Source organism: Gossypium raimondii, chromosome 13 (genome assembly GCF_025698545.1).
Source record: "Gossypium raimondii isolate GPD5lz chromosome 13, ASM2569854v1, whole genome shotgun sequence".
NCBI classification, from domain to species: domain Eukaryota; kingdom Viridiplantae; phylum Streptophyta; class Magnoliopsida; order Malvales; family Malvaceae; genus Gossypium; species Gossypium raimondii.
In genome coordinates, this window is record NC_068577.1 from 53,447,116 (window position 1) to 53,519,204 (window position 72,089).

A 72,089-nucleotide genomic window follows, 5' to 3' on the forward strand; every position below is an offset into this window, starting at 1 on the left:
ATACCAAGGAGATCCCGCTTGATACATTACATGGACTTGGGGGGTCCAGAATATAGGTATTTGACCAATTAGGGTACTTCATGTTTCTTGGATACTTTTTACAATACTTTTGAGGATCCAAGGGTCATAGCTATATGAATTTTAAGTGCCAAGGTAATGTCAGACACAGGTATGATAGGTTAAAGTGAAGATTCTGATGGCTAAACTCATCCTTTAAGTATTATTAACATTGAAGTGATACAAAGAGGGTATTTCAAATTTAAAAATGACAAGGTAGTGAAAAAGAAAAGCACCAATGATGTACTAACAAAATATTCAAATTAAAATGAAAGAAAAATACTGTTTTGTCATATTCCCAACAGAATAAAAACCAGTTTTCTCTATCTTAAGTCAAAGACTCCCTCTTTCAACAGCCTAAAGGTTAATTAGGACATTAATCAGCAAAAAGGCGCTTATTCTGCCAGTAGCATATAGTCTGGAAATGAATGTTTAGTAAAGACTGATCTAAGCGAGTATGTTGACCAGCAAAGTAAAAGGTATACTCCTTGTCTTGGTGCCTTAACTCACCACCACTACATAAAAGGTTTTCCAGAAAATAAAAAAGAAAAGCACTTACCTCACCATACTACCCAACGCGTACCAGCACACTTAGAACAGCATAACCAACAAGCCTAGCTAAGGTTAAGTCTCAAGAATCAATATCGATGACATAGACACATAACCTAGGTGAACTTAAAACAAAAAAATCATATGGTTCCATAACATGAAAACATAGACATCCTTTGGCGTGAACATTTCTCCTCAACTTCAAGAAGCCTGAAGCTGGTACTCTCAATGTTTAACCAGCCAAAAACATGTGCATAATTTCTTGACTAAGCTAATATGTTAGCATTCGGCCTAAATCAGACATGATGACCTCTGTTTTGCTCGTTAATTCAGTTGTTAATAAGCTAAACAGAAGTCATAACTTAAAGCAACATTTGAAAATTACACATCAATGAACCAGAACTTAATGTTAAGGATCAGTTGTAATATGGTTATAGGCAGTTAGTCAGCTGATTAGTTACTGGGTTGGCTAGGAAGCAGTTAGTCAGTTTAGCTTCTATTAGCTGCAGATTGCTTGTTGTATAAAGTCATAACCTGTACTCATCAAATGCAAGTTAATCAATTCTGAGTTTCAGCCATATACATCTTCTTCTTCTTGGTAGTTTATCTCGTTTCTCATCACTTAAGATGGTTTCATCTTTATAGCATCTCTTATATATGTGGTAGAAAAGCAAATGCATTCCTAAAGAGGAACGACGTCTGGCTAACCAAACTTTTAGCGAAGCAAATAGCTCATCGACTAGACATTTATTTACTTATTGAGTGCTTAAACAATAAGGCCACCTCAAAGTAACAACAATCATTACTGTATGCAACTAACTGTGTGATTTAGAAGGCAATGATGCTTTCACTCAAGTTTAGTCACTGAACTTAGGGGCAACTGAAAGCATGTAGAACATATAACTTATGCCTTTGATAAATGTTATCAGCAAAATCTAGGTTCAGCATTAACTTAACAAAAAATGAAAAGTAGATAAATAAATATGGGAATTAAACCAGCGCCTAACAACTGCAAGACTTGGCAAAGCATTAACAGTTTTAACAATATATGCATATAAAATATAACTTGACCGAAAATGAAAGAAAGAGCATACCTCGGAAGATCGCAGCCGTCAGGCTTCCAACGCCATCTCAAGTAATCAGAATCTGGCCTCCCGTTGCTTTGGCAATCAAAAGCCTCATCAACATAAGGGCAAGAACCCGGTTTGTAAATTGGGTAGTCATCGTCTTTCACCCAAGTTCCAGTGTAAAGATCACACATTTCCCTATTCTCGTGAGCAGTGTCAAGAGTTTGGTTACCATCAATGAATGCGGCATTTGAAGAGTGGATATGGAAGGATGGTTGATAGAAGGAGAGGTAGGGTTCGAGCGTACGTTTGGTGAAGAGGAAAAGGGTAAAGAGGACGAGAAGTACGAAGCAGAGGAAGGTCAATTCGTAACGGGTTTTGTGAGAGATGGAATTTCCCATTTGGATTTGGTTGGCGGAGCACGAGATTGCAATTGCATCTTCTCTTTTCTTTTACTCCTCTGTTGAGTGTATGGACATACACTATATTTATTATTTACATTACAGCAGCTCCAAGAAACCCATTGTTGCTCGCTTGATGGAAATCAATGCAAAACCTGAAATTTCTTTTTCGGGATTGATATATACGTTCGTTCTATTTCGAACACATTTATTTGGGTTTTCTACTTTAATATAGTGAATTTTTTTAGAACAAGTTTTCTTTGGAACGAATATCTCAATATTTGAGTGTAGTTTTGCTTATCTAAGATATATAAAATTATTGATTACTATATGCTCAATATATAAAAAAAGAATGAATTGTATTATACTATTTAAGTTGGTCCAGCTTAAAAACTCTAAAAACTTTTTTTTTAACTAGTTTGTTTTTTTTTCTCTTTTGTTTTAATATTTAGGGTGGGTTTGGATGGGCGATTGAGTGCGGTGCGGTGCGTTTAGTTTACTTTTTGTCTCACGCTACAGTATCACTACAGTATCTAATCTCACCGACATCGCTGTTTTTACACTAACCGCAGTTAAACACACCGCTCATCCAAACTCACCCTTAGTATATGTTTCTTTCCTTTCAATTTATAGATTTATTTTGTGGATATTTTTAATACCTCTACAAATTATGATGAACAAATGATAATACCTGTTGTCGTTGAAACTCCACCACTAATAGCTTCTCTTCAAAAGTGGGTGGCTCATCGTCAGCTTCTTAATTTATTTCTATTTTGAGAACATTTCAGAATGATAAATTATTTCACGAGATGGTTTGGGCTCATGTTATCTTAAGTTCTATATGGTTTTTTTGTTTGTTTGTTTTCCATTGTTTAATAAGTCTTCATCTTGGAAGTTTTTTGTTTATTCTTGTTGCATATTTTTTAGTCTTGCTTATGTATGAAGTCTTCTTTTGCAAGTGATTTTAGAGATGATTTTGTTGTCGTCCTCTCCAATTTGGTAAATGATCGATTCTTTTGTTAATTTTTATTTGTCGCTTTGGACCATATAGGGCTTATTTCCTTATTATATTAAGTGCTTAAAATCATTCTAGATATGTCGTGCTTTAAAATCATTCTAGATATGTCGTGCTTTAAAATCATTCTAGATATGTCGTGCTTGAGTTGTGATAGAGTCAATTGTCAATGTGTCATAATGTTCTATTGAGACTGAGACTAAAGCCTTTAGCCTTTGTTGTGTTAATGAAACTTGTCTTTCAACGCCTACGACGGATTTACCCCCCCTAAATTATATGGTCCCATTCATGAAATAAATTTATAATTTTCTTTTTAAAAAATATATAAAATTATTTTTTACTATTGATGGTGGAATTCTAATAAATGTAGTCGATTGAGTTTTAGCTCAATTGGTATCAACATTATTGTCAATGTAAGAAGATATGGATGTGAGTGTGTTGAATTGTATCTATCATACTATTTAAGGGTTAAGGAAAATGTTATAGATAGACTTGTCTAAGGGGAGTGGCATAAATACCTCATACTTGATATTGTAGATGTAATACCCCTACCCCGTATCCCTTGTCGGAACCGGGTTATGAAGTATTACCAGAGTTTATAGATTAAATAGACCGAAATTTCAAACATTTCATATCATTAAAACAAATCATCAAAGCATCATTTTAATTCAAATTATAAACATACCAAATCCAAATTAATTTGCCTAGTTCATGAGCACTTAAACATAGAATTAAATTCACATGCACCTATCTAGATTTAGTTCAATTTGTCATGCCATAAACTTCAAAAACAAACACATATTTATACGTATAAAACCAACCAAAATTAAACTTATAACCTCATTTACAATCAAACCACAAAATAACTATTATTTAGACACCTTAGGTACATGCAGACACAAATGATAAACATCACCACATTTGAGTTCAGGATCGTTGTTGGATGCTGAATCGGCGATCAAAAGCTAAGTACCTAACCCGCGCACGGGAAACAAAACCGTACGCTGAGTAAAACTCAGTGGTATTTCTATAATCCGAATAATTAAAGATAAGAAATTACAAATATACAATTGAAATATAAACACATATTAATATTTAAATATTACAACAACCATATCATTTTTCATTTGTTTCACAAATATCTCAATTCTCATACGTGCTATATAAATAGCTTTTCACAATTTAACTCACATTTCATTTATACAATTGTTTTATTCATTCCATACTCAATTCACTATTTCATTTCCTTTTCTTATACCATATCATTTCAATATCAATTATAGAACTTATTTATTCATTTACCCCTATTAACACGACTCAGACTCGGACGGATACACGGATCCAACCAACACACCAGTTTGGCACCCAGTGCCTCATCGGATAATTGGAAGTAATAATTTGACACTCAGTGTCTCATCGGCTAAACCGAAGTAAATTGGCACCCAGTGCCTTATCGAATTAATCTGAAGTAGTAAATTGACACTCAGTGTCTCATCGACTCGAAGTTAAAGAAATCCCTGAACTCTTCCAATCCTATGGCATTCTATCTATATCCGACTCAGCTCGATATAGTTAATAGGGTTTAATTTCACTTTCTAAATACAACCAATATTCAATTATCATATTTTCACATATATATTTATTTCAATTCAAATAATCAGTTCAATCCATTCAATCAACTTTTAATTCAATTCAATGTCAAAGTGCCAAATACTTCTCAACCACTTACCATAAGTATTAAATCAAAATACAACAATTAATAACTAGATTCGGATTATAGAAATACAAACCAATAACTCTGAGCTATTCGACGTCGACTTTATCTTTCCCCTTTTTAGTTGAGAATTTCGGTATGATGTTAGCTACGGAATTAAAACAATTAAAATTCATCAATACAATACTATTCAATCTCATATTTAATATTTCAATTTTTACTCAATATTTGTCTAAATTTCAATTTAGTCCCTAAACCGAAACTATCTTTTTTTCTTTACATTTAATTCTTTATTTTCATACAAATTCCACTTTAGACTAAATTTAACTCCCTATTTTTACTTAAATCCCTAAATTTTGAATTTTCACAATTTAGTCTCTATTACTCAAAATTTACAATTTATTCTACAATTCAATCTTTTTCATTTCCAACTTAAAATTTATCAATTTAATCCTTAATACTAAAATTATTCAACATTAACAATATCTAAAAATTCAATAATTTTTAAAATTTTGGCATGGATCGAGTAGTATTTAATACCGAATTCCAAAAACATAAAATTTATAAGAAAAATAAACTAAATTAACTAATCAATTGAACTTTGAACCCAAACAAACCCTTGCGTCTTTCTTTCTCTTTTTCTTTTTCTTTCTTTCATTTCTGTTTTCGTTTGGCTTTCTTTTCTTTCTTTCTTTCTTTTTATTTGTTTTATTATTATAATAATACATATATACTTATTAATTAAGTAAACATATTACCTTATGCTGCCTCAGAACAATAACATAATTGCTTCTTTAGTCCCTTTAATTTTTTAATTTATAATTCAACTTTCACCCTATATGCAATTTAGTCTTTATATCTAATTACTTTTAATTCAAATAAATTCACTTAACCGAAACCTAATTAATTACACAACTAGCTTCAGAATATTTTTAATGGGAACGGAGTCCGAGAATGCATTTTTAATTTGGTCCTTTTAATTAATTAACTATCGAAATGTTAAAATTTCTTAATGAAACTTTAATACCACCTTAATAACACTCCGTAAATATTTATAAAAATATTTACGGCTCAATTTATAAAAATAAGGTCCCAATACCTCAGCTTCCAAAACCACTTGAACTTAATAAATCACTTATATAACATAAACTATCAAATCAAAAACTTTTTTTAAAAATCACATTTGACTCGTAAATATTAAATAATAATATTTACGAACTTACTCGTCGGATTTGGTGGCCCCGAAACCACTGTTTTTTCGACATCACTGAAAAACGGACTGTTACAGTAGACTAGCCATCTTTCCAATTGAAATTGTAGACGGCATAATAGTCCTTCAAGTATTTGAATCAAACGCTCATTTTGGTTATTTTACGGGATCACAAACTCGTTTAGATTATCTACTAAAGTAAGTTATCTTAATCTCAATATAAATGTTCTTACAGTGCCACTTTTCATCAATTTGAACTTAGACAATGAATGAACTAATATTTGTTTGTTACAATTTCGCTATGTATGTAAAACATGAAAGATAGAAACACAAAAGACATAATAGTAAAATGTGAAATTAAATTTATTTATTTATTCATCGTTCAAATATATAAAAAAATATTTATATATTTACTACAATATGGACACATTTCCCAACACTTGTAGCCTTTTACTTCTATTTTATATATGGATAAAACTCTTTAAATTTAGCTCAAATGAGGCTAAATTGACATATTTCTATAAAAAGATTAATGTTATCAAAATTTGTTTTTATACCTACATTGTGATTTCACTTTAACGCTATGAAACAATTATATGGTTATTAAATCATTTTCCATATGTTGATGGTTGAAATCTCAAAGGGTGGATCGTTCGGACTATTTAATTAGGTGCTACAGGAGTTATTTCAAATTGTTTTCGTTATTGAATTTTTAATAATTTTAATCGAATTGATTGGATTGATCAAATTAATTGAATTAGTGGATTAATTGATTTAACCACCGATACAGTATAAAATAATTGATTTTTATATAATAAAATTACTATTTTCATTTATAAGGTATTTGATTTTTATTTTATTTTTAGGGTGTTTTAATACTTTATTTTATAATAAAAATACAAAATAGAAATATTGCGTCAATTTTTAATATAAAATAATAACTATTTGAATAATAATTATATTATTATGTCAATTAATTTTTTAAATCATAATGTTTCATGTGAATAAAATTATATAAGAAAATGGTTTTGTTTTCAAATTTCCTTCGAAATTTTAATTCCCTACCCACACTCAAATTCTCTTCCTGAGATACCCGCCGCCAAACAAGCCTCGTCTTTCTCCCTGACCCAAGCCCTCTCTTGCCTTCGAGTTTCCGACAGACAGGAAATTAATTAAGGTAATTTGAAACCCTAAACTTAACTTGAACATTATTTTATACATTTAGCCGCGAAATAGCGGCCACCACACCGCTACGCCACCGCTATTTGAGTCCCTGGTTCAGCAAACCCTTAGAATGGAAGAAGAACCAGCTGCACCAGGGAAGCGAAAGTCACCTGAAAAGTCAGATGTCACTGAGACCCCTAAGCAAGAATCTGCCCCCAAACGGAGAACACTAGCACGGACATGTGTGCATGAGGTCGCAGTTCCAAGCGGGTACGTTTCAACTAAAGACGAATCCATTCATGGCACACTCTCGAATCCTGCCTACAATGGGGAAATGGCTAAAACTTATCAGTTTGAGCTTGATCCTTTTCAGCAAGTTTCTGTAGCGTGCCTAGAAAGGAACGAGTCAGTTTTGGTTTCAGCACATACTTCTGCAGGTAAAACTGCGGTTGCTGAGTATGCCATTGCTATGGCCTTTAGAGATAAGCAAAGGGTCATATATACTTCACCGTTGAAAGCTTTGAGTAACCAGAAGTACAGGGAGCTGCATCAAGAGTTCAACGATGTGGGGCTGATGACTGGTGATGTTACCTTGTCTCCTAATGCCAGTTGTCTCGTCATGACAACAGAAATTCTTAGAGGGATGCTTTACAGGGGCTCAGAGGTTTTGAAGGAGGTTGCATGGGTTATTTTTGATGAAATTCATTATATGAAAGATAGGGAAAGAGGAGTTGTTTGGGAAGAGAGTATAATATTTTTGCCACCAGCAATAAAAATGGTTTTCCTTTCAGCAACCATGTCCAATGCCACTGAATTTGCAGAGTGGATTTGTCATTTACACAAACAGCCTTGCCATGTGGTGTACACGGATTTCCGGCCAACTCCTTTGCAGCATTATGTTTTCCCCATGGGTGGGAGTGGATTGTACCTTGTGGTTGATGAGAATGAGCAATTTAGGGAGGACAATTTTATGAAGCTCCAGGACTCATTTGTAAAGCAGAGACCCGGTGATTGGAGCAAGAATAAAGAAGGGAAGAGTGGTGGGAGAGCTACCAAAGGTGGGGGTGGTTCAGGGGGTTCTGACATATACAAAATCGTGAAGGTGTTGCTTCTACTTCATAATGCTGCTCTTGATTGCTTTATTAAGATGCTTATTATTATTGTTCAAAATATGCTTTCTTTGTTTCCTCTTCTTTATCATGCATCGCTAGATGTCTAATCCTTTGAGTCACTTTTTCTAGTAGGGAGGAATATCTGAAAACTTTTATCTCTAAGTAGTTTATATTAATAACACAATCAGTTCAAGAATTGTATGTAGTTCAAATGGAGGAGGAATTTTTGTTATGAGCAGAACCTGCATGGTTAGAATCTTCTGAATTGGCATGCAACTTTTTCTTTTCTCGAGTATTTAAAGTTGACATAGTCAACTATTTCTCTTCCTTCTGAAGCATAACTTCCAATTACGAAGGGCTTCTTTCTTTTGTTAAAATGTTATATGATGTTCCCATTTGAATGCCCAAAATGTTTTAGTGGGAAGGCTTCTTGTGTTGATGTAATTTTATCTTAGCAGGTGGTAATGCACTATAGGGAGCTGGTCTTGTTGTCTTCATGTATTTTCTTACAAAACATAGCATTTTGAATGGGATTAGTTTCAGGGTAGAGCATTCGTTTATTTGTGGTGTTCATTAGTTTCTCATTAATTTGCTTATGGATGTTGACCTTGTCTTTCTTGGTGTATGCTCCATTTATTTGGTGCAAAGATGTAACCTGTCAGATGATTTCAATAACTAATTTATGATAAGAAGGAAAAAAAACGATGATTGCATCAGTTTTAGCTAAGGAAAAAATGGTTTCCGTAGTCTCCAATTTGTATCCTGCAAGTATTAGTGGATAGAGAATGGGAGGATAACGGAAATAGTAAAGAGAATGTTTGGTTTTCAAGAACTGCTTATAGGTTGAACATTTTGAATTAAATATATCACCTTTTTTTTTATCTATGTTACTAATCATTGAGGATCTTTATGGTGGAAGTTGTGGGCCATTTTTCAAATAGAAGAATGCCTTGCCATATTCTGAACCGTAGGGAAGACCATGTTATGGGGGTAATAATGTGCTGAGAAATGTCAAAAAAAAAAAAAAACTCAGCAGTGCAAATCTCTTGATGGCATTCTTAAATCTTTGATTTTGATGATCCTGCTGCTAATATGCAATTAATTTTATTTGTGGCAAAGTCTGATATTTCAATATTTACCTTGCATGCTTTGGATTGTAGTCTTTCCTATTCATTCTTTCATTTGATCATGGTAAAAAGGAAATAGAGTTGGTAACAGGAGTGGTAGACAGTTTATCTAGTGTGTCTGAGCAGAGATAATGTTAAATGATTAGACCTGGTTAATAAACTTTTGGTCATCTATGCCAGCTACTGCTGTTATAATATTTTGTACATTATTACTTAATAGTTGCTTGTACTGTTTTGGAATTTCAGATGATTATGGAACGGAAATTTCACCCAGTCATTGTTTTTAGCTTCAGTAGAAGAGAGTGCGAATATCATGCAATGTCTATGTCTAAGCTTGACTTTAATACGAAAGAGGAGAAGGATGATGTAGAACAAGTTTTTCGCAATGCAGTACTGTGCTTGAATGAAGAAGATAGATGTTTGCCTGCCATTGAGTTAATGTTACCACTGCTTATGAGAGGCATTGCTGTACACCATTCTGGTCTTCTTCCTGTTATCAAAGAATTGGTGGAGCTTCTTTTCCAGGAAGGCCTTATAAAGGCACTTTTTGCCACAGAAACTGTAAGATCATCACAAGGAACCCAACCAACCTTCTTTCATGACATGCGCTTTATTTTACTGTTCATGTTTATTTATAGCTCTAATATTAATTTTGAGTATCTTCCATGATAAATTTTGTTTATTACAGTTTGCAATGGGTTTAAATATGCCAGCAAAAACTGTTGTATTCACTTCCGTTAAGAAGTGGGATGGTGATAGCCATCGGTATATAGGATCTGGTGAGTATATCCAGGTGAGTGAATATTCTGTTACCTTACTTTTAATCAATTGAGACAATTTCCAAAACATTGATGGTCATCTGCTTTGTTCTAAACTCTGTAGATGAGTGGAAGGGCAGGGCGCCGTGGCAAAGATGAACGTGGTATTTGTATTATTATGGTTGATGAGCAGGTAATTTTATCAATTGTCTTTATGTGCATTTGAAGTCCGCAACTATTCATCATTGTTTCACCAATTTTAGCAAGCCTTCCAATAAATTACTATTTAGTTTTGGTCTTCCAGGGTTTCATGTTGTATATAGCCTTTTTCACTGTAAATTCATATTTGTTGAAGTACTTTAATTTTAGATTAGAATCTTGGCTGGCTGAACAGTGGATACCCTTGTAGAGTGTTTTTAAAGAAGCCAACAAGTTTATGTACTGCCTTTTTCACTGTAAATTTATATTTATTGAGGTGCCATCTTTTTGAGTAGAACCTTCCAGGATTTCATGTTTTGTACTGCCTTTTTCATTGTACATTTATAATTAGAGTACTTCCTTTCTGGAGTAGAACCTTGGCTAGCATATATTGGATATTCTTGATGTATGTTTTTAAAGAAGCATACAAATTTACATTGCCTCTTCTTACAGATGGAGATGAATACACTCAAGGACATGGTTTTGGGTAAACCGGCTCCTTTAGTCAGTACTTTCAGACTCAGCTACTATTCAATTTTGAATTTAATGAGCCGTGCGGAAGGGCAGATGACTGCTGAGCACGTGATAAGGAACTCATTCCACCAGTTTCAGTATGAGAAGGTCTCTGCTGAGTTTTTGTCCTCTTTTGCACAAGCATAGGGTGCACGGAATAACTTGTGGACATTTGTCTGTTTCAGGCCTTACCTGATATAGGGAAGAAAGTTTCAAAGCTGGAGCAGGAAGCTGACTTGCTAGATGCTTCTGGAGAGGTAATCACCTTCCTTCTGTAATGTGTTTTGACAATTTTTTGAGTCAGTATAAAGATTTATGTATATCTGCAGGCTGAGGTAGCTGAATATCATAAACTAAAACTTGAATTAGCCCAGTTAGAGAAGAAGTTGATGTCAGAAATCACTAGGCCTGAAAGAGTACTTTATTATCTCGATCCTGGACGGCTGGTATGTGCTCATTGTACTTGGTGTTGATTATTATCACTGTTTGCTCATTAGTTTTTGAATATGTTGTACAACAGATAAGTTTATGTGTTATTTATCATTTGTAAGTTCCTTAAAGTATACTTTTCTGCTATAAGTATCCATATGAAAACTCTCCATTTAGCAAACATTTCAGTCAAACTTTTTATTTTTCATTTGAAATGGATTCCTATGTATTTAAGGTCATCATGCAACTCCTGTTAGAGATGGGTTAAGTTGAAAACTTGTACCATTTGTTTGTCCGTCCCATTTAGGTATGGCTGCAAAGCAAAAGCAGCTTGTCCTTATTATTTCCATTGGTCCATGCACATATTCATTTCTGATCTTTTGTCTGATTTCTTATACAGCAAATATACCAAGTTGTTGTCACATAAAAAAGTCAAAATGAATTTTATTTAAATGCCATCCATGAATTAGGTTGCTTATGTTAAAGATGAATTTGAGACACTGGATTTGGAGTTAATTTGCTATATAAAATGCGAGAATGAATTTCCTACAGTATGCACAATTTAGTGAAGATTAAAGTCCTATATATTTTAAAGTTATAAAAAGATGCATTGTAAATTCGCAAATACCTATAGGCATTTCAAATTCTTCTATAAATGGGGGTCAACAAATCCTTGAATTGGAAATAATCATGAAGGTTATATTTGCACATGCTTTAGCACACAATTTATTCTAATTTCAAAATCTACATCCCTTCATTTAAATCTTATTTACCACACACAAATAGGTTTTTTACATGTTGCAGAGTTCTTTGGATAGAAAATTGTATTTCAGTAACTAGATAAATAGCTGTGTGCTTTCTGGATGATTGTTTTATTCCAAATAGTGTGTGCATATATACACACATATACGTCTTGCTTGCCACTTGAGTTTTTCCTGTCTCAGTGTTGTCTAGGTTGTTTAAATACTAGAATTCATGCTTAAATATCATAACTTGAATAATTTGTCCTACTATTAAGTGTTGGATACATGTTGCACATAACTTGGAGATATACTGTTGGGTTTGTACTTATTAGTAGATTTTGACACTTGGATTCAAACATTGCTTATTGCAGATCAAAGTAAGAGAAGGCAGTACAGACTGGGGCTGGGGAGTGGTAGTTAATGTTGTTAAAAGGACCCCTGCAGGATTAGGTGCATTGCCTGCACGTGGTGGTGGTTATATTGTGGATACATTACTTCATTGTTCGCCCGGTTCTAGTGAGAATGGTGTACGACCAAAACCATGCCCTCCCTGTCTGGGGGAGAAGGGTGAAATGCATGTGGTAAGTTGACACTGCAAAGTTTCAAAAATTAAACTTCAGCATGGTCCTTTGAAGTATCTAATCTTCAATTTTCACATGCTTTAGGTTCCTGTCCAGTTGCCTCTTATTTCTGCTCTGAGTAAAATTAAAGTGTCCATACCAGCTGATCTTCGGCCACCTGAAGCCAGGCAGAGTTTATTACTTGCAGTGCAGGAGCTAGGGACTCGATTTCCACAAGGCCTTCCAAAACTTAATCCTGTTACGGTAACTATTCATAATATCCAGATATAGTTAGATATTTTTCCTAGTGAAACCAGGAGAGAATGCTGAAAACTTTTTCCTTTTGGTTCATTTGTTAATTGGTATTGATAGCTGGACATTGGAACTCGTGCTCTTTTTCTGTTTCATGGTCTCATCTTCCACTCAGTCAATCAGAAATTATCCAAGAACTCTAGATAATTAAAATCTTAATTAAAGATCAACTCTACGAAGTCTAGCAATAGGAAGAGATTAAATAAGTATTAACCTACCTTTGGAGGATCATGTTTGCACTTAAGATTCAGGAATAAGACAACTAGCTAAGAACACAGTGAAACTGAAGCCCTAATAATTTATTTAAACTCAAAATAAGATCTTTGGCATTGTGATTGAAAGCAATCGCAGCTGCAGGCTCTTTGCTGCTTTTTTGATTTAGATCAAATTTACCTCAATTGTGATTTTTATGGAAATATTGTTTCTAGTTTTGTGTTATGTTAGCAGATTTGGTAATTAAGAGAAATGCAATTCGTTCGGAACGCCAGGTGAGCCCTAAGACTGATTCCATCTAAAAAGGAAAATTTCCAAAATTCCCCTAGGGGTACACGGATCAGGGAAAGCTACAACACCACTTGTACATGACAAATAGGCTTAGCCCATATTCATGAAATAGAGTACGAAATATCTAGTTCAAATTATTACAAATATGAAAATAACAAAGCATCTCCTTCCATGGTTGCATTATCTGTGGTAGCTGTCCCTTAACAAGAATTTCTACTGGGTTCTGTATCCACTTCACATTTTCACTCTTTGTTGTACTTTTATTGCTTAAAATTATGCTCTTTATTCTGTTTTCCTATGAACATATTGAGGAGTAGTAGAAGCACATATCAACAACATGCTTTAAATTCTAAATTAAGTTGTGGTGAGAGAACCTTGGGTACGAATAAGAAGTTATTGTTGATTTATATTGATTTGCAGGACATGAAAATTGAAGATCAAGAAATTGTTGAGTTAGTGAAACAAATTGAGGAACATGAAAAGAAGTTGTTTGCTCATCCACTCCACAAGGTTTTCCATATTACTTCAAGTTTGGCTTTCCATTCTATTGTTTTTGTTAGAGAATGCACTAGCATTATAATTACACTACTTTGTGTGTTGTAATCTCAAGATACTAACGTGTAGTTGTTGGAAGCAATCTATTAAGCATTATACTTACACTACTTTGTGCGTTGTAGTCTCAAGATGAGCATCAAATTAGATCTTTTCAGAGGAAGGCAGAGGTGAATCATGAGATTCAACAGCTCAAGTCAAAAATGCGTGATTCCCAGGTACTGCATTTCACTTATGTATGTGGATGTGACATGACCTTGAAAATTGGATGATGCTTGTATTAGATTTGGCTTCAAGCAGAAATGTCAAAACCTAAACTCCTTCCTACTTATCTAACTTTTTTCAATTTGTTTCAATGCTTTGCTAAATTGATAAATCTTAGTAGACATAAGATTTAACCAAAATGATCTTTTCACATGAAAGAATCAATAATAAGTAAATGGTTAATTGATAAACTTGAAAACTTTAATTGCAAATAAGAAGAAATGAAAAGTATTAGTTAATTAATGGAAGTATAATAATTAAATCAAGAAATAATCTGTTAGCAAATATTAATTAATGAAAGTATAATAATTAAAGTTTCCTTTTCCTCTTGCAGCTTCAAAAATTCCGTGATGAACTTAAGAACCGTTCAAGGGTCCTGAAGAAGTTAGGCCATATTGATGCTGATGGTGTTGTTCAGTTGAAGGGACGGGCAGCCTGCTTGATAGACACTGGAGATGAACTGCTTGTGACAGAACTGATGTTTAATGGTGAGTTTGAACTGCTGTTGTCTTATCCAATTTGTTGTACATATGACCTTGTCCTATCAATAGGTATTTAATATTTTCCTTTCCAGGCTGGATTGGTTGATCTAGTGATGCTAGAATTTTATACATGTTAGTATTAAAAGGATTCTTATAATGGCTTAGTATCATCATATTCTTTTTACAAACAGAATACAAGTTAAATTATTATAATTCTGTTAGTAATACAAAAAAAAAGGTCTAGATTAGATTTTTTTTAGAAACAAAAGTTAATGAAATCCATTCATTTATCTTATCTATGTTAACTCCAGCAGTTAATGTTGTTTATCTTTCCCTTTCGGATTGTGCCTAGTTTTTTTTGCCTATTATTTAAACAGATAAAAGCAGGATCTTTGCTTACTACTAGAATTTATGAGCAATTGATTGCTGATTTACAACATGATGATTCTTGGACAGTTGGACGTTGTGTATATTTCAAATCAGTTAAAAGAATAGGATGGGGGGAATATTTTTCTTTGCGGAAATATCTATGGATATTCACCTTAGCTAATTAAAATGTAAGAAAGAACCTCACTCAAAAGAGTGAATAAAAAATCTACACTACTGAGGAAATTACTTAAATATGACAAAATTTGATATTAAGCATATTGAGTGCTGTTTTCTAGTATGTACTGGTAAGCCCAAATAACTGTAACCCATATAAATTTATGATCTTTTTCATGTTGTAGGAGGTTAAATAACACTTGCACTACACCCGTTTCTTTGTTGAATCATCAATTATTCAAATTAACTTACAGATCAGTAAGGGGAGTTTGAAGTTTAAAAACAGTATGATTTCATGGCTTGTCATTTTGCTGCGTGCAAAAGTTCAACCTTAGAGCTGATTTGGTGAATCATTGCGCTTGGTATTTTGAGTTTTCTATTGTGTTCATGGTTCTAACAATTTTTTTGTCAGGTACATTCAGTGATCTTGATCATCACCAAGTAGCAGCCCTTGCAAGTTGTTTCATTCCAGTAGATAAATCAAGTGAACAAATACAGTTGAGGACAGAGATTGCCAAACCATTACAGCAACTCCAAGAAAGTGCAAGAAAAATAGCAGAGGTTCTTCATCTGTCAATTTCTCTTGTTCATATAGTTATTCTCTTACCACAAATAAAATAATTAGAAGCATCTCTTACTGGTTGCAGATACAACATGAATGCAAATTGGATGTAAACATCGACGAGTATGTAGAATCAACTGTAAGACCATTTTTGATGGATGTGATTTATTGTTGGTCGAAGGTTAGTGCCTCTGCTTGGAAAAGGTCGCTGTCCGTTCAATATTTGCATCTGGTTCCAGTTTAAATTTATAGTATTTGGAAATCAATTTCCACTATTATTTATCTGATTGCATATGAACTCTTTCTCTAAAGTATTTTTAACAGATTTTTTGTTCCGTCATTAGTAAGTTTTATTCAGATGTCTAGGTGCCTGCTCTGGTTGGGCATGTTGTTTCCTTTTTCAATTTCTTTATTAATTGATTGTTAGTTTTACTCATGTTTTGATTGTTTTCCTCAGGGTGCAACTTTTGCAGAGGTAATACAGATGACTGATATATTTGAGGGTAGCATTATTAGGAGTGCTAGAAGGCTTGATGAGTTTCTGAACCAGGTAAGTTGATCACAGAAATCCTACTATTTTGCTCCTTCTCCTTCCCATATTTTTGTGATACGGATGCTTTTCTGCTTTAATTTTCCATTTTTGGCTATTAGGACTGTTTCCCAACATTCAGCTGATATGGCTATAAGTCTAGCAATTTTGTCATGATTGGTAGGAGAGGGTTTGTATAATTGTGTTAATACTATAATCTTGTCGGCCCATTTTGACTCAAAATTGTCTTAGAGAAGTCAACCTGTGCGGCCCGTTTATGACCTGCTTAACCTTTTCTACCAGTTATGCTATAATAGTGTCAACCAATATAAATTGGAAATGTAGGTAATATAATGGTAATCAAAAGAAGAAAACCCTGAAATTGATACTTAGCCGTTCTCGTATTTGAAAACTCATCAACTAAGCTTCCAAGTTGCTGTTTCTTCCAATCTTCCCTCACCTCACCTGCAACCCATCTTATCTCCACCTCCTTTCTCTCCATCCACCAATCTTTCCACCTTGATTTACTTGTCCCTTGCTGCACATTCCACCAAACATTTCCTTGTCTTCAATAATTATTTTGTTGCCATTCATTTTTATTTGCATGAATTTTAACTTTGAATTATCTGGAGTCAAGATTGCAAGTTTAAAAGGGAGGGGTTATAACTTACAAGTCCCTCATTGTTTAAGCATTTTCTATCGAGCCATGTCTTCTAACTTTGAATAAATTTATTAATTGTATGGTGGAACCTGCTTTGAAAAACATGTTTCATGCCCAGGGCTCGTGTTGTGTTTGTGTCAAACCATATGTCGGATTGTTATGTCACTGTCTCTAGGATACAATTATAACTTACAATGAGAATGTTTCTCTCTTGCTTGAATGTTAATATAGGAATGTCTCTGGTGGATGGTCATGTCAATATGGCTTTCCTCTGCTTTGATTTATTCTAATTAGAAAGGAATTGTGTTAAAAGTTGTATTTATTGCACCCAGCTCTGCGCTGCCGCTCAAGCTGTTGGAGAAGTCAATTTGGAGAGTAAGTTCGCCGCAGCAAGTGAAAGCCTACGTCGAGGCATCATGTTCGCCAACTCCCTTTATCTGTAAGATTGTGTTTTTGCCATGGAAATAGACGTAAAAGCTTTGTGCGGTCTAATGATACATTGACACCCATAGATTTCTCCTCTTCGTCTTCTAAAATGTAATCCTGCCTTCCTAATTCTATCCCTTTTTTTAGTTTATTATGCTCAGGAAGTGCAGCTCTAAATTTTGTTTATTATCATCAGCTTTGTAATAACTCCATGCTGTACGTATTATGTTTTTGAAAACATAACTGAAACTGAATGGAAAAGATAATCGAACCAAACCGAATGACTGGTTTAGATTGGTTTGGTTCTTTAATTTCTTTTTAAAAAAATATTTTTTATCTAGTATTTTAAGATTATTTTTACTAGCACTAACCGAATTATGGGCTGCAAAAGAAAAGTGAGTGGAGGGATGGGAGGGAGGAGTAGAAAATGAGGAGAAAAAATGGAACCAATTATTTCTCATTCTAATCTATAAAAATTAATTTTTTTCAAATTGGAAAAATGAGAAAAATGTATAAGTTAGTTCAAAATTATAAATTTTTCTTTTTTTTTTCTTAATTTTCAAGATGAAAATAAAGAGCAATATTTTCTCATTTTTTCTACTTGCATCATTTTTAGCATTCTTTTTTTTAGAAAAAAAAAAGGACCTCTAGCACCAACCGAAATATGCGATGCAAAAGAAAACTATTGGTTGGCATGGTTCTATTTTCATGGATTAGTGGAGAATCATCTATTTTATTAAGATCTAATTTATATTTGGCAATTTCATCATTTAATATTTGATCTAATACCTTATCATACATATTTAATAATCATAAAGTTAAGGTATAATATACATAATTTGGGTTTGAGTTTTTACTGATTTAATTTCTGGGCTAGTGTTTTTCAAATTTAAAATTTTAATTTAATTTATTCAATCTCAAATTATTTCAAGTTTGGATTTTGGCCGTTTTAAATTCAATTTCTTTTTTATCTTCAAATCAGATTGACTTTAAAAAAATTCGAATTTAGTGTTTTTCTGTACTCAAGTTTATCTTGTTAGGGTGGTGGGAGGAGGGAGCAGAAAAGTAAAAAAATTGAAGCAGAGAAAAAATGAGAGGTAATCATAATGTATAAAAATAATTATTTTAAATTGAAAAAACAAAAAGAGAAAATGAGAAAAATGAATAGCTTAGTTCAAAATTATGAAATTTATAAATGTTTTATTTTTAAAATTTTTTACTCTACTAAACAATAGATGAAAATAAAAAGTAATTTTTTTTCATTTCTTAATTTTTTCTACTTCCATCATTTTAGTTTTTTGCCTTTCAATTTTTTTTTTTTTTTGTTTTTTTCAAAACTAAACACACACCCCTACTAAATACTAGGAGTAAGTGTGCATTTTGGGTTTTGGTGACAAGGGATTACAGAAGTTCAGTGAGACTTGTTGGAGATCTTCATTAGGCTTTTTATGTAAGGCCCATTATTACACAGAACCTAATTATTCACACATCATAATTACATACAAAGGTAGTAGAAAAACTAGGAAACCCTACGAAAACTCTCCGCCTTCTGCCTTTTTCTCCTTCACCGACCCGTTTTATATATGGAAGCAGAAAGAAACAAGAGCTCAGGGAGAAAGAGGTGGTAGGACAAAAATGAGTCCAGGTTTCTGTTATTTTGGTGATTACCTTTCAAATCACCCTCAAGTTCAACCAAGTAGACATTGCTTCTGTTATTTCTTATTCCTGGTGGCTAGTTAGCCATTCACATCCAAAAGCTATATCTTATGTGTGAATGGTAGTAGGCTCACCTAAATCAGGTCTTGGCGGCCTTCTTGGGGAACTGGATTCTCTTCCAGAGTTTCACTTACAGGCTGTCAACAACATTCCTCCTTATTCTCATTTTGTCTTATTATCAATGCTATAAATTTTAGTAATAGTACTGATGAATAAAATTTTGATTTTTTGTTCCTGGATTTCTGGATTTGAGGTTGTATTTTCAATTTATAAACAAGGGAAAGAAACAGAATGGTCGGCATCTAGGGGTTTTTAAAAACCGTTCTTATCGGTCCTACTTGCAGGCCAAGCTTGATGGAAGAAGATAATAATAATTTTATGCTCATTCATTTGTTGGGTCGGACTTGGTTTTTAGTCCTTTAAAGCAAGAGTGGTCATTGGTGTAGGTATGTACTTTTACTAGCAACCATTAATATTTTCTATTATGGGACTCTGAACATTCTAATGGCTTGAAGAACAATTTCAATTAAGCTGAAACTTTGATGGTTATTATCTGTTCTCTGATACTTTTTTTGTTGTTCTTCTTCTTCTTGTAAATTGAATAATGGAACTCTAAGTGACATTTTGTTCTTCCAAGGATTTTAGATTCATTATTTGATCTCCTAAAGGTGTGCATATTTCTAATAAGCATTGAAGTGTTGCAAGGTTTTGCTTCCTTTGCTTTTGAGGTTCAATAATTGAATAGTGATTTGATGTTTTTATTGTGTAACCGGACTCCACAATGTGATGAAATTTGTGGATTGGCCTTATTTCTCAAGAAGACACCATCCAGTACTAGCATTCAATTTTAAACCATGGTTTTGCAGTATTGGAAGCGACTTTCGCTTCTTTGATTTACTACTTTAGTCCTTTGAAATCAACTTTTTGCTGCTTTGATTAACAGTTGATGATCTGTTGGTAGGCATGCCTTGTTCCCTCGCCTATCGGATCTTGATGCGTCACAAGATGCAATCGATCATGCAAGTTATGAATTCAAGGTAGAGGGGTTGCCTGATTCACCAGTCTTTCCTTCATTCCAATCTTGGGGCGGACTCCCATGATTCCTTTCCCAGTGTCTATATTCCCCCCTCATCCGAGGCTCAGACTTAACCTCCATAATTAATCTCAATATGGGGCTCCTACATCCTTCCTGTCAGAAGTAGATGATCTCTTAGCTCAGAAGACATTTATACAAGGCGACTGCGACTCCCTATAGCAGATAGCTTTCAAGACCTACAGAAGATAGTGTTCATAAGGATTAGACAAATTAAAGCAAATGAGCCGATGCCTAGGACTACTATGGTGTACTTATCTTCATTCTACATCCAAATTGCTTAACATATATGTACATAGTTGAAGTTACTTCCTTGCAACAAGTCTTCATTATGATTCTGGTTCATCTGTTATATTTTTTATGTTTCTCCAAAAAGGAAATGAAGTAAATTGCTGCTACACTTTTAATTTCACTCTTACGTTTGAACAAACAATAAATTTCACTTTCAATTTGCTGCTACACTTCTTAACTACATATATCTTCTTCACTCTAGTAACACACCATAAATATAGACAATCATTCCTCTTAATCTATAATCATAAACTTCAACTAAATAATTTGTCCATAATTCTTTTTCAGTCATCTAAGGGTAATAAAAACGTAATACCAAAATTGACTTTGAACAAATTAAATCAAAAACTAGTACAAACGGTAAAATTGAGTTTTATTTTTTTTCAACTTTCTACTCGGACCAATTGAATCAACAAACCAATGATATGATCAAATTGATCATCGATCTGGTTTAAAAAACATTGAGAAAACAGAAACAAGCTGATGTAATGGCAGGATAAAATTTCCTTCGAAGTATTTACCAAATACCAGTACCATAGAATAGGCATCCATCCATCACACTGATTTACTAATAAGCAATTAGCATCCATCCATCATATGAATGTCGATACCTTCAATTCATAGCATATTACAGTGAACTCATATTTGTACAAGCAAAATAAGTCTTACCACCATCACCACTTAAAACCATCCATAACCTTACATCTCACTCCAGCCCAATCCAGTTCACGCAAAGGAAATATTGCTCCAATCAAACTCACAATTCATATATATCCATCTCTACTTAGTTTATATAATAATAAAAGTTCCAACTTTCTTGCTTTCTTCTATCACTGTTTCCGCGGTCACCACACTGCCATGGTTGTCTAGGTCCTAAGGTTTTCTGGATTACAAGGCACAAAACTGGGCTGGGGATGAGACATCACATCACGTAATATAATTCCTCCGAGCAGCAACATTTCCTACTATCTGCTAGCACAAATACAACGTTTTTACCAATCATTGATTTCTTGCACCAATGACCAAACCAGGGACAGACAAGTTACAAAGTTAAACCAAAATTAGAATCCCCAAATGACAATGCTACTAGGATAAAACAGCCAAACAAACGCAGACACCAAATGAATGGTATTCTTGGATATACAAAAGACTAATTACTGCTGATGTCATCATGCATGTTCAAACGTATATATTCATGTCTGTATAAGCAATCATAGAAGCTTCATCCTGCACATACCATGGGATTGCACTAGAGCTTTTTGATAAGCTTAAGTATTGCATCAAAATGATGAGGAGGCTAGAAGAGATGCATATAAAAAATATAAATATAGAGAGCAACTTACCTACTAACATGCAAATCAAAACATTCCACGATTCCTTCTTCCACCATCAATATCTACAAAAATTTAGATCTTGTAGGCAAAAAACATAAAGCACACTTCATCTAAACAACTTGAGATGAAATATTTGCCGTCAATAATGTTCCCCGAAATCCTTCTTCAATATTTTCAACATTCATTTTCTGGTCAGAAAGCTCATCTGTGCACCACAAAGGGATCAGCAAACAATGGCAATTTCATTATTGAAATACTTGGGTGATAAAGCTTAGAATGAAAGTACCCATATAGCTTTTTGAGCAAAATGTATATATAAAAGAAAGTGAACTCTTAGAAAGGAGAAAAACGCAGTAGAAATAACTGAAATAATTTCACATATAGTTATTTAGAAAAGGTAAAAAAGAAGTGGGTTAATAGATAATAATTAAAGCTCATTTTAAAAATTAAATACTAATATAACCTTATGAAAATATGTTACTTGTTTAATGGATTTGTTTTATGTATTTTTCCATTCATAAGTTGGTCTCATTTGACTCATGACAACAAACTCATTCAGGGAAATTATCAATGAGTATATATAATAACAATACTTCTTTATTCAAAAGGCATGTGAAGTTAAAATTACTAATATATCCACAACCAATGAAATACTGTAATTATATTAAGTGGATTAGTTAGAAAAGGAAAAAGAAAAAAGAAATGTTACCAGCGATATCTCTATCTTCATGGATTTCAGAATCTTTCACCCAAAGCCTATCTCCAGGAAATATATTCATGTCAGCAAGAGTAGCAGTTTCCTGATCAATTACTCGCGATCCTTTGTGCAGTATTTGGTTTTCCTTAACAACCTACATATAGTGATTGTCAATGAGGCTGCTACTGAAAGAAAACATATTTCCTGTAGTAACAACAAATGCTAATTACAAATGCATCTAAAGGCAATAAATTGAAGATAGCAATATCTCAATTTCAAGTAGACAATCAAGCAAACCTTCTAAAATTAAATAATATCAAGAAATTGTCTACTGCCACACTTTCAATCAAAGGTTGACATTAACCCCAAATTAGCGGGCAATGTCCAGCCAAATCATATATAACCAACTCCAGCAGAAACTTTATTTTCACATGTTTGATCAAAATTGGTCCACATAAGTGATTTTAAATTCCATGAAGCTATTCTCCAAAAATAATTCCACGAAGCTAAAACGGAACGATTGAGCAATTTCAGGAAAGTAATGGTGCTTTGCAATTTAACCTACTAATATCATATAAGTAAATAAAATATTGTAATGAAAGTGACAAGACTGTTAAAACCAGTGCAACAATATAAATGGTTCATATAATATTAATAAGTAAGATTTCATTAAACTCAACAACAATACGTCACCAAAAGGTTAAGGTCCACAAAATGGTAATGCATTAAACAAGGAATTTGTAGGGAAAAAAAATGGCATGTAGGCAGAGACAAGATTGCCAGTGCAGTTAAAGTAGTCTGAAACATGAGAACACATGTTCTAGACAGAGAAAGGGGTTTATATGTTCATAGTTCTGCAATGTAAAGATACCTACTTAGTTAAGAAAAAGCACATAAAACAAGCACAAAATTTCTAAGGAAACAAATATATTGTTAAATTCCACAAAATTCAACAATGCGTACCCCAAGTGATTCCCATATCATCATTTTCAACTGATATATTGAGGTAGTTGCAGAAACTCTTAAATTTACTAAATTTCCATTGTTTGTCCTCCGAGAACGCTTGGAGGTTCGTCGATCAGGCTCAGAGGACTCAGATGCTTGTAAGATTGACTTTGGAGCTTCTTTTCCACGTACAAGATAAACATAAATATCTTCATCAGCATAGTTAAGCTTTTGCATCAACTCGCAGCTTTCTCTTTCTCCAATGCACTCCTCACATACCTGGAAAATATCAACATAAGTAGACCAAACTTTCAAATACAAGAGTACTGCTGGAAAAAAATCCAACCATGTTTTGGGCAAAAATTTTGACATAAATCATTTCCCAGATTCGATGCAAGTAAAAATTATTTAAAAAAAAAAAAAAACACTTTAAGCACTATGTACCACATTCCTTTCTATGAAATTCCCTGGCCAACCAGGACCAGCATGTCATACTTGCCTTCTTCACATGTGCGTCTAACATATGCAACAATTTTCTATGAACAAGTGAGGCAATCCTACAAAGTAAATTCTGAAAGCATTACTTACATTCATTTAAATGAGGTTGGCAAGCCCTCAGAACTCCTAACAACCACAGCAGAATGTTACAATCCCACTCTAGCCAGTATTACATTGTTCAAGTTTCATAACTTCTTAGATATCTCAGAATGTTTGAAAACCTATGAACAATAAAGCATTCTTGCCCTTAAAATTATGAGGAACCTTTTAGAATTGGATAAATCAAATAGCATATATTTCCTTCTTCCACTAATCATATTTCCAATTACCTCTGCTTGAATTGAATGCATAAAACACACCTGTTTATTTGAAGAAAAATAAAAATTAAAAAATATATAGCATTCTCTATCTTCTTCCAATTGTTTTTCTAGTTCTTCAAATTCTCATCTTATTTCCATGCAAAAAAAGTCCTGCATACCTCAGGATGTGCACATCACATTTCATTATGGAAAGTTAACAACACGAACAACCAACACTTATAACCACCTAGATAAGAGCACAGAAGTTTCTTTTTCTTTTGTAACAACTATAATATTAGCTAAATTATCACCAAGTTTTAACTCACAAAAAAGAAGCCAACGTTCATAAATCCTAAATCAAAATAAGCTCCGTTACATAGATCACATAACCAGAAGAAATTTTCAAAACACGTAACAGGAATAAAATTACAATATTACCTCTGGGCAGGTCCTAATCACTGGTTGCCTTGACTCATTCTCATTATTTACTTCATTTTGAAGATCAAGCGGCTGCTCACACATTGGCATGCCCCCACAGCATTCAGCCAAATCATTAGAGCTACAAAGCTCAATTATAGCAGATATGCCATTCTCCTCAGTACCACCCCATTCTTCACAAAAGCATTTCCAATCGTTCTCAGTGATAATGGTCAACCTATCTGTCTAAAATCCAAAGATGAGACTTTAAATTTTGAACTAATATTCTAGATGAAGAAACAATTTGGATATTGCCAAAAAGTTCAAAAATAAAAAACAGCACTAGTAGGTATCACCATCTGCATATTCAACAAAATGAATATGTATAAACACTCATATACTTACAGTAGAACCCTTCTGGAAAAAGGATCCACGTTTGTAGGCCACTTTAGGTGGCCTCTCCAGAAGGCGTGAATGCTGGAGAAAAGAAAGGTGGAAGGCTGTTAGAACCAATATCCTCGTGAATAATAATAATTGGAAAAGAAACGAAAAAGATCACAAACTGAAAGCAAAATAGGCCCCGATAATCTACAGATAAAATTTTACTTCCAACAGCATATTCCTCATTGTAAGTATGAAAGTCAATTTCAACCATAAGGTGGTTGTTGGCCCATTCATAAGTTCATTATTTCTAAATTCTTTAACTGCTGCCGAAAAACATCATTACCAAATGACAGAAAGCACCAAAATGCACATAGAAAAAGGCTGGTCACTTCCCCACCAAACCAAACCAACAAGCATCAATCATAGGTAGGGAATAATCCTAATATATTCAGGGTTGTATAAAAATTAATGGGGTGTGAAGAACCTCAAACTGCAATGGTAAACAAGCACCAATCCTAGGTAGGGAAAATAATCGTCCGCAATGGCACTAGACTATTAAAAAGAACTATTAGAAAAGTTGCAAGTGACCTTTTCGCATTTAAGCAAATTAATGACGCCATCAAGAATTTCAGGTTCCATGAATGACGTATGTTTGCTGCTTGCAGTGACATAGCTCCTCCATTTTGAAAGCCAAGAAGAAGGCAGCAAGTAGTACTTGCAATTTGAAGACAGCGGGATACTCTTGCCCGTGGCTAACTTTTCATGGTTTTGACGCTGTTTAAGCTTCATTTCTCTGTAGCATGAACAATCAAATTCAATCAACCATGAAAGCATATTGACAGATAGCAACAAACTACGAATGAGAACTTAGTTCAGATTACCTTCTAGAATCCTCCAAGCATGCAACTTCTGAAAGTGTATTGCTGCACTCAGGACACTCTTCAGAGTCGGAAGGAAAAGTTGAACAACCTGAAGAATCATCAGGTTTTACTGTAATTGCATCCTCATAAAAGAAGAGCCATAGCTTCTCAGGAACCAGCAATCGCTTAGCACCAGCAGCTTGCTCTGGCATCAGGTGCCCATGAGGGCACCTAATTGACATTGTTGGTCCAGCATCAGCTTCACAAGGTGCATCAAGGTTTTTTCTTTTCACCCACTGCTGTAACCTACAAGTAGAAAATGTTCAGTGTCACTATAAACTCAGAACATAGCAACACAGGGCAGTGAAACCAAAAGGCTAGAAGGTATGCGTTTCCTACAACAGTTATTAGAAGAAGAAAAGGACCCTTACCTATAATAATCTACCGCAGCCAGGAAAGGTAATCAAATTAGTGAGACTATTTAAAGCAGAAATAAAATAGAAACAGCTGTAGTCATACCATGCCTTTGATACATAGTAGGCTCCATCTTCGCACTTGGCTAAAAGTACATCTTCTGCAATCTCTTTCATCAATTTTCTTCGATCCCTATAGCTGTCTGCACATACAACTGTATGTGCCACATCGATAAGGCAGTCCAGGCAGTGATCACCTTTGGCAAATGTTGAGCCCCCATTGTACTGCTTTGCACAAGCACCATCAAAATGAACCCAGAGGTATTTGACATCACACAATAGGGGAAAACAAGATATCAAAATGGAAAAGCAAAATATTACATATGTACAAAAACATTAACATAACAATAATCATTTTTACATTTTGACAAAAAAGCAAATATGCAAAACAGAATTCAAACCTAGAAAAGCAAGTACACTCATGCAGCAATAAAAGTCATCCATTTCATTAAAATTTAACCAAGCGCTAAAGATTAAAAAAAGACAGACAAGAAAGGTATCTAAGTGTAATTAAACGTGAAAAGCAAATAACAGTGGACAGAGTTCATGCAATAAAAGTCATATGATTAAAATGAAGCTACCTTAGAGAACTTCGTCCAGGCTCCAGCTGACAATCGCTTCACAGAGCCAGCTTTGGAAAGTGGTATTTTTCCATGGGAACATTGGATAGATGTATTATCTAAAACACTGCAGGACATCAAACCATCAGCTCTAAGAGTAAACCTCGCAACAGTTGCCATGGAAAATTTTAAAAATCCATAAAGGGAACTAAATTTGGAAAAAAAAATACAAGCTTAAGCAAGATTACTAACAAGCAGAAGTCCACACCTTAGAGGACAACTATTTAACATCCATAAATGCATGAGCAAATAAAAAAGGAAGGATTCAAATAAAATGTAGCACTATACTTACGGTGGAGAAATATTATCAGCCCATTGGCGAAGCCAGTCTGTGGAAATCCAATAGAACGGTTCTTCAACTGAATGAACAGGAGCTTCAGATAGCACTGATCTCACTTCCTGTCTCCTTTCTGTTATGTGATCTAGTTCTCTTTTCTTCTTCAATTTGTATTGTTCACAAGCATCAACATATGATGAATTCAAGTTTGTTATCTCCTCACAAAGATGAGATGGAAGTGAAATTCCATCATGTAAGAAAACTGCATCCCCTTCTATTTCCATGGTGCTGGCACCATTCTTCTTAGAACTAAGATTGTACATTAGCATGTAGGCATCAGTAGATGAAAACATCTCTATATGACTCCCAACACTAGATTCTTCATGTTGCAGCTGAATGGGATCCAAATGATTTCCGTTGGCAGTGCCATCCCCTCCTGTGCAAGACGAATGAACAACTGCATCTGATCGATTAGATTTAGAATTGGAAGTTGAAGAGCCTTCTCCAAATGGATGATGACCCAAGTTTGAGACATGCTCGTCATCAAACTCCCACCACTGCCCTGTATTCTCATCCTTAATATGAGCTATATAGTGGCCACTGTTTGCAGCAGTTCCTTTGTGTATAAGAACTGCCGACAAGTCATATATTAATTCCACTTGAGAAGGCTTTGACAACCTCCCCCGCATATCTAGCTTTCCAGGAAAAGAGAACACAGAAGTAATCTTCTTCTTTGAAGTAGTCTACTGACACATTGAAGCACAGAAAATATTAAAAGTGTTATGACTGTTTGATGAAGCATGCTTTTGACAAGAGCTTCTACCACAAACAACACAAATGAATTACTTATGCATCACATCAAAGGTCATAATAGAGAGGAAAAAGGATCTGCTAATCATTTAATTGTAAGATATTAAAGCAAAAAGCAAAATGATACCCAATACACCATCAATTACCTTTTGAAGGAAATCATAGCGCTTCAGCTGAAAATTAAGCACATCAGGGAGTGTCCGCAACTTGATACTGCGAGAGGCATCAACTCTTATGTTACATGACTCACAAAAATATTGGTTATCGCCATGCAACTCTTCCACACTCAGGTAATCAGTTAAACTCTCCTCAAGAGTTTTGAGGCCCTTGACATTTAACTCAAGCTCATAAAAATCTTCCATCTTTGAAGAAGCTTCAGAATCTTTGCCACATCTTGAGCACCTATACATGAAGGATAATACATAAATCTAAAATAAAATACATTCTTCTAACTTGAACTTGTTGCATCCATAAGATCAGTCACAAGCTTGCGGTATCAAATTCCATAGGCAGGAAGACCCTTTATATATATTCAAAGGTGTGAGAAAATAAGTGGTTGAATAGGGTAAAATGCAAACCTCAATACAAATTGCTACAGCAAAACTACCAAGACACTAACAAATAACCTCACAACGAAAAGTGGTTGCAACTAGTAGATGATTGAAAAGTTTACAAGAGGCAGCTGCTATAATACTGGAGGTTTGTACTAGTAGATGATTGACAAAGGCTGTTGATTCATACACCTCTCATTTAAACTAATGCTAGCTCAAGCATGACAGAAACCTAGACTAAAAGCAAGCTGACATTGAAGGAATTATTTGAAATAAGGCAACAAAAAAGAGCATTCGTGGAGAAATAATCCACTAATGAACAAATGTAAGCAAGTGGTAGTATTAAATGGCATAATGATATCTCTTGAAAGCTTCCAGAGTGCACTAAAATTTTTCCCTTGATATTGAAGAGTGGGTTTTCTTTATCTCTCAGTTTTCTTCCCTTTTAAGTTAATTAGTTCTTTTTCTCTCGCTCATTTCCTAAAAGTCAATCACCATTCGTTATTTAGTTATACTAGAGGCAGGCATCAAGGATTGAATCATATATGAGCATCTTATAAGTCTCCAAAACATATCAAACCAAGTAAAAGAAGAAATATAGCAATAATGCCAGATAGAAAATAGAAAATCATAATTTGAAAACTAGCATTGATGAAATTGATCTTACGTTGTAACATGAGATACACTTCCTCGAAAGAGATCTTGAACAATTGTCCTTGCTTTGGAAACTTGAGAATCACTTAGACAACGCTCAAGCAAAGAAAAAAGTAAGGTCAGGAATTCATGGCTATCCTGTTGAACTCCATTATCTAACTCGAGTGTTTTTATAAACGGGGCAGAGTCAATGAAAGCCATTTTACTAGCATGCAACTGCGCAAAAAGTCGTGCAAGTTGATCTAAGACAGGGTGTCGGTTCAAAACATCAGGTTCAACAGAGAAAACACCTTGTCGAAATGATTTGTTCATGTACAAGCACTGTAAAATGCTGTTAGCATAGCATGTTGCACCCAGATTCGTAAGACCTGCAGGTGAGTAAGCAGAAGCACGGAGATCTTTACATGGATCTGGACCAAGAGCTTGAATAATATCCGACATTTTCTGCCATAAGCCAGCTTTCCGACTGCCATTAGGAGGTGGAATCAACCCACAAAAACAATTCGGGTTGTCCTTAGTATTCACACGACAGCCTTGACAAACCGGTTTTGTGATCATGTACAGCTGATTTACATCATCATCAGTTATTTCACCTGTCAGGTGAATTTTCCTGCACAAGGGGAAGAAAGATTCAAAAAGAACACCAATATAAAGCTTAGTGGCTTCCCCAGCACCCCCCGTGAGGAAAAAGAACAAGTAAAATATTACTGAGTCTTAAATAAAAAATAGCTTAGTACCTTAATATTTCAGTAGTTGTATCATCATTCTCCACCTGTCTGTGTCTTTTATTTTTACTACGGGTTGTTGGTCGGCTCATTTTATCATTGACCGACCCTGCTGTGGGCACAAAAATGAGATTAGGTCATATAATGTTGTTTAAGGAATAAAAGGCAAAATTGCAAGTTTAATTGAGAGTTTCAGGCTCTGAGCATGAGCATTAAATTCATCCTCATAAGGGACCAAATAGAATCAATTATCTTCGGAAAGAGCCAATCTTAGGACAGCACCCAGCATACATTTGTTAGCAAACGGTTCCCGGCCGCTATTTCGCCGTCCCACACAGCTAAAGACCTCAATACCGGTGTGAACAAATTTCACGTCAATAGCGGCGGATCACGGCCACCAATAGCAGAGTAACGGGAAATAGCGGCGTCGCAAAATCGATACCTTTAAAAAAAAGTTCTTCTCACCAAAGTAAACAGGGAGAGAATATGATGAGACAGAGTAACGAGGAGTAGGATTGAAAACAAAAAAAAAAAACAAAAACAAAAAAATCAAATATAGCAGAGTGATGCAGATGCAGAGGCAGAGACCAGAGAACACAAACCGAGCCATACCTCAAAATCGAATGACTCGGAGTTGAAATCAATCTTCAAATTAAGTTTAGGGTTTCGATAATTACCTTGTTTAATTTTCTGGTCTTTGGCTAGGTTGCCGGAAACTTGAAGGTAAGAGAAGGGTTGGGTCAGGGACTGGAGGCGGCGGAGGAGGCGGAGGGACTGGGGCAAAATGGGAGGGAGAGAAGACGAGGCTGGGACAGAGTGGTGGTGAGAGGCTTGTTTGGCGGGGGATGTGAAGAGAGTGGGTCGGGAATTTTTCAAGGAAATTTTGGGGAAAAAAATCTTTTTTGATTTGTAATTTTATTTGAAGAAAATATTAACAACCTAATAGAAGTTAAATTTATATAATTTTGATGTAATTGCAACAGTCACTTGTGCTGTTTTAAATATGGTTAATTTAAGTTGGGTTAATTCGAGTTTTGATATTCAAGTTATTTTTTAATTATTTAGGTAAATTTTAAATTTGAATTATTTTAAATTCTAGCCAATTTTGTTTTAATTATTTCGGCTTTTCTATTTTTTTTAAAATGATTATTTCATATTTAATAATTTAAGTTTAATTTAATACACATCATATTGAATGAGATGATTTTATATTTAAGTTATTTATATGTTTTAGGTTTGAGAAATGATACTTACCAAGATTGCTTTGCCGAGAGTCATAGAGAAGGCAGTAACTGCTGCGACTTGGGATGGGGGAAAGTGGTAGTGACGGTAGAGAGAAGAGGGATGAGATTTCCCTCATAACAGAAGAACTTATTCAACTATCTGTCAAAGGGTCGATAGTGGTTCCGAGTGTGAAACCAACTCTGATTTGTACAATTTGGACAGAGAAGCTTTACAACCCAGAGAGTTTTAGGGCACAGATGAAAAGCATATGGAAAACAAAAAAGAAGTTTGAGATTCAGACGGCGGGGCAGAATTTAATTTTGATCGTGTTTGAGTTAGAATAATATTTGGAGCTAATTATGGAGGGAAGACTATGGCTATTCCGAAAAAGTCTAATTTTATTTGATAGGTTAATTCAATCGGTGGAAAGATCCCAGATTCGGCTTAACTTTCACCGTTTTGGTTAAAGATAGGTCCATGTTTACCAGAATTTGATAAAAAAAGATCTATTACACGTCATAGGTGTCACTTTTGGAAGGGTGCTCAGATATGAAATTAGTGGAGAATGGTGTCGCCTTAAAATAAACCTCAATGTACAGAAACCCCTTCGACGAGGTATTTTTGTCTCAATGGATAATAGGAATAAATGGTGGATTTCTTTTAAGTATGAGAAATTACCAATGTTTTGCTTTGGATGTGGAAGGGTGGGGTATGGCCTTTTAGATTGTAGTGAGTTGAATCCTGCAGAAAAAATTAAAATCAGAGAGGATCCACCATACACGCTGGCACTAAAAGCAAAATCAAACTTAATCGGGAAGGAAAGTATTAAATTTAATGATTTTTCAAAAAAGGTTAGGGCTCAATGCTCTTATACAGGTGGTTCTGAGATGGAGGCGATCAAAGATAAAATAACTGGAAAAGTGAATAGTTTGAAGGGGATGATGCACGAGAGACTACAATCGAGTGGTGAAGAGAAGATGATGAAGAAACAGGAGGAAGTATCTACAGTCGCGAAAGATGAACAGATGGTTGAAACCAAGAGCAGATAGGTTAATAATTTAAATTTAGCTAAGAAGGCAAGTTGGAAAAGAATTGCTCCAGTACAAATGATGACTCAGCGAAAGGATAAAAGCTGTACTAGGAAGAGGAAAGCTTCTGAAGACGAATTTGAGATTTGTAGTGTAGAAGCTACATATGAAGACGAAACTAAAAGGCTGAAAAAGATGGAGAAAAGGTATGTAGAGAAATGTTATCAGAAGCGATGATTAATGCTATGTAGCAGAGTGATGTTCAACTACTTATGGGATCGGCGGCTGCCAAGAGGCAAGCCTACCAAACGCAATGAAAAGCATTAGTTGGAATGTTCGTGAATTGGGGAGTTCACGAACCGTTAGAAGGTTGCGGTACTTTTTAAAGTAGCATAATCCCCAAATGGTCTTCTTAATGGAGACAAAAATAAATAAGCAATGTATGGAAAAGGTCAGAAGAAGTTGTGGTTTTCAGAATGGGATTGATGTTGACGCAGAAGGTTCCCGAGGTGGTTTATGTTTAGCATAGAAAGGAGAGATCATAGTTACTTTAAGAAGTTTCTCCAAGAATCACATTGATGCAATGGTTATGGAGGAGAATGGTAATGAAGAGTAGAGATTTACAGGATTTTATGGCTCCCATTATGTCAATAATAAGAATGCTTCTTGGAAACTGCTACGAAAATTAGGACAAGATGAGAGGCACCCATGGTTTGTAAGCGGGGATTTTAATGAAATTATGTATTCTTTTGAGAAAAGTGAAGGGTTACCAAGAGATGAAAGAAGGATGGAGGCATTTCGAGAGACCCTAGAAGAATGTCAATTAGAAGATTTAGGATATACAGGGGTTTGGTTTACATGGGAAAAAGGAAATTTGCCAGAAACAAATATCAAAGAAAGATTGGATAGGGGAGTTGCTAATGATAAATTGAGGAATCTTTTTTCCAACGGGCAACATTCACCACTTAACTCATTCGATGTCTGATCATTGTCCACTTCTTCTTAATACAAAAAGTGGAAACACTTATGTGGGGAGTCTATGGTTTAAATTTGAGGCGTGGTGGACCATGGAAGAGTTTCTTGAGGGAGAAATTAAAGCATATTGGGAATCATCTACAGGTACTATATTGGAGAAACTAGAAAAGCTACAATCAAATCTAAAGAAATGGGCAAGATCAATTAAAAAATGGCGACAATGGCTAAAGAAAAGGCTTACTAAGGAACTTGAGATGTTGCTGGAGGAAGAAAGAAATGATGATACAATGGCAAAGATTATTCATACTAAGGTTCACCTGAATATGGAAATTGATAGAGATGAAATTTACTGGGAACAAAGGGCAAGGGAGAATTGGCTTAAAGTAGGGGACAAAAATTCAGCTTTTTTCCATAAGTATGCCTCATTTCGTAGGAAAAAAAAATACTCAGGCTGGAGTTAGACGGAGGAGGAGAGGCTACTGAAGTAAGTAAGATCAATTAAGCTGCTACTTTGTTCTTTTAGGAGTTATTTACGTCAAAAGGAGTAAGAGAGCTATCTCATCTCTTAACGGGCATTGAGGAAAAATTTTCGCCAGATATGAATGACGTTTTAGTGTCAAATTTTACGAAAGAAGAAGTGTATTCAGCTTTGAAAGGAATGGGGCCAACTAAAGCACCGGGACCTGATGGATTTCCAGCACTATTCTTTCAACGATATTGGCATATAGTAGGTAAAAAGTCATTACTTTCTGTTTGGGAATTTTAAATAACGGTAAAAATTTTGGCCCTCTCAATTCAATTGATATTGTACTGATTCCAAAAACCCAGAACCCTACGAACTTAGCAAAATTTAGACCTATAAGTTTGTGTACAGTTCTCTACAAAATTGTGGCTAAGACAATTGCCAATAGACGTCAAGGGGTTATGAGGAGATGTATTGATGTGGCGCAAAGTGCTTTTATCCCAGGAAGGCTAATTTCTGATAACATTTTACTAGCTTACAAGATCCTACACACGTTTCAATGAAAACGCATAAGAAAGAAATGATATATGGTAGTTAAACTTGACATGAGCAAAGCCTATGATAGGGTCAAGTGGGGTTTTCTTAAGGAAGTTATGTTGCGAATGGGTTTTGCAAAAGAATGGGTTGATTTAATTATGAAATGCATTACTACAGTAACTTACACAGTTAATACTAATAGAAGAAGGGGACGAATTTTTCAATCTTCTAGAGGGTTGTGTCAAGGTGACCCCCTTAGTCCATTTCTATTTCTATTATGTAGTGAGGGACATTCGGTATTAATGAGATTAGAAATTAAAGAGGGTCTGATAAAATGAGCAAAGGCAAGCAGGAAAGGACCAGGGATTTCACATTTACTTTTTACAGATGATTGCATATTGTTTGGTGAAGTAACAAATAATGGAGCGAGGTTGCTAAAAGGATTTCTAATGGAACATGAAGTATGTTCTGGCTAGTGTGTTAATTTTGATAAATCTTTGGTTTTTTTCAGTTTGAATACATCAGTAGAAAAAAGAGGTGAAGTAGTAGCAAGCTTAAGGGTAAGAGGGTCAACAGATATGAAAAAGTATTTAAGTCTTCCTAATGTGGCTGGTAGACGTAAAAAGGAGTCGTTTCAAAATCTAAAAGATAAGGTCAATTCCATAATTAAAGGTTAGAGTACCAGATTATTATCACAATGAGGCAAGGAAGTATTCATTAAATCAATACTTCAGGCTATTCCAACCTACGCTATGTCATGTTTCCTTCTTCCTAATTCCCTATGTGGAAAACTGGAAAGGATCTTTGCTAATTTTTGGTGGCAAAAGGCGCAAGGGAAAAGAGGAATTCACTGGTGTAAATGGCAGTATATGTGTCTATCCAAATAAGATGGAGGAATGGGCTTTAGGAATATGGCTAGTTTTAACGTCTCCTTATTAGCTAAACAAGGTTGGAGAATCCTAAGTAATCCTAATTCGTTAGTTGCACAAGTATTAAAAGCTAAATATTTTCCAAAAAAGAATTTTTTAAATTCGCGCCTAGGGAATAATAGTTCTTTCACATGGAAGAGTATATGGGCAACTAAAGGCATTCTAGCAGATGGACTATGCTGGAAAGTGGGGAAGGGTACTGAAATCTCAGTTATTAACGATGGTTGGATACCAAATTTGAATTATTCTAGATTATCGTCTCATATTAATAATTTGCGTGACTTTAAAGTTGTTGAACTAATTGATGATAGCAACAAAAAATAAAAAAAAATAGTTGGTAGATTCTACTTTTCCAGTAGAGGTAGCTGAGAAGATTCTCCACATTCCGTTAGCAAAAGAGCCTAATGATGATTTTCTGGCCTGGAGGGGGAGTCTTCGGGAGAATTAACGGTGCGGACTGCCTATAAACTAATACAGGGCATTGAAATTGATCCTAAAGCTTATGCTTTACAAAACGGGTATAGGAAATTTTACAGAAATCTTTGGCTCTTAATCTACCTTTTAAGTTAAAAATTACAGTTTGGAGAATATCATGGAATTATCTACCAACACGGGTTAACTTGCAGCACAAAAGGCTATTAAACAACATAATTTGTTCTGGGTGTGGAAGAGCAACAGAAACCACGAATCATCTATTTCGCGAGTGTTCTGTTGTAATATCAGTATGGAAGAGTTATCATTTTCGGAGTTATTACAAGTATCTCATATGGAATTTATACAGTGGCTCACCTGGGTTTTTGAATAGAATACCCTCTCTCAGTGCAGGATCTTTTACTGCGCTCTTTGGGCAATTCGGGGAGAGAGGAACAAGAGAGTTCATGATAAGGCCAACAGATCTGGGAAAGAGATTGCAAGTTTTATCAAGAGATACATTTATGAACTTATTGGGATTGAAGAAAAAGTACCAAAGATTTTAACAGGAGTCAGAAAGTGGAAACACCCACCTGGTAAGTTTGTGAAGATTAACTTTGAAGCAGCATATGATGGGAATCTGTGTCAATCGACTGTGGGGATTGTGGCTAGGGATAGTGAAGGAAACGTCCTCTTATCATTCACAGAGATCCATCACCAAGTCGTATCAGCTTTTGCTGCCAAAGCAATTGCTTGCCGAACAACAACTCAAATTGGTATAGACATGCAATGGTCAAATATCATCATTGAAGGGGATACATTATCAATTATAAAGAAGTGCAAGATAAAAAAGTTATGATAAATCAATGGTCGGAGCATATATCCAAGATATTTATCAACTACTGGCTAAATCTAAAAAATATTTTTTGAGTACATTCCAAGAGCAGCGAACAGCCTGGCACATACATTAGCAACAGAGACATTAATGAAGAAAAACGAGATTTACCTAATAGGAAGAGTCCCTAAGTATGCTGAGAATTTGAAGGAAAAAGAAAAGGCGAGTGAACTAGATTGAAGATGAATTGGATGAGAAAGAATAGAAAGGCTAAAATGTGGAAATCAAAAGATTCGGTGAAAATGCCTCCATTGGAATCCAAAAATGTCTTACAGAAGAAATGGCAGGACGGGAACAGATCGTTTTTCTGATTGGGCAAAATCCCGGTGTCATTAATTAGGATCTAGAGTCTTCTGATTATTATTACTCTGTTTTTGAAATTTTAGGGTCGGTACTTCAGTTTTGGGCCTCTTTTAATTGCTTGCTATAAAGTTTGGACTCTAGCATTTGTTTTATTTTGTTTTTCCATGTCAAAGTTTTACTTCTGGGCCTTTTGCATTTGTTTTTCCTATTAGTCTGGGTCATGTTATGTATTCTTAAATTTTAGTTTAATAAAGCTCAATCTGAATTTAGTTTCAAAAAAAAAGGTTTGAGGGAATGATGTATAAAGTTTTTTTAATTTTAAAATAAAATTACATTAAAGTTAAATAACTTATATAATTGACTTAAATTTATTCTAAAATTTATAATTATTAGAACTTTTAAGAAATTATTATAAATTATTATAAATTTAAATTGATCCACTTATAATATATAAAACCATAAAAATAAAATTATTTTCAATTGTTATTTTATTTAGTTTCTTTTAAATTCTCGATATAAATATTTTATTGTTAATGACCTTTTAATTTTTATTTCTATTTTTATAATTATTAACATTATTTAATTCAAAATTTGTGGGACAACCATAAATTAATTAACTTTTAGGATTTAAATCACCTATAAAATTAAAGATCTATTTGTTTAACTGAAAATGTCTTTCAAAAATAATTTACTTTTCTAGAAAAAGCTAATATTTTCTAGTATTTGGATGAATTTGTGTAAACTATTTTTCATTATTTGTCGATTTCTTGAAAATATTTCATAAAAGCATTTTCAATGAAACAAACATACATATGAGATTTTCTTATCTTTTATTGTTTAATTGAGTTTATTTTATATCTATAAATTTATATTTTACATTTTTATTGCATATATTAACAAAAATAATATAATATATAAATACATCAAATTAAATATATAATATTACTCAATTAGTAAGCTAGAATATTAACAGCATAAATTGAAAACAATCAAAGCGAATAGATAACTCTTGATTGTATTATAAAAACACAAAAAAACAAAGATTGAATAATAATAAATTAGCTTCCAAACCATAATTAGCACTATATAAAATTATATTAATAATTTTATCCAAGTGCATAATTAGTAGTACACCGCATGATGGCTACAATATTAGTTTGAATAATAATAAATTAGCTTCAAAAAAACAGTAGAACAAAAATTAAATAAAAGCTAATTTATTATTCAATTAGTAGAGTAAAGGGGCTCAAATCTCTTGTAAAATCGTAAAACATGAAGACAATTAAGGAGACGCCATTCCTAGGGCTCCAAGCTTTTAACTTCGAAATTCAAGTAGCATTGGTTGTTTTCTTGAATTTTTATAGATTTGAGGTAATGGGAACTTGAGTTAGCTAGCCCATGTATCAATTTGTAAAACTGTTAATGTTTTAGAAAGTTTTCATTGTTGAATTCTTGAAGCTTTAGGTGTTAAATTGATAGATTTTAAGCTTAGATGTGAGAAGGGGTAAATTGTAAAGCTTAATTGATAATTTAGTACATTAAGGAATAAACTAAATAAAATGTAAAATTTGCTATAAAAATAAGAAATGGGAGGTCCCTAATGTATAATAGTGAAATCGTAATTCAATTTGAAGCTTTAAATTGAAAGTTATGTTAGTCTCAATTTTAGGGACTAAATTGAATAGATTATAAATTTTGTATAAATTGATAATTGAATGTGAATTGGTTGATTATTGATAGTGCTATATGTTTTATGTTAATCCGTAGCTAACATTGATTGGAAAATGTCCAAAGACATTTTGGTAAACAAAGCCTTATCAGATTGAAAAACATCTTACCAAAAAAATTTTGATAAGACATTTTATGAGAATAATGAGTTAATTTTACGTTGACCATACTATTTTACATGAAACAAACATCGGAAAATGCTAAAAATATTTTTCGTAAAAGTTTTTTACGTAAAACAAACGGAGCCTAAAAGAAAAATTAGTTAAAAGTAAAAAAGAACAAGCAGGGTAGCTTGGGAATACATGATTTGAGTCTTCAAAACAAAGTTTTCCTTTTGAAATTGGATATAATTTTTTTCAGATCAACATGCCATACCGGTGCAAGTAATGAGAACTAAATATTGAATGGGGGAGGGGAAGCCTACGTTCATTGAGAGATCGAGTAGCTCATTTGTTTAGAAATCCATTGCTAAAGTTTGACGGCATTTACTAGATTAAATTTGTTGGTCGATCGATAACGGGAGGAGGGTCTGATTTTGGTTCGATACTTGGGGCCGGGGCTGGAATCGCTAAATAATTATTATTTGGAGCATGTATCTTGAAATCTGACAGTCTTGGTTTCTAACATGGCTGATGGCAAGGGACGTTGGCAGTGGGGAGAGTTTACGTCGTCACTTAGTAATGATATTCTACTTTTTATTGCGGCGGTACAACCACTTTCGAGAAATGTGAAGGAAGATGTCCATGTATAAAAGCATACTAAGTAGGGCTAGTTTTCCATGCCTTCTACATATGCTTTTTTTGGCTCATATTTGAACTATAATTTGGAAATTTCCGGGTCCACAACATGTTAGGAATTTCCTTTGGTTGGTGGGACGTAAACGTCTCCTAACTAGGAATGGGTAGAGAAGGGTTTGATGGAGTATGCAGGTTGTGCCTTGCACCCCTTGTAGTGCTTGCAACGAGAGCCTGATCCATCTCCTTTGTGACTGGCCAAATGTAGCATTGATTTGAAAGTTTCGAACGATTTCTTACCTCTCAACAAACGACGTTTATTTTTTCCCAATCATTGCAAGATTGGTTGCATGCAAATTTATCTAATGTTTTTAATTTTCAAATTATTAATTTGAATTGGGTTACTTTGTATGAGATCATGTGTTGGAGTATATGGAAACACTAGAACTTATTGGTGTTCAGAACACAGAGTTTTAGTAGTAAGGATGTGGCTACACAGGCCATTTTGTAGGCAAGACATGTGCTTACAACTGAATCTATGAATGCAGTACGGAGGTCACAGTCCATGGCTAATCAGTTATGGACACCACCAAATAAAGGTTAGGTGAAACTAAATTACGATGGGTTCATGATATGCGAGGTGAACTGTAACAGCTCATTTTCTAGTGGTGTCGAAAACAATGGTTTCGGGGCCACAATTCTAACATGTGAATTCATAAATATTAAATAATTAATATTGGTTACGTCACTATTAATTTTTAAGTGCTAAATTATATGAAAGTATAACTGGATGGATTTTGGTGGCAGTAAAGCCATTTTTAAGCTTAGTGGTCGGTCATGTGCTTGTTAATTGTGTTTTTATAATTAAAAAGTTTAATTAAAATAAGGTTGAAGTATTATAATAATGAAACAAAAAAGGAATCCTATGTCATCTTCTTAAATTTCTTTTTATTTTCAACCGAAACTCCATGGTTGAAACCTTAGAACAATCGACCAAGCTTCATTTCTTATGCATGGTATGTTTTTCAAGCTCATTTCTCGTAAATTTTATGTTTTTAAAATCGTTACAGCTTAATCTATCTAGGCTATGGACTATTTTGAAATACTATCAAAGATTTGAAAACTTGCCATTGATATTCTTGAAGCTTTTTAGTTGTTAATGGTTTAGTTTGAAGCTTGATGATGAATTTGGATTAATTTGTAAAGTGGTTTTAATATTTTTGAGTTTAAGGACTAAAATGATTAAATATTGAAATTTGTTTAGTTTTCTTGTAAAATTTTAGAATTTGAGAGGTGTATAGGGATGTTTAAGAATTCAATACTATGGGTTAGGGAGTAATTATGAAAATAAACTTGTTTCGATTTTAGGGACTAAATTGAATAAAATGAAAATGTTTAGGTCAATTGTGAAAATATCAATAAGAAGTCATATGCATCAAATGGATTGTTATAAAATATTTTGGGCTGACAATTGAAATAAAATTACTGCATAGATCAAGAACCGATAGATAATTATAGAAAGAGAAAATTATTGATTAGTTCGTGATATTGTCATCTTTACTATTTAGCCCTGGTAAGTTTATGCGGTATTATTTTGTGTATTTTTGTAATGTTATTGTTAAAATTCTATAATTTGATGACATTGGTTATAAATTGAAATTCTACAATTGAACTGGTGAGAAAATGGATTGAAATGTAAATTGTTATACGGTTACGTGAATTAAGCCTGGATGAACATAAGATAGGATATAGTTTGCATGCCAATTGATTATTTTGTGCGCTGTATCGGATTTGACTTGTGACGAGATGATGATTCATGACTTGTTATTGTACACTGAATATACTAGAGTCCAACATTTGTTGCGGATTACCGAGTTATATTTACAGTGGTTCTAGTGTGTTTCTGGGGGCAAATGTAAATTCTACATGCTTGAAACTTGGTGCCCAAACGTGTTTATGGAGGGATGTTAGCCTACGGGCTAGGCACTTGGTGCCTTAGCGTGTTCTCAGTTGGATCGGATCAGTTGAGTATCCAGGCATGTTTTGGGTGGATAACCGCGTACCCATATATGTTCATGTAGTTCATTAGGCTAAATTTCAATGGTTAAATGACATGACTTTGATATGTACTTGATATTTGGTTATAATGCATTGTTGATCACTTGTATATGTTTTCATGATTTCCAGTATTATATCATGACTTGATATTGAATGATATTGTACAAATGAGATGATTAAATGACTCGTATATATGAAACTCACCTATTAAATGGTTGTGGTTAACAGGGTGAATGTTAGTTAATGATTTTGTTAATTATTAAACTATGTTTACACGGTAAGTTATATTGTTTCAACCTATGAACTTACTAAGCTCCTTCAAGCTTACTCGTGTCATTTTTTTTCTTATTTTCTTGTAGATATTATTTTGTGGAATCAAACAATCGGATCAAGTTGAAGATCACACTATCTAGCTATCTTTTGATAAACTTTCAAAATGTTTATTTTGAAGCATGTAATAAGAGTATCTTGTATTTGTTTATAAGTATTCACTATAAGTGGCATATTTTGTGCTTGTATATAAGTTGAGTGTTTGTGGCAAATGATGTGATGGATTATAGCTTGGTTTAGAGATTTTATTAAAGTTGTGTGACCCAAATTTCTGTTAAATAAAATAAGAGATTGCTTGCAAGTCAAGTTAAACAAAATATATTTTCTTTCTAGAAGATTTAGTATTTATTAGTATAATATATTTAGCATTTATTAGCATAATTTATTTGACCTATGAATTTATTCTATAAATAGACTCTTTTACAACCTTAGAAAATACACCCATTAAAGATTAGAACTATAACACTTTTGGAGAATTTTGCGTTTACATTTTGTTGAGTTCTTTGTTTTCAGGTTTTGGGGTTTAATTTTTTTATCATATCTTTTGTACTTTTTGTTCTTTTGCCATTATAGTAAAATTATCTTTGCTCGTGGGTTTTTATCATATTTGGAGGGGGTTTTCCACGTTAAATTTGTGTGTTTAATTTCTTAATTTATTCCGTTATTTTTACTTGTTCGTTGCTTAATCGAATTGATCCCCAACAAATTTGAATGTGATATATGCTTGATATGTGATGGAATATATATATGATGTAATGAAATGCATATAAATGAATTAAATCTGATAGGTAATGTTTAAATAGGTAATACTTTGGTTGGATTTGTTTTGGATGCTATGAATTAGTATATATGTATGGTTTTCTTTTGACAGCTAATATGTGGTGCATATGCTTTAACAATGAGTGTTAATTGATGATTGCATTATAGCATGTTGTCACATTATATGGCCTTATTTAATTAAGTTTGAACTTGGTAGAAATTGAAAATGTTAGACTTGAATGTTGTTTGTGATGGTGCCTTATGGCATATTGGTTAGAATTAGGTAAATGGCATGTTTTGGTATTTTTTGTGTGATTTGAACATGTTGAATGATTGATTAATGCTCTACTTGTGGCCTAAATAAGCATGTAATTGTATGACTTGCATTTGAAGATACCTTTAGGTTCACACGAACTAAAACACAACCTAACACACAACTGTGTGCCATACACGGGTATATGTCACGGTTGTGTGGTCTGTGTGATTTATATATCAATTGGCACACACGGCCACAGTTTGTTACACAGTAGTGTGCCTCCACCCACATGGTCTTAATCCTCTTACATGATTGTATGACACGGCTATGTCCCATAACACCACACAGCCGTGTGACCCCTCTTTATTGTTTTTACTTTACTTTTTCTATTTTTGTTTCGAATTAGTCCCTGCTTGTTTCTGAATGGACTATTGAGTTTCATAGGCTAGATTTATGTTTCGTTTTTGCTTGATTAACATGATTATCAAATGTTTGTCTATTAATGATTGTTTAAATTTAATTTTGAGTTGAAATTACATATTGACTTGTTAATTGTCATAGCATTTCGGAACCCTAATCCAGTGACAGAAATGAGCGAGGGGTGTTACATGAGCACAGTTGTTGGGGATGCGATACAATAATATAACGGCAATTGGGTGTTGGACTATTCTCATTTCTTTGGAGCCTAAAATGAAATCGATGGAGAGCTTTGGGAACTTCTGAATGAGCTGATGGTTGCGTGGGACTTGGGGTTGCTTTAGGTGATGGTGGCGTGCGATAGCGTCGTGGCAGTGTAGTTGGCTATGACAGTCCATAGAAGCACTAGTAGTGTGCGGGATATAAAGTCGATGTGCGAGTGACCATGGGAGGTGTGTAATACCCTCATACCCGACCTGAACATTAAGTCAAAGCACTAGGATGTTACATTTGTTGCTAGAGCAACTTCGGCGATTTCACGTCAACTAATCCCTATAAAACTCAAATTATATAAAAACACTTGCAATAACTTATACACATGCCATATTCTATAGCAAAATATCAAAATTGTATCCTCTTCAAGCCTTGGTGATGAGGTGAGATGCGTTAAAATCTCAACTTGAATCTAAAGCTTCAATTCAATCTTCCACCTACGTGTTTAAAACACACATTAAGCTTATGAAAGCTTAGGAAGTACCCAGGGATCCAAATCTCATTTTTTTTTTACCTTGAATTCTGTATATATAAAATACTACTACTATTATAATTCTTGAATATATCTTAATAATGAACAAAATACATTTTTAATAATTAACAGATCATTTTGTATCTGTAGGATTCATTATTACCATAATTCACTACCTTTATCTTTTCATAGATTGATAGGAACAGAACTTTTACCAGTCTAATTCACTAAATTATCACTTCACGGTTTAACAGAAAGTATTATCAGAATCCTTTACTAGTCCTCTCACTGTGTAATAATAATTTTTCATCAAAACCTGCTTAGCATAACTTTTTATTTTATTATTATCTTTTATTATTCAACAAAGGCCGAATCTAGACTTAACAAAATGCATATGATGTATGAAAACAGTACAATAATACATCAAAATGCAATAACAAAACAAAGTAGCACCGGAGTGCTATGTCAGAAAAAGATCGCAATGACATGCGTAATAAAAACAAAGAGCGCGCTAGGTGCTTCCTTAATGGCATGTCATCTATATCTTAATAGTTCTCATTGGCTGCCTCAATTGCCAGCGCGTAGACACCGGGGTTGAGAAATCAACACTAACACAATCAAATAATAAAATGGTATCTACAATGTATCAAGTTAATTGTAATATTTGTAATGTTTAACGAAATACTCGAGTATTCCAAGGATCGAACCCAAATGAGTCAGTGATTAAGTGATCCCTAATTAATAACATGCAATTAAAGGATTCTAATTAACTACTCACTAAGCATTATATTATGACATGTTATAATTTGAAGTTAATTACACTAATTTGCTTTCTAACACTAAGGAAGACTAAATCGTAAAGCAGACAAAACTATAAATTTACCAAATTACTAAAAAATGGTGGTTGGTCAACTTCCATGTTGCTAGATAATTTTCGAATTAGAGAATTAAATCACTTAAACTCCTAAAGTGGCTCAATTTTACCTTTCAGCCTCAAATTTACCAAGTTAGACAAATTAGTTCAACTTATCTCTCGACCTCACCCAGCTAACCCGAGTCTATTAAATTGGTGCCCAATAAGATCTCTTTTCGGTCTTACTCATCTTAATTTTCCCTTAGGGACGTCGATCCTAAGTTTAAAGTTTATTCAATTTAGCCTAATTTTTGCAATTTAGTCTCTGACTTAAAAATTCGCTAAACAACATTTCCATCAACCAATCTCCCAAGATTTAGCTACTTAAGCACGCAATCACCCAACATTCAAAAAAAGGGGCATTAACTTAGTCTAAAAGAAAGTTGATAAAAACCCAAGTTTTCTTGCAAAAGCTTGAAGAACGAAATAATGGCAACAAGAAAGATAAATAAAAACACCAAAGATGAATTTTTTGACAGATGAAACATAAAAAAGCTAACTGGTATTGAACTAAAGGATTAAAGTGAAATTACAAGGGAGTTTGAAGTGCTAAACAAGTAAATAAATCCTAGCTACAATGGTAACTAACTTAACTAACAACTAAAATGCTAAGAAATACCAAAGAAAAGCATAAACTAAAAACCCTAGAATTATGGAGAAGAAAACTACTCTAAACCTAAGCTAAGAAGATGAAAGAAAACCTAAACTAAAAACTCTCCTTTTTTTCTTAGCCAAAACTGGCTTTTAACATCTTATTACAACCCAAATTTTGTGCTTAAAGCCCCTTAGCGTTTATTTTTTATTGGTGTTGAAGTTGGACAAGGACTACCATTGCAATCAATTTTTGTCTCGTCTCGTTAGTGGTATCGTGATACCCTCGCCAGTCTTGAAATGGGGGGTCCTTCGATGTTTGGGTATCTCGATACCACTGTAGATGGTGTAATAGCCCAGTTTTAGTTAAATCGGAGCAGTGATTTTGGAACCACAAATCTGAGGTTAGAAAATTATTTTAATATTATTTTTGGTATTTACAGCATGTGATTATATATGTGTGAAAGTTTCGTAAAGAAATTTTACCCTTTGAATGCTTAATTCGGTAAAAAGGACTAAATCGCGTAAAGCGTAAAAGTTGTGTTCTATAAGCTAAAGGTGTCTAATAGCTATAGAACATTAAATTAAAGGTCCTTAAGTGGAAAATAGGTCATTTTTGAGTTAGTGGATGATAGTGGAGTGGCATTTGGTGTAATTACCAATGTTTTTAATGATAAAATAGTAAATAAGTAAATTAATGATAAAATAAATAAAACCAAAGCTAAAATTTTGTCCATCTTTTCTTCCTTGGCCGAATATTGAAGAAGAAAGACACCATTGATGAACACTTAGGGCTCGACACACACATAGTTTGATTAAGGTACAGCTTGATCACGATTTTTGATAATTTTTACGTTTTTTAGATCGTTGCTTCGTGTTCTAGCTAGCCCATGCCCTAATTTTTGAATTTGGTTGATGAATTTGTGAGTTTCCATTGATGATAGCTTGATGTTTTTGAATGTTGATGATGGAAAATGAATAATTGTTGATAGATTAATATGTTTTGCAAAAGTGATTTTTGACAAAAATGTCAAATAGGGATTAAATTGTGAAATATACAAATTAAGTGGTTGAAATGTTAAATAAATGAAATTTTTGGGCTTCTAGGGGTGCTATAGTAATTCAGTTAAGCTTGGGTTATATTGAATTGTGTGAATTTTGTGTATTTGTGAAATAGGGACTAAATTGAATAAATGTGAAACTTTAGGGGCTAAAGTGAAAAATGTCCAAATAAGTGTTTTTGGATGAAATTGAATGAATAGGTGATTAAATTATTTAAATTTGAATTCATATAGATCAAGAAAGAAAGAAACCAGATTTAGATTGGGGGAAATCGAAAGTTGACTAGTAGTTGATCCGATCCGTTCGTTTTCGTACGAGATAAGTTCATAAGTAAATAAATGTTTTTGAACTCAAATGTATATGTTTTATATATTTTCGAATTGATTTGAGCATTGGATGACTGGTTTCGTGCATGAATTGATTTAATTACGAAGTCGAAAGCTCCGAATGAATCTTAGGAAATGTATAGGATACTGATGTCATGATATTAGGACTTTCGAGGTGTGATTTCGTGTAAGACCATGTCTAGGACATTGGCATCGAAGTGAGAAAACATGTAAAACCATGCCTGGGACATTGACATCGTATATGATTCGTATAAGACCCTGCCTGGGACAGTGGCATCGATATGCGTTAACATGTAAGACCATATCCGGGATATGGTATTGTACGAGCTTTATATGATTTTCGTGTGTTCTTAACAATTCCGAATGTGAATTTGAGCTAGATGGTTCAGGTATGTGTGAAGTTTATATTTTCATGAAATAATAAGGTTAGTACTTAATGTGATAATATGAATTTATATGAGATAGTTAAATGTATATGTGTTTGTGCTTTATTTAAATTTGACCTTGTTGAATTAAATTATAAATATCATTGAGATGATTTACTTTCTTATGGCTTACTAAGCTTCCAAAGCTTACTTTGTGCATCCTTCCATTGTATTATAGATATATATAAAGCTAGCTCGAGCTCGGGGATCGTCAAGGATTATCGTCACACTATCAATAGCCATTTTGGTATTTTGAAAGCTTTATATTATGACATATGGCATGTATAGACTATGGCAAATTTTGAATTGTATATAAGTTGTCATGCGAAATGGCTTGTTAGAGATACTAATTTTTATGTATATTCGGTCATGTTGTAAGCTTATTTGGGAAGTATGTTTCGAGGTATATATGTATGATAATGTTTGGTTATAAGATTCGACTTGAGTAATGATTTAGTTGGTGGAAGTGTTTTGTTATAATGTAATATGATTCGATGTATGTTAGTTGGTTCGAAATTTGAATAGTAGAATGGTTATGCTTGGGTTAAATTTCAGTGTATGAATTGTATTGTGAAATTGGTTTGCACGGAAAAGAAGTATGGTTTGTATATGAGACATGATTAGTAGACATGAATTGTGATAAATGACTATGTTAGACTGTGTTGTGTTAGGTAATGCCTCGTAACCCTAATTCGCTGACGAATACGGGTTAGGGGTGTTATAGATGGCCTCAATCCTCTTCATTTTAGCACTGTCCAAGCTACAATGACTTTTAAGCCTCGATATCGTGATACCCCATTCTAGGTGATGTTTTCGTTCAAGTCCGAGCCACCGTTGACTCCCTACAATACTCAATCAATTGTTAGGGGCCCTATGGCGCATTTGGCCAATTCGGGTCTCAAAAGTAGCATAAAATATTTAATACACTTATTAATACGAAGAACTAAAACTATGTAAAAATACAGAAAATACATTCAAATTGCTTGAGAATAAGCTCGCTAAGTCTAATGGGGAGCCTAATTTGACATATCAAATTACAACATATCACTCAACTTGGCTACTTTGGGAAATTAAGACGGAAATCACTTCATTTTCACATTTAGGAACAAAATTTGCATATTTTGAATTTATTTCAAATTAGTCATTATTGTAACAACTCAATAAACAGAACTACCAACTTTCATTGACACCTGAAACATAATTCATTAACTTATAAAAATTTCATATTCACTAATAAAATTTACCATAGCTTCCCACGTGCCACTTTTTCCTATTTCTCAATTTAGTCATTTTTCTTTTCATAATTCTTTCATTTCACCAAAATAATTCACATAATAAATATAATTTAATAATTATTTCTATCATTCACTATTATTTGTAATTCAATCTCGTTTCACTTCTCATACATATACCGTTTCATCGCACTTTCTTACACATTCTATTTATCCATATAATATTTCACAATTTAGCTACAATTTTACTCTTTTCAATTTAATCATTATATTTCCACAACTTAAAAAACAATTATAATTTGAATTACAATAATCACTTATTTTTGTATTCTCAACTACATTATTCACTTATCAAATATTTTCTTGTAAAATTTCATAACCTTTCAATTTAGTCCATTTTTGTCATAAAAGTTTAATATTCACTAATTAATCATATTAAATCAAATGTCTTTCTTGCTACACTTTAATCACATAATTTATCTCAATATATTGTTTCACATATCAATTTTTTTATGTATTTTACTTTTATTATTTCATTCACATATTTTCTCAAGTTTGACAATTTAGTCATTGTCATCATAAAATTCCATAAATTTCCACAATTTCACTTTTACAATACTTTATGCATATTTCATCATCTCATAACACATTTATTAAACTTTTATCACAATTTCCTTATTCACGTATTAAATTGTTTTATACTTTATTTTACTAATTTACCACAAAACTTCACCAAGTTTACATTTTAATCCTTAAATAACAAAAGAATTCATGGGTACTTACATTTTCAAACTCAAATCACTTGTTCTTCCTTTTTCCTCATCACTTGATTCAGTTTCTCAATCTCCTTCTTCAATAGCATATAAAAACAAACTTTCCATGGGTAATCTTCACATTGACATATTTTCTATACTTTTCTAACAATATTAAACTTGAAAACAATATGAAACCTTAACATACAGTGTAAAGCAATTCACATTTAATTCATAACAAAAATTTATTCATTCAATGAATTCTATTGTAAATGCAAACACATAGTAATGCATAATAAAAAATCTGTAACATCCCGATTTAGGGCCTAGTCGGAACAGTGGTTTCGGGACCACAAATCCAATGAGAAAAAATTTATTTTTACTATATTTTTATGGCCTACAATTTCACAGAAAGATTCCGTGAAAAATTCGTTCAAAAATTTTGACTTTTGGGCACTCAATTTAGTCAAAATGACTAAATTGTAAAAAGTGCAAAAGTTGATTTTTATATGTTAAAGGTATTTAATTGTTATGGAACTATAAATAGGGGTCCTCACATGGTAATTAGACCACTAGTTAGTGATGGACAAAAATTGACATGAGATAAGTGAAATAGGATTTTTTTAAGTAAGGGCATTTTAGTTATTTAAGTAAATAAATAGAATTAAAAGGGAAAAAGATGTAAAAATTGTATTCATCATCCTTTCTTGCTGCCAAAACTTGAAGGAAGCCATAGATAGGGTTTCTTCACTTTCTCAAGCTCATAGTGAGTGATTCCAAGCCCCGTTTTTAATGTTCTTTACGTTTTTAGAATCCCGGTAGCTTAATTTAGCTTATTTTAGAAATAATTTAACCTAGGGTTCATATTTGGAAAAATACCCATAGGTGAAATATGTTTATTTTGATGTTTTATGGTATAATATGAAGCTAGGAATTATGTTAAACAACTTTTGCTAGTCGATTTTAAGTGAAAACGAGTATATTGGCATAATCGGCAAAAATACCTAATGTTCATAAGTAAGTGTTAGAGTAAGAATTTGATGGTGTCATAGAAGGGAAAAATTTTCAGCATGTTATAAAACATTTGAATAAGAGATGAAGTTTAATTTCCGAGCTTTGGGGAAAAAGTGTAAATATGAAAAAGTTTAGGGGCAAAACTGTAATTTTGCCAAAATTGAGTCAAGCACTGTTTTGATGAATATGAGTATTAAATAAGCTAAATTTGCTATTATATATCAAGAAGAACAAAATCCGGAGCTAGACCGGGGAAAGAAAAAGATTGAGGACTAAAGTGTTAGATTTGATCACATTTTTGTACCGAGGTAAGTTTACGGTAAATAAATACAATATTTCAATAATTATTATTAATGCTGCTATTTTCCAGCAATTATGTATTTATTTCATGAAATTATTTAATGTTGACTTAAGTATGAGATGACAAAGAATCAGTGATAAAAGCCCCGTTGAAACATTAGGAGTGTATTGGATACAAATGTCATGACATTTGGGTAAAAAGATCTCATGTAAGACCATGTTTGGGACATGGCATTGGCATCATTGAGGTTATGAGAGGTCCCATGTAACACCATGTCTGGGATATGGCGTTGGCACCGAGATGAGAGGTCCCCCGTAAGACCATGTCTGGGACATGACAAGGGCACCGATATGAGAACTCTCATGTAAGACCATATCTGGGATATGGCATTGGCAGTACAAGAAACATCCCATGTAAGACCATGTCTGGGACATGGCTCTGGTATGTTATCATCAGAAAAGAGACCCAAGTATCCTTATTATTCCAATGTGGCTCAACGGGCTAGAAAACAGATTATGTTCTATGGAAGTTCAAGTAAAAGTATAATTAGCAACTTCGGGTGAGTTATAAGAGTTAAGAATATGTTATGATATCAGTGAGAACCAATATTTCAGCAAGAGAAGAGTAAGTTGTAATCTTAAGCTATTTAAATAGGTAAGTAAATAAACAAGCAAATGAGAGTAAGTAAAGAGGAAACTTAAGAACATGATACTTGCATATCATTATTCGTGTTAAATGTTGTTATTTATTTACTTGTAAACTTACTAAGATTTATGCTTACTTCTTTTATTTTTTTTCTTTCATATAGTATTATCAAGCATAGTCGGGATCTTGAAGACGTCGGAGAGCGTTCACACTATTAACCACCACAACTTGGTATTTTAAGACGATAAATGTTTCGAGCTATGGCATGTATAGGGACTTAGTCATTTCAATTGTATATTCTTAAATTATGACCAAAAGATGATATGTAAATATTTGTTGATGAATAGTTATTAAAATGGCCAAGTATGAAGGTGTTTGTTGTTATAAATGTCTAGGTGATAAATTATGCATAAAAATCATGAAAAGGTAAAAATTTGTAGTGAATCAGTTTTGAGACAGCAGTAGTGACGTGATTTTGAAAAATCACCAAGGATAGTATAAAATGAATTAGAGAGTTAATGATATATAGAATTAAAGCTTATTGAGTCTATTTTCATAGAAAAATAACAGTGTAGACAAAGGAATTATGTATTCTGAGATATTTGCATTTTAGTTAGACAAGGTCAAATTGGTGTTCGGAATCCCCTATTCTGACATTGGAAAATCATTAAAAATTTTACAAAAATAGTTATGAGTATGTATAGATTTATTATTTAGTCTATTTTCTGTAGAAATAAGTGAGAACACCATATGAAGTCTGTAAAATAAGATAATTAAATTTTAGTGACGAGAGGTCAGGACAGTCGATCAGTGAAACAAGTGAGACTTTAACTAATAAACTGTACTAATTGGCTAAACTAAAAATTCTGAAAAATTTATGGGAAAATATATATGAGTCTAGTTTCAGGGAAAATTTACATATCTAAATTTCGAGTTTCGTAGCTCGAGTTATAATTAAATTAGTAACTACTGTGCAGGTGGACAACTTTGTTGTGAATAGTGAAATTAATTTCAAAAGTAAAATTTTAAATGCCCCGAACTTTTAAGTTAAGTCAAGTAATGCCTCATGCTCGACTCCGACAACGGTCTTGAGTAAGGGGTGTTGCAAAATTGAACTCGTTTGAGCTTACGAGAGTTATTAAGTTGACCCGAGCATGAAGTAGGATCAAACTACAAGCTTTTCAAAGTATGAGCATTGGTATCCATACCTAGGTCAAGTATCGATACCACCTTTTGCTTCGATGTTCTAAAATCAAGTTAAAATTCACAAGTAACGATACTAGGAATAAGGTACTGATAACTCGTATTAGAATGTATCAACACCAAATTAAGTGTCAATACCATTTTGGCATTCTGCCATTTTCAAAAAATTTCACTCAAGTAAATTTGTACCGATACATTTATAAAGTATCAGTCATTGGGAATAAGTATCAATACTATATATTGGTATCGATACTAAATTGACATTTTGTTGTTTTTAAAATCCCGTTCATTTGGTAAAGTACCGATACTTCAACCTATAGTATCGATACTTCTTGCTAGAAGGTCAAAAGTATCACATTTTAGTATATTTTCGTGCTCAAAACTAACCAAAAACCAATAAGTACTCAAGATATACAAATCATTTACACAATCAATTCAAACCATTTCTCAATACATAGTTCTTATATAACTTACATGACATTCAATTTACAACAATCATACTTTTACCTAAACAATTCATACCAAGTGCATTATACCCCTACTCAATACATGACAGTTTTACTTATCAACCAAATATACAATTGACTATTCACAAAGTCAATCAAGCCATTGAACATCACTTAGGTACATTGCCAAACCTATTAACCTATTAAACCATCAATTACTCAAACATTTGATACCATTCATCTTCATAATCTAATTCAACCATCCCATTTCAACATTGTTTTTCATATGTTTCAACTATAGTTTAGCACGTTGCCAACAATACACATTCATGTAGACAATATGTACCATCCAAGCTCCAAAATCACCAACATTCAAAGTACACATAAACATAATATTGCCTATCTATATGCCACATAACCAAATCGAGAACGATTAAAATACTACCGAGTTAGAAGCTAGATAAATGATCTCCGAGGAGATCCGATCGACGTGTTCCTCAAAATGACCACTACAGAAAATAAAAAATGAACAGAGTAAGCATTTCAAATGCTTAGTAAGTTTATAGGTTTTAAAACCGTAAAGTCACCTTAATTTACAATTAACATAACAAATTAGATAACTACAAACTTTCTTATTTTCACATATCACAACAATAAGGTGAGATTATCAATTATGAATCTTATAACATTTCAATCTATACGATACAGTTCAATTCAGTGTCATTCTATCAGAATCATCAAACATATACATCATTACATCATTCTAATTATATATATTCATTTCCAATCATTACACATTCTTCCATTTTGTTATTCCTTTTGTTTTATTAACTGTAATCCCGATGAACCATAATGAACAAATACAGATATTGGGTAACTACACCACACCAAATTACTCATCTGAGTTGTAACTACATCACACTAGTTCACAAGAGTGCAAGGCCCATAGGAAAATATATCATATATCATATCATCCCTCCACCACACCAGGGTTTCCACAGATATATATATCGCAACAAATGCAAGATTCCAACATAATCAGTGAATTCTCTGTACATTAGTAAACTCTATAACATCTCTTTTACATATCTTGTACAATGCAAAAAATAACCCTATTGGCATGCCAATTGTATTCTATCCTTTCTTACGTTCATCTGAGCACATTTAACGCATCAGATCCATTCTTTACAATTCAGTCCCTTTTTCACTTTTTTGTACTAATTTGCATACAATTCAATGTATACTCCCACTATATAAATTTGTACTTCAAACGCATACATTGCATTTACATATATAATAACTATACCATATGAACTTCCTACAAAAAACTACTAACGATTTGAATTATAGGGACTATTCAACAAATTTCCTTTTCCTCGATTAACTTTCAGTTGATTCAAATATTAATCTATACGATAATTCATTCCAATTTATTAGTTTAAATTACCTTATAACATATTATTCTATGCATATGACATTTTAATTTCATGTTTCATAAATTCCTAAAGTTTCACATTTTATTCAATTTAGTCCATAAACCAAAACAATCATAACTTTCACATTTGAGCTTTGTTTTACAACTGATTTCAATTACATCCTTTTGTGACTCTCTAAAATTCATTAAAATAGAAATTTCACACTACTATTACACTTTTTACACTTTAGTCCTTTTTTACAAAACAACAATTTCACTTTTCAAATTAGTCATTTTTCATCTATACACTTGAAATCTAACCATTTAACATAAAAATTCACAAAAACAACAATAGAAACTTTTAAAAACTTTAATATTTTTTAAAACTAACACATGAGTTTGCTAAATCGAGCTTCAGCGATCACAAAAATATAAAATTTATGAAAAACTAGCTTGAACACACTTACCATACAAGGGCCAAACTTTGAAAGTTTTTGAAGCTTTTATCCTTCTTCAATGGAGGAAAATTCAGTGGAGAATATGGGAGTGAAGTTATTCTCTTTCTTTCCACTTTAGTTTTCTTTTATTAATGTTTGAAGTTCAATAAATTGACTTTAATTTTTAACAAACAATTATGTTCTAACCGTCCATGCTATTACATTATGGCCTAATTTCCATTTTAAACTTTGAAAATTTTCTATTTAAGCCTTTTAACTAGTAAAAATCAACAACGATTAACTTTTACATTTTTTATGATTTAGTCCTTGTATCTTAATTACTAACCGGTTAATAAAATTACTGAATCAAAATTCAATATAACATTATAATATACTTGTAAATATTAAATAATAATATTTATGGACTCGATCATTAACTTGGTTCCCAAAACCACCATTTTCGATACCACTAACAAACACATATTCTCTTGGAATCAAGCTTTAGCTTGATTTTATCTCTCTTCCAACTTTTATTTTCTTGAATCTAAATTGATATTCTTACTCTTTATAGTCTCCTTATTATTTTTCTCTCTTGGTGGTTATGAAAATTCCTTTGATTTCTAGGTGAAAATAATTAAATTTGATAGAAAATACCAAATTGCAAATAAAGCAAAACTTTCTTTTCTTCGAGAATGGTGGACATAAGCTTGAAAAAGATGAGAAATTTCCATCAGCTTTTCTTTTTATTTTCTTAACTATTAATTAAATAATAAAATATCTTATATTAAAATAATAATAAAATAATCTTAACCAATAAAAATCTAACACCAAATTCATGAGAATTATCTTATTTGAGAAATGACTACTTTCCCTTCAACATTCACTACAATTCATTCATTGAATTGTTACTTAATTTGATAAAATTACGATTTAGTCCTTCATATTTCTTCACTATTCAATTTGGTACATGCACACCAATTTCATATAATAAGAAATTGGGTTATTTTCACTTTTGGTCCTCAATTTTCTCCTATTTATGCTTCAACCCTCAAATTTTGAATAAATGTACTTGAACCTTGAAACTTTTTATATTTTTACGATTTAGTCCTTACTTTAATTTAGTGTACCACAACATACTTCTCGATTCAACTTTTTTTTTTTTATACTCTTCAACCTTCTCATTTATCACTTTCGTTTCCTTATTTTATTTTATCGAAACACCAATTATACACAATCTTGATTTATTACTGTTTTTAAAGTCTAAAAATTTTAAGTGTCTTTCAAGCATGTCCACCGAGAGATGAAATGGCAAAGTTGCTGCATGGAGATGATTTTGAACTGCATCGGTTTAACTCTCTTGTTCCTCAACTGATCAACGTTTTTGAAAAACCAATATATATTTCAATTATTTGATTTTTTTTTATTTTTAAATAAATTCATTAGAATGAAATGTTGTTGTTTAAGCGTGAGTAGTTTCTAAAAATGTTTAGGATCACTCATAGTAATTCTATTATTTATAATTTTTTCTACTCATAATTTACTTTAAAAATATTGCTAAAATAATAAAATCTATTTTGTAGGACACAATTTTAAGATTATATTCCAAATCCTTGCGACCTCTCCACTGCGATTATCATCCTCTTCGATTCCGAGTTTAGCATTGTTTTTGAGAAGTGTTGTAGAAAAATATTTTTAAGAAGTAATTTTGAAAAATTTAGTTTAAGATATATGTGTTCAATATTGAAAAATAAAATATCTATTTTAGACATGGTGTTATAAAATAACAAATATGTATTTAAATAATGTTCAAATTAGTTAATATTATGATATTTTAGAAAGAATGTAAAAAATATTTTATTATAAATTGTTGTTAATATTTTAATATATGAAATATAAATTTTAAATATTCTAAAGTAATTAATATTAATTATTTATAAAATTTAATTGAATATATAAACTATATTTTAAATGTTAAAATATAACAAATAAAAATAAAATATATAATATATATTTTACCTTTGGATTTAAAAATATTTTTGACTCCAAAAGTTATTTATTTAGGGCTAGTTTAGAAATATTCTCAAAAGACCCTTTTGAGAATGCTTCAGAAAAAAAAAAACTCTTGGATCAATTTTTGGCTTAAGAATTACTTTTCTCTCAAAAGCAGCTTGTTATTTTAAAAGTTTTTTTTCTTTTTTAATTCCATAGTCTCAGTCTTAATTCTTGAATATGTTGATGTATTCTTTTTTTTTTTTGGGGGACAAAATGGGTATCATAGCAGTAAAGATTTATCCACCAAACACATAAGCTAGGAGATAGGTAAAAGAAAAAAAAAAGTTAAATTGCTCTAAAAAAATACAAGGACTGACTAAATAAATTGACCTAAAAATTTTGTTTAATATGATAATTTAACGTGACATGTCACTTACCGTTATAATGTTAATGATTTTTAACGGTTTAGTGATCAAAATGTTATAAATTGATAACGTCGGTGATCATTTCATAACAAATTAAAGTTTAGTGATTAAAACACAATTTTAACCATACATAAAGTGACTATTATGTAGTTTGCCCAAATTTATATAAAGTAACATTTTGAATATAATTATGTTAAAGAAAAACAAAAAAAAATCTAAAAGCCCTTAAAAAATTCGATTGAATCATTAGGAAAAATATGCACCCAATTAAGTCTTCTCAACGAAAAAATAACAATTAGACTATTTCATTAACAAAAATCATTAGTTGACTAATTTAGCTATTAATAACATTAACATGATTAACACGTGTCATGTCATGTGGACGAGTTATTGACGTCCATATTAGCGTATATTTAAAAAGAAAAATACTAATAAAACAATCACAAATGGAATAAAAATTTTAAATAATTGAATAGAAAATATTAGGGTTAAATCTTAAAATTCTTAAATTTTTTATCTTTTAATAACTATTTTATATCTTTTACCATTTTTAATGATTTTAAATTATCATTTATAATATTCAAATTTTACATTCAAAATGAGCTTAAACAAATAGTTGTCCACATTCAAAATTATTCTGGATGTGTAAGATAGAAAATTCTTTATAATTTTTAGGATTTTTATAAATTTGTTTATAACTTTAAAAAAATATATTTTTTAAACATATGTTGACATGGCATGCCACATAGGCAATTTGTCCATGTGACATGCCACGTGTCAACTCCATCAACCCATCAACGATTATTTTGTCATTCGAAATCAATTGGCCGTATTTTTTTCCAAGACTTTGCTTTTTAGAGTAGAGAAAAAAATTAGAAATATAAAAAATTGAAGGGGTGAAAAAATAGAAATATGAAAACTATAATTTTTCTTCCATTAAGTGTGCTTTGTATGAAATATGAAAAATAAAATAAAATAAAATAAAAAGTATTTTTCTTTACCTCCTTTGTTTGGTAAAATTGAAAACGAAAGAAAATAAAATAAAATATTTGAATAATATATAATTATAAACTAGTATACACTTTTCTTTCATTTTCTCCTATTTTTTTCAAGGTGTGCTTGATCAATGGAAATGTGGGGGGACGGGAGGATGGAGTGAAAATAAAATAAAATTTAAGAGTGTTTGGTAAGTAAAAAAAGTAATATTAAATTATATTAAACACAGAGGCTATTCTGGGGGTTGGCATGGGCTCCGGCCCCTTTAAAATAAAAGATTGTCATTTAGACCCTTTAAAAATTTTAAATTTTTTTAAAATTTTAAATTAGTAAAGGTAAAATTACACTTACACCCCCTTAAAATTATAAAAATTAAATTTAATTCTTTAAAAATTATAAAGATATAGACTATAAAAAATTAAAATTTCATTCATCCCTAAAAATTTATTCTGTCTTCGCCTCTAATTAAACATTTATTAAATTTAACACGTTTTTATTTATTAAAATTTTAACTTTCAAAATTCTCATATGCACAAGCTTTTAAATATTGAGCTTTGACATGCATGCATAAGATTATGACCCAATTGCTAGTTATAATTAATTTCTCTCATTATTATACCAATAAAAATATTTTTTATTTATTATACTTGTTACAATTTAATTTTTTATTTTAATGGAAAAAGAGAGAGATTATAATAGTTTTCTTATTCAAAAATAATAATTTGTGAGAAAACATGTCATAGTTAACATTTTGAAGTCAAATTTTGTACACTTTGACCTCAATTATTTTAAATAATTTAATTAATTAAATATTTCCTTATATCTATAACGGATTTAAAAAAAAGGTCAATTTTAATGTGAAAATGTCCTAAAGTTTTTCTTTTTTTGTCAAAGTAGGTATCTAAAGTTTGATTTTGTTACCATTTTAAATACCAACAGTTTAACTCTTGTTAAAAAACCTCTGAACTAATTAAATTATGACACATGTAATTTTTAATTAAATAAAATATTTAAAATTAAAATTAAGTAAAAATTAAAGAAATAAAAAAACAAAAATTAATGGCAAAGAATATGATAATTTATTTTAATATCGAAAATGTGGGTTTATTTTAATGGAAGAAATTTGTTTATAAAGAAGAAGATGGAGATGAAGATGGAAGGAGAAAGATTGAAGGATGATATTGTTATTTCAATTTTAAATATTTTTATTTAATTAAAATACCACATGTTATATTTTAATTGGTTTAGAGGTTTTTTTACCGAGAGTTAACAATTGGTAAAACTGCTTATTTTGACCCCAAAAGAACTTTAGATATCTAAATAGAAAGAGTTGCATGGTTTGAATACCTATTTTTCATATAAATCTTCTAGAAATTGAATATTTTTACTTTTGAGATTTTAAAATTAAAATTTAATTATTAATTTTGTTAATTTTTTGTTAAATTTATTAGCATGACATTTTGAAATTAAAAAATACTCGAGATAGTCATATAATAATATTTTTTGTGATAAACCTAAATTTAATAGAATTTTTTAATAACGATCATAATTCGACTTGTATTTTTAAAATAAAAAATAACATTAAATGAAACTTTTTATTTTTTAAAAAAGAGGACTTAATTAAAAAAGAACAGAGAAACTGATTTCTAAATGCATGTAAAGGATAGGGGCTTAGAATACATTTTAGCCATATTATTTTATAGCACTTTGTAGAAAAGGAATAAAAAGAATAAGAGATTAATTGGGAGCGAAGAAAAGAAGAATTAGGAGGAAGAAGAGGAAGAAAAGATCAGATCTGCAATTTTTATTTTCAACTATTGTAGATTTATACTTATATATATTTCTCTCATAATAATAAAGGAAAATACTACCAAAGGGAAGGAGAGGAGAATTTCCAGGTATCTCTTCCTACTTGAATTTAAAATGAAATGAATTTCCAGGTTTTTCGTACAATGAAGTAACATTATTTCTTTGTGTATGATCGATTGATTTGTGTTTGAAAAGGCGACAGCGAGCGATGGTGGAGGACAAAGGCGTTTCCGACGGTGAAAGCAAAGAATCGAGTCCGCCGCCGCCGGTAGTCAAGAAGAAAGGCAAGGGAGTCCTCTCCCGTATTTGGCATGCAATTATTGGTAGTAGCGGGGACAATTTCGAAAAGAGGCTTGAACATATTACCAAGGAAGAGAAGGCTGTTGTCGCGCGAATTAAAAGAAGATCCCAGGCTTGGAGGACAATAATTAGGCATCTCATTGTATTTTCTGTCGTTTTGGAGGTATCCACTATTTCATCTTTTTTGTCTCTATGTCAGTCTGCAACTCATTACTCAACTTTATTATTCTATTTAATTTGACATGTATGTACTATCTATCTTTTATTCCGAAAAGCTCGTGAAAGGTATCATTAGTGATTTGGTTCTCTGTCAGAAGTGCTGCCCAAATGGCCTTTTCTTATTTATTTAACTTTAGGGGGAAAAAAGAGATGGAAATTGTGAAACTTCTTGTAATATCTGTCTTCCTTTTCAAAGAACTCTCTTCTTGTCAATTTACAGGTTATTGCAGTTGCTTATGCCATTATGATGACAAGATCCGAGGATTTAGATTGGAAGATGAGGGCATTTAGGGTTTCCCCGATGTTCCTTTTGCCTGTTATTTCTTCCGTTGTTTATTCTGCAGTTGTAAAAATCACAAGGATGTGTAAGTAACTTAATATCTTATGATGTTAAATGGTAGTAGGTGTTGGATATTTACAACTGGGGTGAACCCACATAATAGGGTTAGTGACCTTGCACCTATACCCAAATTAGAAAAATACAAGGATTCCTCTCTTCCCACCTAAAGGAAATGAAAGGGTATAGACACTTCAAACTTGCTGATTTGCTGCATATCATGGCTGATATGATATTGTGAATTAAGGTTTTGTTGGTTAGATAGATTATAACATTGGCAATAATACTGTGTAGGGTATTGTGCATGGATATATACCTAGCCTGGAGAAGTTCTAACCTTCTCTTATTGGAAATATCCCTATGACTTCTCTTACTGGAAAGTTTGCTATATATTTTGCTGTTCTCATGCTTTACACTTGCATGCTGGAAATGGCTTTAATTTTTTGTTATACATATTATAACTTATTTCTTTTATCTATTAGATTTGTGTCATGTTAATTGATGCATGAGGTTTGCCTTTGGAGGTTTTAACTTCTTTAAAAGTGGTTAGAGAGGTATATATGATAGGAGTTAAAAACCTTAAGGTTGTTAGTACAAAGTGTGTTCCTAAACTGGATGTGTTGGTTCAACTATATATATAATTTGAGAAAATTAAAGTTGAGAATTACAGGATTGATCTGATAGGCAATTTGAAACTGTAAGACAATATGTTTATTGAGTATTGAACATTAACATCATTTACAGTCTTGAGCAATTAGTTTGAATGCCCCTAATGTTTAAAATTCTACCTTTCTGAGCTGAAAACTTAAATGGGGATTTAAATTGTGATCAACATCATTTTCAGTCTTTAACAATTAGTCTGAATGCCCTTAATATTTAAAATTCTACCTTTTTGAGCTGACAACTCAATTGGAGATTTAAAGTGCAATCAAGATTGCATTGTTGGTCACATTGCATTTATCTTGATTGAGTCTGTAGCGCATCTATCATGGTCTTTACGGTTACTACAGTTGAAATTCCCCCCTCCCCCTCCAAATTTACGCAACTTATTGTAAAACATAGCAATTATAGTTATAAGAATAGAAACTCTTTAAATCTTAGTGCAATTCCAAGTTAGGGAATGCTCTCTCTGATTTAAACGCTAATGATGACTATTAATCCTAGCCGCTACTGTAAATGTTTGATAATTAATAATAACTAAGACAAATAATAAAATAACACAATAGTAAAATAGCATGATGTAGCAGCTCTTGTGTCACTAATATTTCATTTGATCCAGAATCCTTATAGTGCATTTCCATGTTAGGCAAACCTCTCTTTGATTGAAGCGCAAAGAGTTCTTAATTCTGTTACTGAGCTTGTCATTTTAGGCAAAGCTGTCTCTGATTGACAACATATGTAGCGTTCCATAGTTATTTTATATTTCATCTTTTACTTATTTCTTTACGTAGGGTTGTATTATTTGAAAGAAGTTTGTACCCTGGAAGTTGAACTGTGCAGATGATAACATACTAAACCGTACTATGATGATATATCAATATTTTGATCTAACAAGTTTATACTATTTGTGGTTTCTTAAACTGTGTGTAATCTTGTTAATTTGTGATTTTATCTTATAGGTGACCAGAGGGACCAGAAAACTCTAGAAAATCTTCGTGCTGAAAGGCGAGCAAAAATTGATGAACTTAAGGAGAAGACAAATTATTACATTACACAACAGCTTATTCAGGTAATTTAGAAAACTAGTAATTGGTTTCCTAAAATGTCTTTTTAAGCCCTCTGGCTGAATTCTACCTGAACTTTCTTCTTCTATTACTGCCATGAAATAGAAGGCATTAGGTAAAACCTCCCTGGTACATATTGTTGCAAAAAGTATTTCCTAGTGTAAGCCACCTTTTGGATTGTTAGAAGAAGAGCTATTTGACTAGGTTGAAGGTATTTTTTAGAGCCTTATTTTGAATAATTGTGGAAAGAAACTGTTATTGGCATTGCTTGCAGAATCACTTTGGGATAATTATTGCTTATATAAGGTATTCTGCTTTGCATGATCGTTTTGAAAAAGTTGTCACTAAAGTAAAATGTAAGCAAAAGCCTGGTTTGAAAATGAAGACAATGGACAAATTTTAGGTTTCTAGTTTTTGTTTATTTGCTCATGAGCTAGATCATTGAGTAATTTTTTGAATGCATGATATTATTTACAAATTAAACTTATTTAAAGTACTCTGATGCAGAGATATGATCCTGATCCAGCAGCAAAGGCTGCTGCTGCAACTATCCTTGCATCTAAGTTGGGTGCAGATTCAGGTTTTAAATTCTATCTTGAAGATGAATCTAAGCTTGATGTCCTAGGGGGGAGGAGCAACGATGTTGAGATAGTGCCTTCAAGTGGACTTCGAAAAAGAAAGCACAGTAGATCCAATAGTACGGGAAGCACTCCATTGGTGCATTCTAATGAAGGATCACCACCTCATCCTGTAGGGAATGAGGGTCCTCAAGCTTCTGAGCATGACCGACTGGTTGTTGATCATTACCATCCACAGGGACCTTCCGTACAGGATGGGGGATGGCTTGCTCGAATTGCTGCCTTGCTTGTGGGGGAAGATCCAACACAATCATATGCACTTATATGTGGCAATTGCCACAGGCACAACGGTTAGTGGCATTAGTTTTGCAGTTATATCTTCAAATCCTGATTTGACACAATTTCACACACGTACACTGTGGATATCTGGTGTTTTCTTTCATAGGAATATTAAGCTTCAAACTGTATTTCCTTTGGGGGTTTTGTTCAGGACTTGCTAGGAAGGAGGATTTCCCATATATAACTTATTACTGCCCGCACTGCCAAGCCCTGAATAAGCCAAAACAACCGGAAGAGCATGTTTCTAGATCTAGCCCCATCATGGACCCCTTGCATTCAGGAGTTGGCGATGCAGTAAAAAGTTCAAGTGGTAGCATGGCTGAGGATATACTCAGGAGCTCCAGCCCTGTGATATCTGTATCTGAGATTGAGAAAGTGACGGAAAAAGTAGAGTCAATTGGTGTGGTTGGATAAAATGCACTCTTACATGGAGCAATGAAATCGATTATGGTGTTCTATAAAGATCTCATATGTTGCCTGTAGGTAAACTATAGGAACGCTTGAGCTCTGGATTTTTGCAGCAGTTTTGATTCTTGTTGGTTGCTTTGACTAAACATTCAGATGTCTTACTAGGAACTTATGATTATACACACATTGATATAGAAGATAGATATAATTGTTACATTTTACTCTTACAATATGATTAGTTGCATTCCAGGAATCTTTCCTTTTATTTGATAAAAACAAATCATTTGAGAATATGGATAGACCAAAATCTTTAGTAGGAAATAAATACATTTTCTCTTTGTAGTCTTGTTGAGAATAGGTAATTTGGGTGTTCGAACCAATATCCTTAACTCTAAACAAGCAAAGTTTATATTATATTTTAAGAGGAAGGAAAGAGGTATCATAGATATCTACTCTAATCAACATACCAATACTTAAAGCTCACATACATACGAGTTAATAAACTAAATAGTGTATTATTTTATTGATGGAAGGTGTACGTTTTCTTTTATAATTGGAATATTGGAGGAAATGGTTAGATTTAAACTCTTGCCATTTAAGTAATCTCGGATAATAATAATATCTTGAAAATGCATTGCAATTGAATTGTGGTTATTTTATCAATTATATTAATATTTAATAGAAAAATTGGATGAAATTTATAAATAATAAATTAATTTATGTATCAATTTTTTTAATAAAAAACATAAAATCCAATATAACACAAAGTAGAAATTACTCCATAGTATACAGCAAAACAGTGTACAGAGGAAATGAATGAATGAAATGTAGACAACTTTGATGACAAGTGGATGCACTGATAGCACACAAAATGAAATTGTGGGAAGCAATCACACCACCTGGTGTGGTCTTCATTTTCCTTCCGGAAATCACCCCTCCCTACCTTTTCCTTTTTTTTTCTTTCACGTGCAATCAATGTCAGCCTTGCCATTGGCCTCTCTACTGCAGCTGCTGCCGCCATCCTACACCTTTTCATTTCTACTATTATTTTCTTTCCCATTGGTCCACTATATCAACTTCTTTTATTAACACAAACATCTTCAGGTATAGCTTCAAATAACTCTCAAACTCACGGGCCAAATTTTGCTCATTGCTGCGATAAGATGCCACTGCCAATATATAGGTTTTTGTATTGCCATCGCAAACCATCCTTCCTATAGTTTTCCCTTTTTGGCCAAAACTATCCTTCCTACTTAATTAATGCTGTTAAACAAGTTGCTTTCTTCATAACCAAAAAAGCTTCCTTCCATCACAGGCTCCTTGACCTTGAGCTTGAGGTTGAGCTTCACCCTGCCATCAACCCTTCATTTCACACAATTAATACATATATATCTATAGTATAATTAATTTCCCTATGTGTAATTAAAAGCAAATGAAAACAAATGATATCATGAACGGCTGCAAGTCCGATTTCGACCACGGCGACGACACCGACTATTTTAATGAACCTTTGCTACTCCGACCATCATATGCTAGATCAACGTCCTTGCTTTGCGACGAGCTACGCAGCTTCAGAATAAGCCTCCGTTGGTGTGCACTAGATCACTCTTCCAGCACAGGCAAATTCGTTTCCTATCTCACCTTCATCCTCCTCGCCGTTTTCGTCCCCATCATAAGCTCCCTTCCCGTTTGGTTCCAAGACCTGTCCATCGCATTTCCTACTGAAACCACCGCCTTCAATCTCCTGGTTCAATTCCCCGAATCAGCCTTAGCTTTCTTGGGGTTTTTCACACTGTCCTGTTTCTTCAGAAGATACGGGTTGAGGCAGCTCTTGTTCCTCGACGCCTTACAGCAAGATACGACGTTCGTAAGACGTGGATATACGAGGGAGCTGGACAAGGCGTTTCGTTACCTGGCGTGCATACTCTTACCCTCTTTCTTCGTTGAAGTTGTTCATAAGATCATCTTCTTCTCCACCGTAAAGATATCGTTGCCTTATGTTAGCTCCGGGTTCCCATTGAACTCCATCGCGTTTGTGTTGGTGTTGGGGTCGTGGGTTTATAGGACCGGCGTGTTCCTCCTAGTCTGCGTGCTGTTTCGGTTGACTTGTGAGCTACAGATACTGAGATTCCAAGGTCTCCACAAGATGTTCGAAGGGTGTGGGTCTGATGGTGGCGATATATTTCAAGAGCATGTTAGGATCAGGAAACAGTTGGCCATCACCAGCCATAGGTATCGTTTCTTCATTATTGCCTCCTTAATCGTCATCACTGCTAGCCAGTTCGCAGCTTTGTTGATGGTTTTGGCTTCAAAATCAGATAAAAATTTCTTCAATTCTGGTGATCTACTGGTAAGCACCTTAACTTGCACTATTCTTGGAAATTTTATATAATTTTTCACTGATGAATTAATACTGTGTGTGGGTGATGAAGGTTTGTTCAACGGTTCAGCTGAGTGGCTTCTTCTTGTGCTTGTTGGGTGCGGCAAGAATCACACATAGAGCCCAAGGAATGGCAGCCGTAGCTAGTAGATGGCATATGAGTATGACATGCGCGATGGCCGGAGTAGAGCAAGGGAAACAAGAAGACGACGGCTTCCTACCCGTATCTACGTGCAATGAAACTGATTCCGATGACTCATCCGATATGTTCATCAGCTTTTCCGCACAACATCCATCCAACTTTCAAACAAGACAAGCGTTAGGTCAGTTTTTATCTATACCTAGTTTCATGGAGATATATATATATATAGGGTTAATTTCGCCAAAAGTACCCAAATTCTCTTCCCAAATTTAAATTCATCTCTTAAGTTTAAAACATTCTAATTAAATCTTCAAAGTAGATCTGTATCATATCAATCAAGTCCTTTCATCAATTTAGCCATTAATTTAGGTATTAAATGCCAGTTTGGACTACCGTGGAGCACTTTTAAAACTTGTAAATTAAACTATAAACACATTTATACCTACTATATTCATAAATTGAATCTAAAGTATTAAAAAGTAAACAATGTCAATACATTTAGGACTTGTTTATACCGTAAATATGCATGTGTTTACAATTTAATCACGTGTTTACATGGAATATTATGTTATTACTTGCTAGTATTGTTGGATTTGTATGCATGCAGTGTCGTATTTGCAACATAACAACAAGGGGATAACGCTGTTTGGATATGCACTGGATCGAGGATTGCTTCACACTCTCTTTGCATTTGAGTTCTCTTTGGTGATGTGGATTCTCAGTAAGGTTGTTGTTTTGAACGACTGATAACCCTAAATTTAAAATAAAATTAAGGACTGAGCTGAAATTTTGTTATATTATGTTTAATAGTGGGGTTCATCAGTTTTACATGTGTGTACTAAACAAGTTTCAATTATTTCCGTCTTCACCCAAAGCTGAAAAGTGAAATTGCAAGGAAATTAAACAACCCATTCACCTTTTGCTTGCATGCATTATTCAATTCTTGTGGATGGAAGAGAAAATTTTGGGAATTTTGAGATTTTAAATTTAAAATTCATGAGTTTGATTGTTTTAATGAATTGCCATGTAATGAAATTCTCGTATATTTTGATTGTTGCTACTTGTATATATATCTAAAAGTTTCTAAGTTGATATAATGCTTAGTGTTACCCATAATCCATCCCAACCCTTAAATAGGAGGATAACGCGTTTCAGCAAGCTCGAATGCACATCCTCCTGTACTGGTAACAATAATATTCAATTGACTTGCTACTTGTATAGTTTGTTACAAGCACTTCGACTTTTTTTACATGAACTAATAGTAAAGTAGTTTGTTAGGATCGTCTCGATTAAGCAACAAACAAATAAAAATAGTAGAAGAAATTGAGAAGTTGAACACACAAATTTAACGTGAAAAAATTCCTCCAAAGAGGATAAAAAACTACGGGTAAAGATAATTTTACTATAATGGCAAAAGAACGAAGAGTACAAAAAGATGGAGATAAAAAATTAAACCCTGAAAACTCAAAAATAAAGAACCCTCAAAACGAAAACACAAAATTCTCTAAATGTGTTATGCGTTCTAATCTAATGGGTTTTTTTTTAAGATTGTAAAAGAGTCTATTTATAGGCTAAATTCATATGTCAAATAATAATAAAATAATCTAAACTAATCAGTGTTTGATTGAAACAAATAAACAGAGTTTAACTAGAAGATTATTGCTCAAATTTGACTGAAATAGGAGTCATACTTAACAAATTTCCACCTTGACTCATACTTTTTAATGGAGTGAGATTAGATTTTTGCTCAAATCATTTTTCAATTTTGGTTTGACCCTTGTAAGAGACTTTTAAGAATAAATTTTAAATGCACTTGATTGGTGAAGGTATCCATGAATGGTCATTCGTTTCTATAATTATTTGCAAGCAATTTTATAAAGAAATCTGCAAAAAGTTGCATATTTGAAGTGTTAAGTAGTTATAGTTTTGTGAAAAACATTGGCTGAGAAGATGGCAAGCACGTACCTTGCATATTGCGGAACACAAATTATACATGGGTTGAATAGAATTGTAGGGCTTGAATCTGAAACTTGAAGTTTGAGCCTTAATAAGTAGATTAATCCAAGGTTTGCACTAGAGGTGCTCATGGGCCGGGTGGCCTGGCCCGGCCCGACGGCCTGTCCGAAATATGGGAGGGTTTGGATAAAAATATAGGCCTGAAATATGGGCTTGGGCAAAAAAACGAGCACCACTTTTTTTGGCCCGGCCCGGCCCGATATAATAAATATATTTATTTTTTAAAATTTTTTAATTTTAAAATACTTTTTTTATTATTTTTTAATTTTAAAATATTTTTAAAATACTTTTTTTAATTTTTAAAATAAATTTTTGGTATTTATTAAAAAAATGGGTCGGGCCGGGCCCGGGCTTATAATTTTTTCCCGGGCCGGGCTTGGGCAAAATTTTAAGCCGGGCCAGGCCCGGGCCAAAATTTTTTATGGCCCGGCCCGGCCCGGCCTATGAGCACCTCTAGTTTGCACTGGTGGCAACTTAAACTTCAATTTATTGCTTTTATCAATTAATGAAATATTTTATATATATATATATATATATATATTTATTTAGGTTAAATGTACGTTTGCCACTTAAACTTGAAGGTTGAGATTGATATCTAAGAGTCTTTTTTTTGTTCAATTAGGTATCTAAATTTGAGCTCAAGGTTCAATTTGATACCTAACTCGTGAGAAACCATTTTCCTTTGAATCCATCCATTTTAGAGTTGGCCATGGGTTACGTCAAACCAAGTTGTGGCTCGAATCACGAAAAAATTTCAACCTTGACCCAAAAAGCCTATTTCACTATTTAAGATACAGATAAAAAATAAATCTTATATTAATATTTCACTATTTCACTTTGGGCTTGAGCTCTATCTCCTTCACCTTGAGTTAATTTTTTAGTTGCCATTTGTCATTGACATACATTATAATTCCATTACATTAAGTTGTGTAGTCGACTTAATGAAATGTCTATGTTGATTGACTGCCCATCAATAAAAAGAAGACACATATTCTATGATTGTCTCTCGTAAACACCCCTCTAGACATATAAGATAACACTACCTTTACACTATCTATTGCTTTTCTTCAACCCCTTATAGTACCTCCTCTTTCTCTTTCATTACTAGAGATCGCAAAAAAAAAAAAAACCTAAATCCAACGGGTTCTAATCAACCCAATCCATTAAGGTCAAATCTTTTTAAAAAATAAATCAGGTTCGGGTGGGTTGGGTCGGGTAAAATAATAAAAATAATTACGTTGGGGTCGGGTTTGAGGTAAATTTGCTTCGTCTAGGGATATTTACAAAAATGCCTCTAGTATATACATATATTAAAATTTTACTTTTAATAAATAAATATATAAATAAAAATAAATTAATATACTAAACTAAAAAAATTATTCTTATTTACTTCAAAATAAAAAAATATAATCTTATTTGCTTCAAAATAACAAATAAAAAATTAAATTAAAATTGGAGTAGAGTGAAGTCTTCGGGTTTGTGGCGAATTTTTTTCTTTTAAGAGTCAGGGTGAAATTAGGGTTGGGCAAGCAAAAATTTCCCCAACTTACCTAGTTACCATCCCTATTTACCACCAATAATTTTCGATCTTTCTTGTGAATTACGAATGTAATGCACAGACAGACATGAATAATAAAAATATAAATTTTTAAAAATTACAATGAAGTATATAAATTAAGGAATTATAATTAAACATTTCAAAAAATATAATTAAAAATAATAATAAAAAACTAGCTAAAAAATTTATATATATATATATATATATGTATATTATATAAAGAAGCAAAATAGACTTGAGAAACAAGTCAGGCAGTGAGGTTCGGTTAGGCCTGTATAAAAGAAAAAGGATTTCTCTTTCCTAGTCATGTGTTGCGCTGTGGTTGAAGAAAGGTCTCATAACATTTGAAGCCAAGCAAAGTTCAGATTAGGATTTAGGGTTTTCTGTTTTCTTTTCTTTTTGTGAAAGGCAAAATGGATCTGGATATGAACGTGAACGCCCCTCACTCAATGGGCACAACAATCATCGGAGTCACCTACAATGGCGGTGTCGTCCTCGGCGCCGACTCTCGTACCAGCACCGGTATACTCTTTCTTCCTTTTCCTTCTTTATTCCTTTTATTATTAGGGATTTGAATTTATAAATAATGATTTTTTTGGTTTAATTTAATCGATTAGGGATGTATGTTGCTAATCGGGCATCTGACAAAATTACACAGCTCACGGATAACGTCTACGTTTGCCGTTCTGGATCCGTAATTTACTTTACAACTCAATCTCACTATATAATTTAATTTTCGCCTACTTTGTTTTTTTTCTTCTTAGTTTCTGCCGAAATCAGATTATGTGATTCTTTGGATATGATTGAAAAAAATGATTGTGTTGTTTGCAGGCTGCTGATTCTCAGATTGTTTCTGACTACGTCCGTTATTTCCTTCATCAACATACGTTAGTGCTTTCTTATATCTCTCTATTTTGCTTTTCAATAAAATTTGGTTTCCGTGTTAGGCTTTTACACATCCGTTTATGCCATTATACCAAGTCAATGCTAGAATTTCAAGAGTCTTGGATGTTTTGGAATCTTCATTGATAGAAGAATGCCCCGACTTTATTCTAGTTTTTCACCTGCCGGCATAACTCTTACTGATTAGCTTCAGCATTTTGCAACTCTCAATCCTTTTGTGTTACATTTACGTGATCGGTGCATTCTTGGTTGTATTATTCTATGTGCAATTCTTATTGCCACTCTTCATGAAATTGCTTTGAATTTCAACTTTCTAGCATGACTATTTCATTTTTTTTGAAGTTTTTTTTCATCTATTCTTTTTGTTTTCCCCTGCACGAACAGGATACAACTTGGGCAGCCTGCAACTGTCAAAGTTGCTGCTAACCTTATCAGGCTACTATCCTACAATAACAAGGTTTGAGCTTGCCACTGAGAAAGTTGCCCGACACTTTTGTCAATGTTTTTCTTCTTTTTTCTTTTTAATTGCATGGGATATTTAGGGGATGTGCACCATTGTATATCTATGTACAGTTTGAAAGTTAAATCTACCATCCCTTAAGTTTGTGAGAAAGTCATCATTGTCGTTTCCCTTTATGGCAAATGTTTTTGGTTAAGTTTTAAGAACTATTTATTTTGGAATGCATCAGCATGTACACTTACTGAAATATACTTTAGTTTTTCTTATATGTCTGTATGATATATATTTCTAGGAGCAAGTGATCAATTTTTTTTTCCAGTTATAAATCACATTCATATTCTGAACTCAGTTTTATAATCTTATTATCAGAACATGCTTCAAACTGGTCTTATTGTTGGAGGGTGGGATAAGTATGAAGGTGGTAAAATATATGGAATTCCACTTGGTGGAACACTGATTGAGCAGCCTTTTGCTATTGGAGGTATGTTGTTCTGTTCATTTTTCATTTTGAATTGTTTTGCGGAGTGCTATGGAAATGCTAACTAGCATTGTTCTAGTAGATATGCATGTTTATATAGACTTTGACATTTATATAGTCTTGTTTAGTCCTACCCATTTATTTGCATATTGCTCAGACTGTTGGTTGCCCTCTTTTTAGTTTTTACCTTAATTCAGCTATTAAATTTGGTGTTAACTTGAGGATGTTCAATGTATTCATCTAACCTTGAGAGTTAACTGATATAATTGTTCCAAGTAATTTAAGATCAGAGCAAAATATCTGATTATGTAACTGATGAAAGTAGATGTAATTATTCTTTTTCAAAGTTCAAGAT

The 72,089-nt window shown here is 32.9% G+C and overlaps 6 protein-coding genes and 1 long non-coding RNA gene across 8 annotated transcripts in view; 5 read left to right on the forward strand and 2 right to left on the reverse strand.

Moving 5' to 3' along the window:
• LOC105783581 (protein trichome birefringence-like 5) overlaps positions 1-2,336 on the reverse strand; it is a 5,261-nt gene extending 2,925 nt beyond the window's left edge. The window contains exon 1 of the mRNA XM_012609121.2: positions 1,701-2,336. Coding sequence (XP_012464575.1) covers positions 1,701-2,074 — 374 coding nt within the window. The 5' untranslated portion in view covers positions 2,075-2,336. The remainder of the gene's footprint in view (positions 1-1,700) is intronic.
• Positions 2,337-7,051: 4,715 nt separating this feature from the next.
• On the forward strand, positions 7,052-17,644 carry LOC105782109 (DExH-box ATP-dependent RNA helicase DExH10). Its single transcript, XM_012606613.2, has 16 exons — positions 7,052-8,279; positions 9,663-9,977; positions 10,105-10,209; positions 10,299-10,367; positions 10,826-10,993; positions 11,071-11,142; positions 11,215-11,331; positions 12,429-12,638; positions 12,723-12,881; positions 13,854-13,943; positions 14,111-14,203; positions 14,584-14,737; positions 15,687-15,835; positions 15,922-16,017; positions 16,294-16,386; positions 17,359-17,644. The coding sequence occupies exons 1-16, from the start codon at positions 7,308-7,310 to the stop codon at positions 17,467-17,469; spliced, it is 2,973 nt and encodes a 990-aa protein (XP_012462067.1). The 5' UTR covers positions 7,052-7,307; the 3' UTR covers positions 17,470-17,644.
• A 981-nt stretch (positions 17,645-18,625) lies between these two features.
• LOC128036073 (uncharacterized) lies at positions 18,626-20,673 on the forward strand. Of its 2 annotated transcripts, none has more exons than XR_008192930.1 (2): positions 18,626-19,614; positions 20,112-20,673. It is a non-coding gene; the product is annotated as an uncharacterized LOC128036073 (long non-coding RNA). The 2 variants fall into 2 exon arrangements; XR_008192929.1 differs by having other exon boundaries at positions 20,130-20,673.
• A 410-nt stretch (positions 20,674-21,083) lies between these two features.
• LOC105782108 (ubiquitin carboxyl-terminal hydrolase 26) lies at positions 21,084-31,002 on the reverse strand. Its single transcript, XM_012606611.2, has 15 exons — positions 30,774-31,002; positions 30,109-30,208; positions 29,385-29,981; positions 28,313-28,568; positions 27,372-28,099; positions 27,041-27,146; positions 26,506-26,684; positions 26,008-26,292; positions 25,715-25,919; positions 25,148-25,219; positions 24,764-24,988; positions 23,547-23,807; positions 22,596-22,737; positions 21,896-22,091; positions 21,084-21,521 (listed from the first exon to the last, which is right to left on the reverse strand). Exons 2-14 carry the CDS (start codon positions 30,186-30,188, stop codon positions 21,997-21,999), a joined length of 3,231 nt encoding a protein of 1,076 aa, XP_012462065.1. The 5' UTR covers positions 30,189-30,208; positions 30,774-31,002; the 3' UTR covers positions 21,084-21,521; positions 21,896-21,996.
• A 28,812-nt stretch (positions 31,003-59,814) lies between these two features.
• LOC105783496 (uncharacterized protein At2g24330) lies at positions 59,815-64,050 on the forward strand. Its single transcript, XM_012608998.2, has 6 exons — positions 59,815-59,981; positions 60,088-60,355; positions 60,632-60,776; positions 62,368-62,477; positions 62,980-63,400; positions 63,541-64,050. The coding sequence occupies exons 2-6, from the start codon at positions 60,101-60,103 to the stop codon at positions 63,801-63,803; spliced, it is 1,194 nt and encodes a 397-aa protein (XP_012464452.1). The 5' UTR covers positions 59,815-59,981; positions 60,088-60,100; the 3' UTR covers positions 63,804-64,050.
• Positions 64,051-64,945: 895 nt separating this feature from the next.
• Positions 64,946-67,372, forward strand: LOC105781089 (uncharacterized). Its single transcript, XM_012605669.2, has 3 exons — positions 64,946-66,147; positions 66,230-66,500; positions 66,927-67,372. The coding sequence occupies exons 1-3, from the start codon at positions 65,230-65,232 to the stop codon at positions 67,064-67,066; spliced, it is 1,329 nt and encodes a 442-aa protein (XP_012461123.1). The 5' UTR covers positions 64,946-65,229; the 3' UTR covers positions 67,067-67,372.
• A 2,750-nt stretch (positions 67,373-70,122) lies between these two features.
• Positions 70,123-72,089, forward strand: part of LOC105783420 (proteasome subunit beta type-6) — a 2,962-nt gene continuing 995 nt past the window's right edge. Inside the window, exons 1-5 of the mRNA XM_012608864.2 lie at positions 70,123-70,415; positions 70,511-70,587; positions 70,725-70,780; positions 71,181-71,253; positions 71,626-71,737. Of these exons, the coding sequence (XP_012464318.1) occupies positions 70,307-70,415; positions 70,511-70,587; positions 70,725-70,780; positions 71,181-71,253; positions 71,626-71,737 (427 nt within the window). The 5' untranslated portion in view covers positions 70,123-70,306. The remainder of the gene's footprint in view (positions 70,416-70,510; positions 70,588-70,724; positions 70,781-71,180; positions 71,254-71,625; positions 71,738-72,089) is intronic.

Excerpts from the sequence above, each read along its gene's own strand:
- LOC105781089 (XM_012605669.2), top strand. The coding sequence starts at position 65,230 with ATGAAAACAAATGATATCATGAACGGCTGCAAGTCCGATTTCGACCAC. Across the intron at positions 66,148-66,229 it reads TCAATTCTGGTGATCTACTG|GTTTGTTCAACGGTTCAGCT; the intron begins GTAAGCACCTTA and ends TGGGTGATGAAG. Across the intron at positions 66,501-66,926 it reads TCAAACAAGACAAGCGTTAG|TGTCGTATTTGCAACATAAC; the intron begins GTCAGTTTTTAT and ends GTATGCATGCAG.
- LOC105783496 (XM_012608998.2), top strand. The coding sequence starts at position 60,101 with ATGGTGGAGGACAAAGGCGTTTCCGACGGTGAAAGCAAAGAATCGAGT. Across the intron at positions 60,356-60,631 it reads TATTTTCTGTCGTTTTGGAG|GTTATTGCAGTTGCTTATGC; the intron begins GTATCCACTATT and ends GTCAATTTACAG. Across the intron at positions 60,777-62,367 it reads TGTAAAAATCACAAGGATGT|GTGACCAGAGGGACCAGAAA; the intron begins GTAAGTAACTTA and ends TTTATCTTATAG.
- LOC105782108 (XM_012606611.2), bottom strand. The coding sequence starts at position 30,188 with ATGAGCCGACCAACAACCCGTAGTAAAAATAAAAGACACAGACAGGTG. Across the intron at positions 25,220-25,714 it reads ATTTGCTTAAATGCGAAAAG|CATTCACGCCTTCTGGAGAG; the intron begins GTCACTTGCAAC and ends TCTTTTCTCCAG. Across the intron at positions 23,808-24,763 it reads TGATTAGGACCTGCCCAGAG|GTATGTGAGGAGTGCATTGG; the intron begins GTAATATTGTAA and ends GATATTTTCCAG.
- LOC105782109 (XM_012606613.2), top strand. The coding sequence starts at position 7,308 with ATGGAAGAAGAACCAGCTGCACCAGGGAAGCGAAAGTCACCTGAAAAG. Across the intron at positions 14,738-15,686 it reads GACAGAACTGATGTTTAATG|GTACATTCAGTGATCTTGAT; the intron begins GTGAGTTTGAAC and ends TTTTTTTGTCAG. Across the intron at positions 15,836-15,921 it reads GTGCAAGAAAAATAGCAGAG|ATACAACATGAATGCAAATT; the intron begins GTTCTTCATCTG and ends TACTGGTTGCAG.